Source organism: Sceloporus occidentalis, unplaced genomic scaffold, assembly GCF_023333645.1.
Source record: "Sceloporus occidentalis isolate IW3139 unplaced genomic scaffold, rSceOcc1.0.p SCAF_22, whole genome shotgun sequence".
Lineage (NCBI taxonomy): Eukaryota > Metazoa > Chordata > Lepidosauria > Squamata > Phrynosomatidae > Sceloporus > Sceloporus occidentalis.
This window is the reverse complement of record NW_028317002.1, coordinates 10,435,921-10,499,022: the sequence shown is the minus strand read 5'-3', so window position 1 is coordinate 10,499,022 and position 63,102 is coordinate 10,435,921. Positions and strand designations below refer to the sequence as shown.

Here is a 63,102-nt window from a genome sequence, read left to right as displayed (position 1 = left end):
CCCCTCAACATTACTACTTAGTTATTATATCTCTCTTGTATGCATGCTAAATGAGATTATCCTTATTTTAATAAAAGAAACTGCTGTTTTACAACTTCATTGTATCAGCACTTAAAACGTTTTGATGAAGGCCACAACATGTATTGTTTTAAGCTTTGTCTTCCACTTGCCTTTTCATATTCAGAAATTATTTACATAATCTTAAAAATAAAACATCCAAAAACAACTAGTTAGCGTATCCTAGCTATTGGTGTATTGAAATTAAAAAAAGTCAGTATTCCCATTCAGGATCAAAGGACATGAACCTTGAACATGAAATTGGCGAAGAAGATGCACGGGTAGTTTGAACATGAACAATTTTATACATCACTGTGTGTTGCAAAGGACCAACCCAATAACCTTCTCTTGCAAAATGTGCTGAACGGGCAAACAATATATAATTTCACGAGGGTTTATTCACTAAAGGGATCATTGACACATGACTTAGCAGGGAAGTTTTAGCATCAACTCTCTCACTTTACTATTCACTATAAAAGGCTGACACTGGGAATAACACTGGCAAGTTTTTTTCATTTAGGGCCAACCAAGCTTTTTATGTAACAGAAGATTATTGGGGGCAGGATCTTCTTGCTGTATAATGAGGTCAAGTAAATGAAAGCACAAATCTCCTGCAAACATCTACTTTAGAGAATAAATCCAACAGTGAAGTAGAATATGAACTCAACTGCTTATTCCGGGTTAAAAAATGTCCCAGTATCTTAGCAGCCCATGAAATAATGTACTTGGTTTGCTGGGAGATGGTAAGGTAGAAAACTGGATCTAATGCCATTACATCTCGAAAAAAATTGGGCAATTTCTGTAGAAACTGCTTAAGGTGGGGTTGCAAAAGTTAACCAAAAGTCCCATATAGATAAGGTGTATAAAAACATTAAGTCTATTAAACTGTATAAGTGGTGACTTTGTTATTCATTGTAATGGTGAGCTCTAACCTGTAAGGTAAGAGTACTCTCAATGTTGTCATGACTCGTATAAAAGCCAATACATCATCGCTTATACATTATATTTATTGGCTTGAGTACGCCAGTGGCTGTTTGTTGTTTTAAAATAGAAAAAGTCACATATATAGGTCAAAGCTATAGAAAATTCTGTTTTGACATGAGACCCTGAGCAGAGGAAATTTACTTAAGATTATATTATACTACTATATATATCCCCGCACACACATTTTTGCCATTTAATACAGGACCCTATCAGTTCAAGAACTTACCAAGGTCATAATTAAAAGTGAAAAACCTTGACATCATCCATGGCCTATATTAAAAAACAACCCCCCGTCCCCCAAAAAAAGAAAAAAAACTTATCACCTCATTCGCACTACTCAACACAAATAAAGTCATAGTTGGCCTTTATCTTGCATAGTTATGTTCAGAAAACAAAAAGGTCTATGCCACAAGTAAAATACCATATATTAAGTTTTAATATTTGTTTTTGTGATAATTGCATGCAATACAATTTTTCATTTTTAATAAATCTCTATTAAAACGAAACTTGTTTTTGCGGTGTGTTCCCTCCCCCTTTTCACATTTGAACCACAGTTTAAAATAAACGGAAGCAACTTGGCAGGGTGTTCCTGAGGCAGGTGCCAACTTCCCACAAGGCGTGAAGGGTGGCTTCTTCAGCAACAGGGGCCAAGTTAGCCCTGGCTAATGAATAGTAAGATTTTTTAAGATGTCATCTCACTATATTAACTGAATTTACAGGGTTGACTTTACCCTTCTTGAAGAAGTTAACATATTGAAGCTGGTGAGGCAAGATGATCAAATATACTTTAAATATTTGTTTCCGTTTATTCACCGAACCTTACATTCTATGTGCTTTCGTTTTGTACTGGTATATCAGCATGTTTACATATATGTTTTAGTTAACATATGGCACAAAGAAAACAAAATAAGACAACTGAAATGGTGATTTTTAATTGCAAAAGTACTTGTTTGATTATTTATTCCTGACAGTCTTCATTGGATAAATAAAGTTAAAACAATTTAGCAGATCAGCAATGAATTACTCTGGGGTTTAAATAAATCAATGAACTGCCGTTGAGTTGAAGTCATATGAAACCTTTTATATTACTGGCTTTGCACTATAAAAATCTAACCATACACTTCCTCTTCAATATGGGCTTGTCCAACATAGGGCACATTTAAATGTCTCAGGTAATCTAGCAGCATTAATTATGCATTATGCAGAATCAACTATGTATTTTCATAAGGACAGTTTGCCAGGATGCCAAAATGCATAATTAACAGTTTAATAAACCTCACTATGATATTCGTGAATAAATCTTCAGGTCACATTTTAAACGTTCACATTACCAGCAAACAACCTTACCCTTGACATCTGCACTCGACTCTGTAGAGAGGTGAATTGAAAGCGTGTATAGCTTCATAAATTCGCCACTAGTTGCCAGCCATTTAAAAAAGCATGAAAAGGACAACGGACAATATTTAAGAGAAAAGGCTGAAGTGCTGATTAGAGTATTCAGACGATTACGAGGCTCATTTGAAAGCACACAATAGGCCGCCTAGGCTCTCAATGTTAAAGGAATCTGAAACTTGTAAAAAAAAAAAAAAAAAAAAAAAAAAAAAAAAAGTGTCACTGCCCCACTAGTATCTACTCAAAAATCAAAATAGCTGATAAATACAAAGAGGGCCTTTTTTTTTTTACAAGACAGAGCACCTTTAAAGGCACAATATTACTTTGTAAATATAAAGTTTAGAAAAATAGGTTGCTGAGTTTTAACTGCCATTAAGTCGTAATGGCTGTAAGTCCATTTCTGTGTATCTTCTCCGAACATATGGCGTCGGAGGGAGGCAATGAAAGAATGTGTAAGACCACTCACGATGCCTGAGCAGACACAAGCATCAGGATGTGTTTATGAACTGAAGACCTTGATTCATTCATTCTTTTAACAATAACATAAATCAATAGCAAAGAGGAAATATAAAACAATTGTTTTAGTCAAGAAAAGAACAGAATTATAGAACCACTTTAAATACAACCGAAAATTATTTGTCAAGGCCATCGGCGTACCAGGTATAAGAGACGATAACACACAAAATGGGAAAAACCAAAATATATGCACTTTTTGCTGTAATATTCTTCCTTTTCATTAATAATAAAAAAGCTCTCAAGTTAAGTGAATGTGTTATATTATTATAAATGTTTATAGAAGAACAAGATAGAGCTCACATAAAGATTGTCCCTGTCCTGCAGGGGTGGTAGCATGAACCGTCAGGTAGTTTTTAACAAAAAGATTTCCCCAGCTTCTATGTGAAACCTATTTCAGATATGTATTGCTTTGCAAAAAGAAAAGGAAAAAAGCAATATATATATTTATATACACATACAAATTAAAATCAAATTTTAAGGCATTTTATAATAAATCGAATTCCACCAAAGACAGCAGAAGACAGCTAGTTTAGTAGTCTTTTACATTTTTAAGCAGTCTTCGGAGACCCCTTGAGCAGCGAGCTCTGCAATGACATTGTCCAAGTAATTTGGATCGGGGTAGCCATGTCCCGTTATGTTAGAGTTCATCTCGGTCTTGTGGTGGATTTCATTCCATACTACAGTATCAGATTCACCTGTTGTGCTAGATACTCCAATAGTGAAAATTAAGCGCCTGGCCCATGCCAGCTTTAGAAGTTCTAGAACCTAAAAAGAAAAAAAAGAATATCATGGAAGGCATATATTTTATCACCACAGAAACTTCCAACAAACAATACGCTTTTTTTTTTTTTTTACAAAATATTTCACAACATGTTTAAGTGATCTTTTTATCCAAGATACTTCTAGCTCATGTTAAATATGCATTGAAAGGGCTATAATTATTACCAATCTTCCTTTGTTGTTATCTGGAAGGTAACAGTGCCTGGGAAAGCCTCGAGCTGTGTATGGTTTTCCTGGATTTGGATGCCCAGGGCCCTAAAAAAAATAAATTTGTATCTTTTAGAATGAAAACACTAATATTTTTTTTCAGTATAGTACAAAAAGTATAACATGGGACCAGTTGAGTACCTAGCACACTTCACACCTGGGGCCAACATATGTTTAAATTAATCATTCTATCCCTTTTGGCCCAAAACTGTAGTAATAGACCGTCAAGGTACATTATTATTATTATTATTTATTGTTTTATACAGCGCCATCAAATTCCGAAATGCTGTACAATGGGTGGACAGGACATAACAAGTAGTATGTAACATAGCAATTTCACTTAGAGACAATGCGTGAGGAGGGCCCTGCTTTAACGAGTTTACGATGGAGATGAACACACTTGTCCTTACACACAAATATATATTAATTCTTGCCATTAAACACAAACATCATATCACACACTTGTCATATTACACATGCATATTTGCCCTTTTACAGGCATAAAACTATCCTTAAACACAAAATGTCTTTTTGTTTTCTCCCTCTCTGCTGCTTTTCTCTATATACCTCTTCCCTTCCTCTCTGTCCCCTCTCTCTTGCTACCACTGCAGGGAGAACGTGGCCTGTTCCTATATACCGGTTTCATTGCTCCCTCACATTGAAACAGAAATCTGGGGCTAGTTAGAAGGAAATCAATGTTCTCTCCAAGAGGCCCTGCTGCTCCAGTGGCAGACAATTTAGTCCACCACTGGAGGGAACCATCAGGGCGATGGACACATTGTTGATCTTTAGTCTTGGTGGCAACAGGCACCCTGACACACAAACCACCCCAGCCGCCCCAGCCTAGGTACATTACTGTATGAGACGTGTATCCAAGCTAATATTCTGACTATTTAATGCATATAGGTGGTTACCTTATTAAATAACTTTAAATAAGTCACTTATACTACAACACACTTCCTTTATTACACCTTTATTTTGTACTAAAATGCAATCAAAAAAGGTAATTTTTTTCAACAGTATTATATCAAATGAAGAAAAAAAAGAAGTCAGAGGTAAGCTGTGGGAGTCTGCCTAGTAGAGGAATGTCTCCAATTAGGACTACTTAAAGATGATGTACCTGTGTTCCCGGATTAATGGTGTACACAATGTGAATTGTTTTACAGTCTTCATGGCCTGGCAAAGACTGGGGTATTAGGAAAATCTGCATTTCTCCCTTGGGCTGTGTCCCCGTTTTCTCTCCGTATATTGTCTTGCAAGATGGACATTGCAAACTGCCATCCTTCAGAAAAGGAAAACAATTAAAATCACCTTATTGCAACTAATTCTGAAACAGTTTAATAGTTTTCTAGAAATGTAAGATTTGAAGAATGTTTTGACATTCAGCTGTAAAAGACAATATAGAAAATAAAAGACCAGAGTCAAAGGAACATAATGTGTAAACAACATTTCTATGAAGCACTTTTGCAACACTAGATCAAAGCATAAAGGTACAGTATTGTCACAAAACCAACATCCCACACACTTGTTTCAATAAATTTGCTTTGAGGTTGAGTATCCTACAGTTTTGGGGTGTTTTTTTGCTGCTTAACATACCAACATACAAAAGGAAACTGGCAGCTTTCTTAGTGGTGTATTGAGTAGAAAGATGTTTCTTCTATGTATGTTTGCACGCAATATAAAACACTTTGTAACAGGGTACTTTGTTTGAAAAAGGTGGGCTTGGGGTAGTTAGGAATTCCAGTCAGCAAGCAAGTCAGCAAGTGTATGTGAAATAATTGAAAGGCTCTACTCTGCTCTCATACAAGGTCCACACTGATAGATTTGTTAGGCTAAAACAGGTTATTTGGCACATGATTAACCCAAACATTGAGAACAATGAGACAGGTCATGTATTAATCTTCACAAAATTGTTCCCAGGAAAGAGCATGAAAACACCACAAAACCTTCACCTGTATAAAGCTCTCGTGTTTACTTGACCTGGAAAAGTCAACTGAAGTGAACATGGGCTAAAGTATTTTGAAAAGGATGCTATAAAGAGAAGTGATTTGTAGAGAAAAGTAGTGTGATATATGGCACAAAGTACCGTGATGACATATTTGTACTTGGAATTTCATTTTCAGTGAGCTGAGAAGCTTTCTGTTTACAGAGTGAAAGATAGGGGTGTTTAAGACACAGGAAACACTAAAAGATAGTGTGTGGGAGAAACACAGACTGTGAAAACCACACATTGGGTGACAGTAAAAACCCAGTGAACGAGGCACATTCTTAAGTTACTAAACAAGCAAGGCGGTGCAGGATTCTGCTTTCGGTTTAAGTCTGATGTCCTAAATTGTCTGATTGTCAGAATAGGTACCTTGTTCCCGTTATTGTACATAGCCAGCATACAGAGCTGATGGAATATGTGACCGCAGTTCTTTAGTTTCCCCACTGCAGCTGGCTTGATGTTTTTGCTTTCTGATGCATCTGTATATCCTGAAGCAGAATTCAGAGCTTCCATGCAGATGATGCAGTCCTTAAAGATAAAAAGACAATGAATCTGAATATGTCTTAAGTTTAAAAAAAAATTTATATCGGTATCCGTAACAAGCTTTGGCACGATCAGAGCATAACAATTAGGGAGCGATAAGTAAATAACCAGTGGCAGTGGAGATACTATGTGTTGCTGAAAGACAAAAACACCTAGTTGGCTTTACAGGTCGCTGGCCAAAGTGCCCTTTTAATGTGATTTCCCAACACACCTCATTAGATGGCTTCTCAACATTTTCAAGGTATTTCTTCACAACTTGTTCTGGCTCTACTGGACCTCCTAAAAGAAAAAAAAATTTGATGGCATATTTTACATAAGCCTTAATCTTTTGAGTTCTCCAAAATCCCCCTCACGCATTACATGCATTGGTTTCAGATCAATACAGATGTGTATATAGATTGCAGGGTTAATAAAGCGTGCGGCAAATCAGACAACAAAATAGTAAATAAATTAATAAAACTTAAAAATATATATGTAGTCGCAGAACAATAGTTACATTGCACTATTAAAATTCAATGGACAATATATAAATGTGCACCAAACAATGCATACATCTACAGCTGTGGATCTAGAAGCACCATGATGCTCAACCAGGGTCACAGAAGAAACCCCCCCCCAATAAAAAAAAAAAAATGACAAGTGATTTCTATATAATTTAACCCATCAGACTTTTCCTATATGACAAATCTCTAACGTTTGTGGATCATGAAATAAAAGTTTACGGCATGTAACTGAACAGTGAATCCTTGGGGGTCGGTTCAAAGCAATCTGCAGAAGCATTTTATTGAATGCTATGCTGATTGTATATTAATTGTTTTTTTAAGCATAAACCACAATGTTCTGTACCAATCAGTGGATGCACTTTTGTTTATATGTTATTGTTTCTTTTAACCGTTGGGATCGTGCGATCATTTACTATAACTCAATTGTATTACAGAACAGAGGAGTAGTCTCAAAATTTTGAGCTGTATCTTGATGGTTTCACACCTCAACAGAAACCTTACTGCTACATAATCACCACCTAGGCTGCACCGCTCCGGTACTGAACAACAGTCCTATCTGCATGGAGAGGGGTGAACAAGTAATACCGCCACTGGGATCAAGGTCGTGGACCAGGGTTGGTTGAGGCAGGGCTGCTCCTTAATCTTAATTAAGATTATTTTAATTATCAGTTTTCTGATAATTTCAAAAATCATGTCGAATAATATTGTGATGGCACAGGAGCTACCGTATATATTCCGGCGTATAAGATTACTTTTTAACCCGAGAAAATCTTCTCAAAAGTCGGGGGTCGTCTTATACGCCAGGTATACTTACCGTGCCGGACTGGAGAATCACGTATCTCTAGGGGAAGGGCGAGTGGAGAAGCCGCCTCCCCTGGGCCGGTCTTCAGGGCCGCTCCGAGGTAGGTGCAAGATCGTGATCTTCCCAACTAGCCCTGATTAGCAGGCGCCCGATGAGCAGGGCTGGTCGGGGAGATCACGACCTCCCTCTAACTAGCCCAACATCAGGGAGCTCGAGGTCTGGCACTTCAGACCTCGGCTTCCGTGCTCCCTAATCACTACGCGCCTGCTATTGATGCCGAGCGCGGGGATGACGTCATGTCCCGGAGCTCGGCATCAATTGCCGGCGCGTAGTGATGAGGGAGCAGTAAAGCAGAGGTCTGAAAGGACAGACCTCACGCTCCCACAACTGGATGGAAGAAAGAAGATGAGAAAGGTAAGAGATGGGGAGAAAGGGGTGTAAGTGTATGTGTCTATATGTTGGTGTGAGATGGTCAGTGTATGTGTATGGTCAGGTGTGTGTTTGTAAGCTGGTGTGTGTGTAGGCAGGGGTGTGTGGTGAGGGCAGTGTATAAATGTGTATGTATGGACAGGCGTATGTTAGTATGTGTAAGGGCAGTGTATGTATGCATATGTCTGTGTATGGGCAGTGTATGTGTATGGACAGGTGTGTGTAAGGGCAGTGTATGTGTATATGTGTGATTGTAAGCTGGTGTGTACTTATGTTAGGGAGAGCTGACCCACCCAATCCAAGCAGGCTTTGTATACAACAACTAGCCAATCACCGGTAAGGTACAGCGCTTGCCGTGATTGGCTGGTTGTTGTATGCTGGGTAGAGGGGTAGTCTTATACGGCGAGTATAGCCCAAACTCTATATTTTAACTGCAAAAGTTGGGGGTCGTCTTATCCGCCGGAATATACGGTATATTATAAAGGAAAGACTACATTACCTTAATTTTGATTTCTTTTTCAGCAATACATATTAAAGTACTTTGTTAATACTTCGACTATCACTTTAGGATCTTTAACATTTGCAATGTTTAACTAGAAGACCTTGATAACTGTTAGAAAATATAAAATCCTCTAACAGCAGCTTTACGTTAATACTGCAATTTTTTTTATGAGTGAAACATGAAAAAGCAGAGAATTCCTTTTACGCTGTGGCCTCTCTAATGAATCATAGTAATTATGTGTAATGTTTTTTTGTTCACTCGCCTCTTTCATGAATAGCGCAAAAGTTAAACACAGCCCTCAAGGATCTACATGAAACTCAAAGATGATGTTAACAAATGTACATAACAGAAACCTAGACACAATTACTGTTCAGTGATAAAGAAATTAATGCACTACTGTCAGCAGCAGCAGCAGCAGCGAGTACATCACAAGTAGAAACCAGAATTCACGTAATAAAGAGAGCAACCTCAGAAACTATATTCTACAGACCAAGCAGAATAATAATGCAAGTAAACGGTTTTACATGCCAATGTCTATGAGACTTCCGTCGTACGGCCCACTGGACATTGAGGTGTGGCCCACGTGAGACTATAACCATACCTGCTCCGGGAGTAGGGATAGGGAGGTTAGTCCTGACACACGGATTAACCTCTTTATCTAATTTCCAGGAGGCTACACGGTTGAGCGGGGTAACGCAACGTCACATTGCGTGACCCTGCAGGAGCAGCGCTACAGCTCGCCAGGCAAGCTGCATCAAAGGCGAGCTGAAGCTTTGCAAGGTAAGTTCCTGTTCATCCGTGGCAGCACACAATGGGTTAACGTTTCCACGTTCCCTTTGAATAGAAGATACACTCAAGCAATAGCACAGAGACAAGTAATAATTGATTAATTCATTAATTGGTGGTCCCTCCCACACATACTCTATAAAATCAGTTACCCAACAACAGACACCTGTATTTTTTCTCTTCTAGGAACAGAAGAAGAGACAGAGACAGGTAGCCTCTATACTGGTTGTTCGCTTAGTCCCTGGGGCAGGAGAGTGTTTATGCGGCCGTAAACCGGGAGTTTTCCTGGTCCCTCAGCCAGCTCACCACCCAGTTACCTATATCAGAGTGATTGACATCGGGTGTGCCAAGGATCCCTTCTCCTGTTCAGGAGGTAGGTCAGTCCCCTCATGTCTGAGCTTCCCGGCGGTTCGGCAGGGATAAGGACGTGGGCTGATGTCGGTGAGCGCGGGCTGCCGGGCGCACCCGCAGTGGCAATGGGGCTGTTATGAGCAGGCGCAAAGCTCCATCTGCGGGCGGGAGATTTACATTCCGCAGCCATTCTGAGCTCACACTCAGCCGGGGCAGCAGATCCGAGGGAACGCCGCTGCACACGGTAAATGCACATTTTTTGCACCGGCGGATCTTCACACTCCCTCCATCGCACCATCAGGGCATGGAGTGGAATTTATTTTTGAACCTGGCTGGGTCAGTCATGGCCCGCCCCTAAATTATTTATTTATTTATCACAATGTGTTTTAAGCACGTGTGCCCATTAATTTCGATTGGATTTTCACGGTCACCAAACCTTCAAGCGAGGCCACGTTCACGATTTGGTTTTTCGATTTGGCACTTTTGTTTTCGGACACTATCTTTCGGTAGTGAAGCCAAGGGGGCTACTTCCCGATGGGAGTGCCCCATGGCGATGGGGTCTCACCCTTCGGGGAGAGTCCTAAGATCCGACCCTCCCATGGGGGGGGGGAGGAATTTGTCTGGGTTCCCCTTGTGGGGACCCAGTTTCGTATATGGCTTCCGCTGCCTCTTAGGAGCACGGAAAGCAGCACCCAAAGGAGCACGCACCTCGGGCTTCAAAAAAAAAAAAAAAAAAAAAAAAAAAAAAAAAAAAAAAAAAAAAAAGCAGATCCGAGGGTGTTGGCAGGTACTGGGACTTGGAGTCCCTCTCTTTCCCTTATCACTTTGTGTTTTTTCACTCTGATTGTGATTTACTGTCTCCTCTTTCCTCTTAGGATGTCCAGTCCAGGGGGAAAAAGGAAGAGAAAGTCCAGGCATATTGCCTGTTTGAATTGCTCCCAGCCCTTGCCTGAATCCTGGGCAAAGGTAAAGAGTTTCCTGCGCACCACTTAATCTCTGGTTGGTGTGAAAAGGATTGGGAGAAACCCGAGAAAAGAACAGATCTGGGGGTGAAGTTCAAGTCCATCTATAAATTGAATCCAGAGGCATGTTCGCACTGGGAGAACCCACCGAAAGTGGATATTGCAGCAGCGAAACTGGCTAAAAAGTCTCTTTCCCTCTGACGAGTCATGCATGCTTCCAGACCCAATGGAGAGGAAGGCAGACTCGCTATGCAAGAAAACCTATATGGCAGCAGCATCCTCTGCCAAGGTGGCTGAAGCCATACTCTATACCAGTGGCCAGGGCACTCCATATATGGCTAACCCATCTTGCCCTGGATGTGGAAGAGGGGGTGCCAAGGCAAGAAATCATGAGTAATATCTCTATCATGAAGACAGCTGCTGATTTTCTTTGTGATGCCCCCTTGGATGTCCTTAAATTTTCATCTAGGTCCATGGCCCTGGCCAACGCGACGTGGAGATCCCTTTGGATAAAAAAGTGGGAAGGAGACATTCCATCAAAGAACAACTTTGTGTCTCTTCCTTTTCATCCCTCATCTTTATTTGGGCCACAGGTCAAAGACATATTAAAGTCTCTAAGTGAAGAGAAGGGTACATCTTTCCCGCAATCACAAAAGAAACCCACTTTCAAGCCTTTCAGGGGAAGATTTCGGAGATCACCCAGAAGGCAGTATCCCTTTTGTCAGTCAGACAGGAAAAGGCAGACCAAGGGAAGTGGGGGTGCTTCCAGAAAGAAACAGTTCACCCCTAAAACCTCGGATCAATGACGCCAGGCCAGGCTGCAGAGTTTTATTGCCATTTGGTCTCAAACATCCTCAGATGCCTGGGTCACGACCACCATAAGAAGAGGATATTCTCTGGAATTAAGAGACAGGTTTCTAATCAGCCGAACCGCCAATCCTGTTATTCCGCATCTCATCAATGAGTATTCGCTGTTCCAAAGTCAGGAGGGGACTGGAGGCTGGTCATCGACTTGTCATACCTCAACCAGTTTTCTGTCAAAAAGACGTTCCTGATGGAATCTATCCAATCAGCAGTTCTCAGCATCCAGCAAGGAGACTACCTAGCGTCCATAGACAGGACGCATACCTCCATGTTCCAGTACTGAGAAGCCATCGGAGATTCCTTTGCCTGGCAGTCAGAGATCCTTTGGGATTACATCGGCTCAGAGGATTTTCACGAAGATAGTGGTGATCCTGTCAGCGGCCCTCAGAGTTCAGGGGGTACACGTGACCCCATACCTCGACTGGCTGATAAAAGCCCCAACGAAGCAAATGCTAGATCTCCATTCGCAGCTTACTCAGGTTCTGCAGGATCACGGATTTCTAATAAATCACAAGAAATCGCAACTTCTTCGCACAACAAAGATAACGTACCTAGGCTTTGTCATAAATTCTCAGTCTATGAGACTTCTTCTCTCCAGCGAAAGAAGCACGAATATCAGGCAGTCTGTGAACCACCTTATATTCCTCACCGAATGTACTATCAGAGAGGCGATGAGAGTCCTCGGCCTGCTCACATCAGCACTGGAAGCAGTACCATGGGGAACAGCGCACATCAGGTCTCTACAAGATCATATCCTGAGATCATGGAACAGGGAGCAGGACACCCTGGATGGCATGATGGTAATCCCTGTCCATCTGAAAAAGGATCTCGGATGGTGGTTGACACCAGAAAGATTTCTAAACGGCAGGTCTCTCGCTTACTCCCAACCCATAGTCCTGACTACCGATGCCTCGGCGAAAGGCTGGGGAGCCCACATTATGGAAGCCTGGGTCCAATAGAAATGGAAACCGGCGGAAGCAAGACTCTCATCCAACTTGAGAGAGTTGAAAGCTATCAAGCTAGCACTGTTTCATTTCAAAGACCTTTTTTACCGGCAGCATACTACATAAACAAACAAGGCGGAACAAGGAGCAGGTTGCTGCAGAAAGAGTGTAACCAGATCATGGAGTGGGCGGAAATCAATCTTCTCTCCCTCTCAGCTGTCCACATCAAGGGGTCATTGAATGTGGCAGCAGACTGGTTAAGCAGAAATACCATGCTCCCAGGCGAGTGGGAACTGAATTTCAGAGTTTTCTCCCTTATAACATCCAGATGGGGCACGCCAGAGCTAGACGCAATGGCCACTCGAAGCTGTCCCGCTTGTGCTCACTATCGAGGAAAGACAGTCCCACCGTCATAGACGTCTTTCAATCAACTGGAATCTAATCTTCATTTATGTATTCTAGGGCTGAAAAAACTAATCGATAAAATCGATAATAATCGAATCGATTTTTATCGATTATAAAAAGAGGTTTTTTTCAGAGCAAATGCTCTGAAAAACTCCTCTCCTTATATAATCCGACCTCAAACAGAGATCGGATTACAACACTAGAATCCAGATCCCCCGCAACGCTGCAGGGGACCTGGATTCCCCTCACTGTCGGCCGGTCTCTCACTTCCGTCTCTCTCCCGCCTCCCATACACCCCTCTGACTCCTCCCCCCTCCCATACATCACTCTGCCTCTCTCCCGACTCCGTTACTGACAGGCACTTTCACTGCAGCCTCAGCGTAAGTGAAGGGCAGTAACGGAGGCTGGCTGTGCGCATCGTGCAGACCCCCACCGGCTGACAGAGAATCATCCTCTCTGTCAGCCGGTGGGGGTCTGCATTGCACAGACAGCCTCCGTTACTCACCTTCACTTACGCTGAGGCTTCTATGAAGCTGCAGTGAAAGTGCCTGTCAGTAACGGAGCCGGGTAGAGAGGCAGAGTGGTATATGGGAGGGGGAGGAGTCAGAGGGGTGTATGGGAGCCACCCTCCCCACACACCACTCTGGCTCCTTCCCCTCCCATACGCCACTGCCTCTCTACCCAGCTCCCTGGTGTCTTGTGAACCTCCGTTGCCGACAGGAGGCAGAGTGGAGTATGGGAGGGGGGAGGAGGCAGAGTGGAGTATGGGAGGGGGGAGGAGCAAAAGTGGTGTATGGGAGGGGGAGGAGCCAGAGTGGTGTATGGGAGGGGGAGGAGCCATAGTGGTGTATGGGAGGGGGGAGGAGGCAGAGTGGAGTATGGAAGGGGGAGGAGGCAAAGTGGTATATTGGAAGGGGAGGAGGCAAAGTGGTGTATGGGAGGGGGGAGGAGGCAAAGTGGTATATTGGAGGGGGAGGAGGCAAAGTGGTGTATGGGAGGGGGGGGAGGCAGAGTGGTGTATGGGAGGAGGAGGAGGCAGAGTGGTGTATGGGAGGGGGGAGGAGGCAGAGTGGTGTATGGGAGGGGGAGGAGCCAGAGTGGTGTATGGGTGAGTTATAGTGGTGTATGGGGGGTATTATGAATTTCAGGGCATATAGGGGGGATAAGGCATATAGATATTAGGCATATCAGGGGGGCATAAAACATATCTGGGGGTAAAAGGTATATCAGGGGGCTCAGTTGCATATCACTGGCATATAAGGAGTATAAGGCATATCAGGGGGCTCAGTGGCATATAGGGGATATTAGGCATATCGGGGGGGCATAAAACATATCTGGGGTAAAAGGTATATCAGGGGGCTCAGTTGCATATCACTGGCATATAAGGAGTATAAGGCATATCAGGGGGCACAGTGGAATCTGGCAAATAAGAGGTATACGGCATATATGGGGGCCGAGTGGCAAGCTGGGGGTCAGATGTGCATAACCGGGGTCAGTTTGGTAAATAAAAAAAAATTTAAACAAGGCTTTCTTCTCATAGTTTTTATTAAATATGAAAAATAGTTAACATATGAATTAATATTTACTAATAACTTTGCATTAAAACCTAGTTTGAGAAACAGTGTTTGGGTTCTTGTAGCTTTTATTATTATGTCAGTAAAATAAGAAGGTGAATAGAGAGAGAGAGAGAGAGAGAGAGAGAGAGAGAGAGGCCATTGCAATAAAGAGATGAAAGTGTAAATTGTACGTTTTTTATTACATTATTTTAAATTGAAAAAAAATTGCATTTTTTTATCCGATTAATCGAAAAAATTATCGGCCAACTAATCGATTATTAAAATAATCGTTAGTTGCAGCCCTAATGTATTCCCTCCTATCCCTCTCATTCCAAAGGTACTGAAGAAGATTCAGACCGAGAATGCCAGAGCTATCGGTATTCTTCCATACTGCCCCGTCGGGCATGGTTTCAGCTCGCATTGACGCTTTTGAGCGGGGTGTTGTGGAAGCTGCTGATCGTCAAGGATCTGCTTCTTCAATCAGGGATGTTCCACCCAGACCTGAACAGACTGCAATTGACGGCATGGTACATGAGAGGTCAGCCTTAATTGATCAAGGGCTTTCTAATGAAGTAGTTAACACTCTACTAGAGTCCAGGAAACCAGCCACAAGGAGAGTGTATTCTAGAGTTTGGAAACTATACTCAGATTGGTGTACGAGAAAAGAAATGTCTTCTACAGATATACCTACTCTGCTGCAGTTTCTTCAAGAGGGCTTTGACAAAGGGTTAAAGCCGAACACATTGAAGGTCCAGGTGACGGCAATTAATGCGCAACTGAATGGAGCATTTGTTGGCTCCCCCCTGGTTTCTAGGTTTTTTAAGCCGGTTAACAAGCCTCCTTTTAGGCTATCAGAAGGTCTCTTCCTTCAATTTCAAGGCCAAAACAAGGGCAAAAGAGCAAGCAAAGCTACTCTAGCCAGATGGTTAAGAGACACCATTCAAGATGTGCTATACCATGGAAGGTATTCATTCTCCTCTAACACTAAAAGCTCATTCCACAAGATCAACGGCAGCATTGTGGGCAGAGAGGTACCACATACCGATGGATCAAATCTGTAAAGCGGCCACATGGGCCTCTCCATCTACCTTTATGAAACACTACAGGTTGGATGTCGCATCCTCTCAAGGATCAGCCTTTGGCAAGAGTGTAATCCATGGAGCAAGTATGATGTAACTGCTTGTGATTTCCCACCCAGTATTCTTTGCCACTGCTGGGCTTGTTTTCACTGCTATATACCATACAGGTGTCCGTTGTTGGGTAACGGGTTTTATAGGGTATGTGTGGGAGGGACCACCAATTAATTAATCAATTATTACTTGTCTCTGTGCTATTGCTTGAGTGTATCTTCTATTCCAAGGGAACGAGGAAACGTTAACCCATTGTGTGCTGCCACAGATTCCAGGAAATGAAAATTTCAAAAAAGGTAAATTTTCCACTTGTGTGCCTATGTATGTGTGTTTTGGGGTGTGTTAGTGTGTGTCTGAACACTTTAGAATGGGTGTGGGTGTTTTTTGTGTAAACAGTGTCTTTGGGTACGTTCGTGTGCGTGTGAGCGCATGTGCGTATGTCTGGGTATGTTAGTGAGTGAGTGTGTCCATGTGTACATGTCTGGGTAAGTTAGTTAGTGTGTGAGCGTGTGAATGTCTGGGTACGCTAGCGAGTGGTTAATTCTGCTAGTTTGTACACACTGTGTACCGAGCAGATTAAAATCTCATTTTATTAGCACTATGGAAGATTAATTTCTGTGTGACCTGTGGTCGCTTGCTGGCATTTATCTTGTGCGTGTGGCTCATATTTGAGATTTTTTATATAAAGATTCATGCTTCTGTCAGTGTACTTAGTACTGGTAATATTTTACAAAGGGGTTTTGATTTTTATTAAATGGGATGACACTAAATTAGTGTGCGGGGATCTGGTTAGAAGGTTCCCATTTTACGGTCGTTACAGAATCTGGACAGCATATGGGTAGCATAAAGTTGTTTTATATTTATATATACTTGATTTATTTATTTCTTTGAATTGTTTTAAATCAGTTAATGGTTAAACGTTAAATAAATGAAAATAAAAACATGATTCGGGGAAAAACTAGCTCCTACATTTTTGCCTGGCTCCTAGATCAAAACCAAATTGGTTATATTATACTTCTGATTGTTTTTCATATACTACAAATGATGTAAAAACAAAACAAGACACTCCCAATCAATTGAAGTTACACACAAGTGAGCTTAGAAGACAAACGTACATTGGATGAATTGCAATTAATATGTTCAACACTAGAGGAAGGGGGGCATGAACTTGAGGAAACGTGGGGTGGCGAAACATCTGCATCTGACACATCCCGTCTTTTTGTTCTTGCTGTCTCTGCATTTGCGTCTCTCCTTGCTCCAGGACCCAGCGCCTATGATAGGAGGAGGTCTGAGTGGAAGTGCTTGCATTCAAAAGGGGCTGTATGTGGGTCATTTTGCTGTGCTCACATAGCCTCAGTTTTTCTGCCATTAAACTTTCATTTATTTATTTTTTGTATACATGATGGTTTGTTTCTTGTTCTTTAATGGTTAGATTGTTTGCTACTGGATATAACTGAAGACAAGCTACACCATTTTGCCTAAAGACTGGCAGATTGCTACAACACGGTCCTCACCTATAAAGCTGTTTTAATACCAGAGCAGAATATTGTTCTTAAATTGAGAATTGTGAGACTTATTTTTTGTGGAATCTGCCTCAAACCGAGGGCACTATATATTTTATTGGTTTTTTTGGGTATACCTATACAATGCAAAGATCATCAAGCAATCATTGCAACAGTTTATAAATATTTTAATTTTATTACACATTCTTTTTAACTGGTTTAAATAATAGATATACTTCTTGCACTGCTTTTATATGGTTTTTTTTTTTCTAAAATCGGCATTTAATTATTCACATGTTTTTTCTTCAACGTCTGATCACCGTTATCCACTTAGTGTCAATGCTTGATTGGCCTTCTCCCCATTAAGAAGTGATGAAATTAATTTAAGCTGTGTGCCTTATCTATTGACAATACTTATTTCATGCTTTACAATTATACTGTGGAATGGTAACATTGTGATGATTAGAGTTTTTATATAGCAACTATTTTTTTTTATAGTTTAGTGGGCACCAGCAGATTTATGTGCGTGTGTGTAATTATATATTATATATATATATATATATATATATATACACACACTATATGGACAACAGTATTGGGACACCTGGCCATTACACAGACAGAGACTTTTATGACATTGCATTCTTCCCTCCTTTGCAGCTATAACACCTTGCACTCTTATGTCCCCTTCAGCATACCAAGACATTTTGGACAATGCTATGCTTCCAACTTTGTGGGAACAGTTTGGGGAAGGCCATTTTCTATTCCAGCATGACTGTGCCCTAGTGCACAAAGCAAGGTCGATAAAGACATGGTTGGATGAGTTTGGTGTGGAAGAACCTGACTGGCCCACACAGAGCCCTGACCTCCAACCCATCGAACACCTTTGGGATGAACTGGAACAGAGACGGGAGCCAGGCCAACATCAGCGCTTGACCTCACAAAAGCTCTACGGGATGAACGGGTAAAAATCTCTGTAGAAACTTTCCAAAATCTTGCGGAAAGCCTTTCCAGAAGAGTGGAAGCTGTAATAGCTGCAAATGGGGACCAACTACATATTAATGTCTATGTATTTAGAATGCAATGTCATAAAAGTCTCTGTTGGTGTAATGGTCAGGTGTTCCAATACTTTTGTCCATATAGTGTATATGCACATATACATATGACGTGCTTCGGTGAACCACTATGGCTAATGAAATCACAGGAGTCATGTATTGCTGGTGCTTTTTATTTAGATGTATACAATCCTAGCTAATACACAGCAATATACAGTATTTTAAGGTAACATTGGTTTTTCATAATACTTAAGAAAAATAAAACCAGAAATGTGACTTAATGCGATTATTAACTTCTCACACATTAATATTTAGAACCATTATCGTTTCTTATTGTGATCACAACAAACTGCCACATAATATTCCATAATTATGCTATAAAGAATAGTCTATTCCACAAGCATGACATTATTTGCACCCCTGGGGGAAATATGAGCTACAAATCCCATCATGGGCATTTTCTGGTTGCAGGTGATGGGAGTTGTAGTCCACACTCGTACATTGGCCTTTTTTGTTTTTTTATTTAAAGCAATACAAAATACAGCATTCTCCATACTACAGATGGAGCCCTCAGCATGAATATGTAACAAGACACCTATCTTTAACAGAGGCTGCACATATACAGTTCCTCCAGGGTAGGTAAGGGAAGGCTACACATTGGCCAAGTAGCTCTTGGGTAGCCATTACACAAAATATAGGAACTGTTAGAGTGAGCCCTCAGGCTGTCACCACAGTTGACATAAAACTTCCAAGACCAGTTTGCCATATATGCACAGCATTTGCAGCTGGCACTTCAAGGGTTGTTTTTTGGGGTAAGTAGGCACCAGATTTTCTCAGGGTCAGACTTACCTTGGCTCATTCTTTTAGGAAGATTTGCCCTGGGTTGTTCAAAACCTTGCTTGTGGACTATAATTTTTTCATAGTGCCACAGATCTTCAATAGGAGGATTTCAGCCACTCTAGGACATCTACCATTTTGTTCTTGGGTCATTCCAATGAATCTTTGGTGCTTGAAATAATTTTCCTGAAGGTGAATTTCCTCTCAAGCTTTAATATTGTAGCAGGATTAAGCAAGTGCAGTAATTCCTTAGTATCTCTTTCCTTCCATGAGTCTTTCATTTTTAAACAATGCCCAAGGGTAGCTGATGCAAAGGATTCCCATCATATACCATAGGGATAGGCAGTGTTAGAGCTTTTTAGACAAACATCAAAGCAATTTATGTGGTCTGATCCTATCTTGGATTCCTATGACCATACAACCTTTTCGTTCATTGCTACTGAAGTAGTCTCACACTTTTTGGCAAATTGCAGATGTGTGGTCACATAGTACTTTTTGATTAATGGCTGTTTTCTTCTCATAAATGAAAGTGGTACGCAGAGCTTTTGGGATAGTCCACCATGACACCATCCCCAGCCACTGAACTCTGTCCTTCTTCAAATGTGATTGCTTGTGTTAACTTGTCTGTGGCTTCTATCACATGCATCCTTCTTGGTTAAGTGCCAAGTTTTGAGGAATAGCCATTTCCTTGACGTGTCTGAGCGGTGAGATTTAGCTTTCACTTTTTGATTAATTTATGCATTTTTCTTCAGACTCACAGTATGATGGTTGTAGCTCAAAATTAACAGCATTGGGTACCACTTGTGAGCCATTAAATATGCTGAGATAACTGTATCCTTTACCTTGTTTGTTTTCAACCCTGGACTAAGAACGATGTACCTGGTATGCCATGAGAATAAATATATCTGGAGGATCACTGACATACCTGGTACAGCATGGGCTACAATCAACACTGTGGCACCAATCGCTTTCAGAAACCCCCCTCCCTCAGCCAGAGCCAGCATTGATGGCACCAAATTGACTTGTTAAAATGCTTAAACGCCTGAAGTGTCAAAGGAAACGCCGTGGGAAGCATAGGGGAGAGAATCAGAGATTCTGACCTCCTCTGTGTATGATTACAAATGCTATAACCAGGTAAGCAGGGCTGCAAAGCCTTGGATCCTATTCAATGCGTGGCCTGAAGAGTTTAACTGAAATAAAAAATTCAGAAGTATAAAAAAGTGGGAGAGGTGTTTTGACCCCTATAAACTTAAAAGGCTGCGCATGTGGGATATTGCTATACTCGAGTGATGTCGTGAATCATAAATTGGGTTTGTTTTAAATAGAGAAATTCATCCTGTGGAAAAAAGTTTGTCAAAATAAAAAAAATATATATATATATTCAACCTACGTGGTTTAAAACTAAAAGACGTTCCTTGCTTGCTCTTAAGGGGTTAGTTTTTGGAAACTGTAGGTCTTTAGAGCACAGTGGTTGAATCACAAGCCAACTTCAGTGTTTAATATTCACAATAACATTTTACCAAAATAGAGCCAATGTCAGCATTCAATAATTGATAGTGAATTTAGTGTTAGAGAATATCATGCATGATAAAACATTAATGTACCATTTGTAGCTGGCTCTTAAAATGTTCTGTCTGCATAAATGTAGCTCACAAAGAGTTCAAAAGCAAACATATTGTTAATGGTTGCTAAAGGTAGTGTTATCTACTTTTCAATGATTGTTGGCTTCAGCAATTCTTGTCGTTCAACAAAAATAGCCCATTCATTTACAAGGTGGTGCCACGCCATTGTTTGTTTTAACATAACAGTTTATTGGAAGACAATTTGCAGAGTGATTTGTATACATTTGAACCTCCCAGGGTGGGAAAGGTGAAGGGCATTAGTATGAAAAGCTGGTCAAACCAAAGGTGTATTTTTTTTATTATAGGAAACAATGCAGCACCGCCTCACGTTAAATTTCAGTAACCAAAAAGTATGTGCTTCGTTCCCACTAGTTTTCTTGTTATATTGATATGCAAGGATATGGATATGAAATAACAGATTGGCAAAAGTAAAATAGGAAAAAGAGGTAGAGGATAGATATTAAATGAAAAACTACCTTTCTTTGGCATTTTCCTCAGTTTCTTAACTGAGGTTTTATCGGGTTTACTGGTCACCAGTGGGTTTGAAGGTGGAGGTGCAGAGATAAGACGCACGGGTAGCCCAGCCGCTGACATCAGAATAGCCGCCATGCCTAAAAAGGTGTACATGAAATCCGCATGCAAAAGAAAAAAAAAACAGGACGGGGGAGGGAAGGGACACAAAAATAATAATAAAATAAATAAAACAAATCGCGAATAAAATGGATAAAGGATAATGGCATTTGACATAAAATATGCAAAAATAACTTATATTTAGAGTAAAAAAAAATATGTGTAGGAATAATAGACGGTAATGCAATATTTTGCATCCTGACTCCAAACACTGGGAGCTTAAACATTTTCTTGCTTGAAGGAGACACCTAAACGGTTAACGGATATTTACCCGTATATACTTATAAAGATATGACTGACTTATGAATTGTGAATGTCACGGCACATTAGCTTTTGTGGCTGTCAAAGCATGTGTTAGTAGTAGAAGAGCACCTGGGTTAGGTTTACATTATTGGTGGGAACTGCACAATGCACTTTATTTCCCCCTTGAGATCTGTATTTGTCAATATGCATGCAACCTCAATGCTAGATAAACGTAAATAGCATTTAAGAGCCAGACAATTTCAAGAGCCAGCCTGATTTGACCAAGAGCACAGGAAGAAACAAATCAATTTAACATATCATGGGAAGGTGTGATCCAAAAGGTAAAAAACCTAGAAGCCATGGCTTCAGCATGTGCCGGTCCCTAGGAACTGCAGTTACTCTCAAAGATTTTTGTAAAGGTCATTGTGAAAATACTTCTAGACTTAACTGGCAATAGAAGACGACTTTGATGATACGATAGTCTTTTAAAATCAGCCAAAACCATAAAGTCCATAGAAGAGGAATGGGTAAGCTTTAGGTAATACAATCATCTGTTCATTGCAAAGCTAAGTGAATGGACCTTGGTAAAGCTGAGTCAGCACTGAAGGGATCAGTGAAGCACACAATACTTGCTTCACTGTGCTCGTTTCTTGCATCTTAAGCAGTATCATTGAGAAACTTCGCTAATTCACTTACCTGGTGGCTTACATCTGCATTCTTTAAAACATGTCTTAAGGATATACCATATTTGCTCGATTATAAGACGAGGTTTTTTTCAGAGCAAATGAAAAATACCCCTCGTCTTCTAATCGGGGTCGTCTTCTAATCAGACCTCAAAACAACAGTATTCAGCAGCTTCTCACTTGAAAAGTCCTACCCCACCACACTCTCCATCTGAACCCCATCTCAAGGTGAGACTTCTATTCCCCAACAGCAATCAAAGCAAGCACTGGTTACTTGCGAACGGTTAAAGGTTCTCTCATAGTGTGAGTTGTGCTGCGGAGAATACCTAGCAGACATTTAGAAGGCAGCACCCTCTTCTGTGACATTATGGAGCTTTTAGTCAGGAAAACACATTTCTCACTCCTTTGCCTTATTCGCTCCTCCCCTAATCGCTCATCTCTTACCCGCCTCCCATACACATTACACTGTCCTGGTCCCAATCGATCGGTTAATCTGTTCCCACAATCATGTCCTCCACAAATTTAAAACAGGCGGGGCAGAGTTTAATGCGAATGTCCCTCACACTCCACCATCTCCATTCTGACTGGACATTGGATTTAAGCCTCCAGCGTGACCCACAATTGCCACTTTGACAAGGTTATTATATATATAATTTGATATTTCCCAAGGTCAAAGCGTAAATTGTCTGTATGGCCAACAACTAAACTTCAATATTGCAATATGAAACACCCTATCAGCTCCATCATAACTGTCATCCAATGACACAATTTCCGTGCTCCAATGAGGAATTTTTCTGATCCTAATTTATTTTTGAATCATCTTTTGGCTATGCATATAAATATATAGATTCTGATTCACAGAAAAAAATACATCAAAACAATGATCAGAGTAGCAAATCCTGAAAAACAATCCCATCATGCTCATTGCATATTTGCTCTTAAAAAATAGCATTTGCTGGGCATCTGTGTTGTTTCACAATGTTTGTATTTTTTTTTTCTTTTTAAAGCTATAGCGAATTTAATGATTATGAGTTTAATATATACACACACATATATATATATATATACACACACACACACACCGTAATATATATATATATACACACATATATATATATATATATACACACGGTATATAGATCAGGGCTCGACAAATCCCAGGCGCCAGAGAATTTTGTCCTAGCGCTTAGGTGTTTGTCAGCCTCTAACATCCACAAAAAATTGTGGATGTAAGAAGCTGAGTCACCACGCGGGGGCGCTGCTGCTGCTGTCTGCCCAGGAGTCTGGGCAGACAGCACAGCAACTCCGAGCCCGCCCCCGAGCCTGAGATCACTCCCACGGAGTGATCCTGTAGGCTGAAAACGCGGTTGCAGGAAAACCAGCAATCGTGTTTTCAGCTGCCACAGGCATCAGGGAAGGGCGTTTTGTGTTGATTGGGTCCCCACACAAGTGTGGGGACCTGACACAACACCCCCCTGCTGCCTGATCGCTCCATGAGAGCGACAGTGCAGCGTTAACCCCTTCAATGCCGCGATCGTGGCATTTTAGGGGTTAATTCCCGTTTTGTACAGGGCTCTGCTGCTGGTGGTCTTCCTGGAAGCCCAGGCAGACCAGCAACAGCAAAAACGAGCCCCCACAAGCCCTTTGATGACTCCTGTAGGCATGGAAGCCTACAGCAGTCATCAGAGACTCCGCCCCTGCAATGGTTGGCCTATAGACCAGCAATTGCGTCCCAGTTGCCAGAGACAGCTTCAGGGACAGGGGAGAGGGTTCTTCGGTCTCCACATGAGTGTAGAGACCAGCCCCAACATCCCCCTGCTGCCCGATCGCTCCATGAGAGCGACAGTGCAACATTAACCCCTTCAATGCCACAATTGTGTATGACACATTCGTGGCATTGCTGGGGTTAACATTTGTCCCCGCACGCTTGCGGGGACTAAATATCAGTCAATGCTGTGCTCCAATGGAACATCAGCATTGAAAGGGTTAAAAATAAAATAAAAATAATAATAATAATAAAAAAAAAAAAAAAAACAGCACTAACCTGAAAGTCCAGGGTGCTTCCAAGTCAAATGCTGTGAGTTTAGTAAGTGGGCTGATGATGATCAGATCACTCCTAACCAACTGTTATTTAAAAAAAAATCCTGGCTCCTAACTTTTTTAGCTGGCGCCTAGCTTCACAACACATTTGTCAAGCCCTGATATAGATTATAGATAGATAGATAGATAGATAGATAGATAGGAATCAGGAGACTTTGGTGCTATATTCACACACAGAGCAATCGGAGACAATAATGACAATAATGCATGCAGATTACACAGGTGCAATTGTCCAGGGTGGACATATGTTAAAGTCTTCACACTACTGAAGAAGTAGGAGGAAGAGTTGTAACAAGAGGAAAAACTGCAGGTGTCAAAAAAGCTAATAGTTTGTTACAGTCAGCCAGGCACCCGGAGAAGGAACGTGTAACGTGTTCATTGGTACGTGATAGACAGCCAGTGTAAAGCATTAGTCATAAAGGAGTATCAATTGAATATTTATTACCGTTAGCAACCTAATAGCATTTTCAATAAGACCATCACATTTATTTCCAAGTAACTATAACCGTGTCTGTTTATTTAAAGAATAAGGTTATTTTAATTCAACCTCCATCCCAAGATCACCGTTCTTTAATGGCATAGTGGCACTTAAATCATCCTTATTGTTATTGATCAATTTTAGTTCAACAGATTTCTAATTTTAGATTTAGGTTTTCTTTTTTGGAGGTAGGGAATTTGAAAGCGGGATTAGAAAACCTCCAGCCATTATCCCTCTCTCTCCCCTCAGAGTCTTGGTTTGCAGGAGATGTTTACAGCCAAAAACATCTCCTGCTTGCCAATTTTCAACAGTTACCCCATCCCCACACACACATGCGCAGAAAAGGTCTTACTAAATGGGAGTTTGCAAGCGACTTAAGCATTTCAGCTCATACAGTTAACTCTGCACTGTTGGCCAAGTTCCTTGACTCTGTGGCCACTTCCGCAAGGATGACTGAGCAGGGCCTGTATGGCAATAGTCAATGTGTAGAGGATTCTTTTCATTCATTTCATTGTTTTAAATATTTGTCTCTTTTCGTGCAGAAGGAGCTCACCAGGGTTAAATTGAGGTTGGGTGAAGCAACAGAATACACCTCATAAAATTCGACATCACCACCTAAACGCCACAGTATCCTGGCACATTTTTTTTTTTTTAGTAAAAGCAAAAGGTATAATATTTCTCTTCTATTCTTCGCGATATCGAAGTATAAAATATCCCAACAGGTGAGGATTAGGCAAAAAAAAAAAAAAAGGTTACGCTGGGAAAAAGAAATCTTAATGTAGTCCAGATCTGAGAAACGCCTCAATTTGCAATTGTATAGAAAATTAAGTCGAACAGAGCTTCACAAAAGTACTTGTTAATTGGAACATATAGAGGTTTAAAGTTTCAATTCATTGTGCTACCAATACACTGCCAAGAAACGGTTAATCTGTTATATTGCTTTATTCGAGGCAAAAGCATTTCATTTGCAGTGTAGAAGAATAGCCTCCAGGTTGTAGCTAATGAACTCGTGAAAATATGTAATATAGCACTACAGGTGAGAGGAGCTGTCAATAACGTTATTTAGCCTTTGGCGAACCAACATACCGACATGGCACCGTCCTCTGTCATGCAATAAGTTTGTTTTGTTGATTACTGCAAACTATCTACAGGGAGAGCACCATGTCAATAGAAACGACTAACGCCTTAGAAACCTTGCTCTTATGGACGAAACATTAAATGCATTAACACGTTAAGCAGATCTGTCATTTCATTCTCTTCAAAACACTTAACGCATCAAAACCCAACAAAAACATAAACATAATTTATCTATTGCAATAACTTATCAATGCCACGCCATTGTGAAGTTCTTCCTTGAATATATTTCTTTTTTCTTTTATTATCATATATAGAAAAAATGCTATGTTTAGCAGAGGTTACGGGATGGCCGTCAAAAATACAGGAAGATGTAAGGTTCCTAATATATGTGACAATTTTCCTTTAAAAAGAAACCCAAAAGCCGTTTCCGTATGTAAAAGATTCTAACACATTTAACATCTATTTTAAACCTAGTAATATGAAATGGACCATATATAATTATTGGTATAGGCAATAGTCAAAGATATGTAATCATTGTTCATAAATAAATGATTATTAAGATATATTAATAGGTTTCAATAATAAGCTTCAGGGTTTCCTTGACCTTAAATATAGAATGAAGGATTTGCTGAACAGGCATTCTATAGATAGGATAGAAGCTTGCTAATGCATGGTATAGTTGTAACTCTAAAAGGGCATTACAGTATACGTAGAGTGACCACCTAAAATAAGGTTTCGACGTACAAAGATCTTAGTGAGCATGTTTACCCAATTAGGTGAAGACCAATACCCTGACATCACTATCCAATCCACATATAAGCTAGGCTTTTGTAAGACATGGAGAGGCATGGGAAGAGAGGTCGAGAGAAGATGTACTTGCCATCCACGGACTCTTCACGTCCCAACACTCCCTCCCTCCATCCTCAGGAATGCATAGGACAGATGTCATGAACTAAATTCCTCTCCAAGTTTTTGTAAGACTTGTTTCGTATTTTTGTTATCTACTTTTTATATTCTTCGTCTATTTTTGTTCGTATTAAATGTTTCACCTTTGTTTGCATCTAAGTGACTCTGCCTATTTTTGACGCACATACATTTATATGTGTTCCAATTATTTGAAGTTTGTATTTGGCCCTATATACATTTTATTACACCGTAGCAGTAAGAAAATCAATTTAATAAGTACGTATAAGCAGAATACAGTTTTATGTTACCTGCAAGAGCTGGCTGAATGATGCTTTGTCTCTGAGTCTGAACTGGTATAGATGGTATCCTTCAAAGAGAAAAAGAAGCAAATTTGAGTTAATTTAATTATGGAACAATAGCACGACTAACAATCAACAGACCACACTGCTCTATGTTATCCGCCAAGATGCTATGGATTTGCAGTAAATTAAATGTCCGTTAACGGTAAGTCGCGAGGTCACAATGAGAGATCAGCCTACACCCTGAACAACGAAACCTGTTTAGAACAAGTAGTGTCGTCATTTGCTTACAGAAGACAGAGAAGGCAATGTTGTTTTAATATGAGTAAACAAAACAGTTTTTTTTCACTTGACTGACAACTGACCATGTTGGCAATCAAAACCAAAATTTTATTGAGTTTTCAATGTGGCATTACCAAAAAATAAATAAAAAATTAAAATTACATATATATAACAATGCCATACAATATTAGTACCACTAGGTCCAAATTACATTGGGAATTTTTAGGTGGATTCTACCTTTTATTTTCTTTTAATAATTAATCTAGTAATATGGTTGTTACATGGCTAGAACCATAATCAGGTTTTGTCATATATTATGCTTTTGTGATACCTTGTTCCTTCTGATTTTATGCAATAGTTCTAGCAAGCCCATAAAGTAGTAATAAGTAACAACTTAATCTGAGATTGACGCCCTCTTCACTCCCTTTATTTCAAAACGGATTTCTCTGCAATTATCCAGGGTGTAAAACAAACGGATGATTGCGCAATTTCACCTTGCATTTCAGCATGGCAAAGGCACAGAGAAGGACAGGTACTACGTGTTAATAGTCTGACTGAAAAAGCCCCAGTCGCACGTCATTGGAAAGAACAAATACTGTAATTATTTGGGACGTGGGATTTACTTTGCCTGGTTACTGGCAATAAAGATTTGGAAACAAAACACAAACAAGTTGTTTCCCAGAGATATGTTGTGAAAAGTGAAGTTTTACAAGTGATCAGAGAACTGAAAGGTTTGTAGGTTTAAGGACTCACTAAAACTAAACAGTACAAAGTTTTAGTGTTTTCTTTTGCTTGTTAAACAACTCTGCTAAAACTTCATGTTATGGCTTGATTTTTGCTTAGCTTTAACATTGATGTAAATGAAGTACGGGGGCACTAATATATTTGTCTCTGAGAATATTATGCAGATTAGGGGAAGGAATTATAATCATACAGAAGGTATCCAACTGCAATCAGTGTGCATCAAACAGGATTGCAAGACAACAAATGGTGTTGATTGTTTGCGCCCAGAGTAACCCTCAAGGAGAGATGGGGTTAATCTGATTTCAAAAATAAGGAAGAAAAAAAAAAAGTTAAGAAACTGGAATATTTCACACAAAAGTAATTTCTTTAAAGGGACACTTCAGTCTTCCTACGCATATCAATCATATGAGAGCTGACAGGACCATGCAAATACATGGGGGATTCAGCAACAATACTCTTTGCTCACCCCCCCACCCCCCCCCCCCCCCGCTATTCCCTGTGCAGAAGACGTGTTCAGCTCACATGACAGGGGAGTCTAACAGGATCCCTGTACGGATGGGTGTAAAGTGCTTCCATTGATTTCAATAACAGCGAGAACTGCAGCTTCTCCCTAAGGTAAGCATTTATTTATTTATGGAGGCTAAGAAAGTATGGCTAAAGTGGCAGCCTCCATGTCTGCAAATCAAGGAAGCCTAGCGGAACTAAACAGGATAAAATCAAGTTGTTTTTTCCCCCCCAATCCTAAAATCTGTAACTGTACACAGTGCTGTACTCATTGGCCAACACTAGCAAGATTAGTCAGTAAAGAGGGCTGAGCTAGCCGTCTGTTATGCAAAATTCAATGTGTAGAGGCTCTGAAAAGTTATTGCTGATCTAAAGATAAATTTTACATGGGTTAGCAAAGTTCTTCCTGTAGCAGAAGCTCACTGTGGTTTACACCTCAATGCATTGTGCAGTCAAGGAGATGAAACACAACTACCGCAAACTGTACTGTCAACATTCTCCTTAGTGACGTAACCGCAAAGAAAAAGACCAACCTATTGTCCGTAACACGATTACTGTATTATATTATATGTGAACCTATTTTTTTTTTTGTTGTTAAAGTAAATTAAAATGTGGTGACGGTCATTTACTGAGTGTATTCCAGAGAAACACATTAACGGGTCAATACCATGGAAATATGCAAAACACTGTAATGATCACAGAAATTGAGTCATTAGTCTGGCTGTTTTTTTATTCGGGGGACACACACTGGGCAGATATTTGCTTGAATATTGTATTAAAAAAAAACAAAAAAAAAATTTGCTTTGTTGAGTCAGACCGCAAACTTAATGCTTCCTGAACGGCGTACGCTATCATCCCCCGTATTGGTTGTACAGAGAGAAAATGTTGTTTCTGAAAAGTACAATGCGTTTTAACTCTAATTTGTAATTGCTAAAAAAAGTCTAATATCACCTCATTCCAACACAATACACTGTAAAAGCAGTATGATCAAAGTACCTGATTCCATTAGCGGAAGATGGACCTGGAAAGGACATGGAGGTCGATGGTGGCTGATGATATGTGCTGTTCAGTTTTGGTGTGGACTTTGCACTAGTCATTGACGGTTTGGGGTATGGTAGATAACCAACATTATTGGTAGAAATAAGCGACGTCCGACTAGAGTTCTGGTAGTTTGATGATGTTGGCAAATTAACCATGGAATGTCGATTACGAGTTGAAATAGGCCCAGCTCCGCTGCTCGCTAGACACTGGTGGCACGCACATGCAGCAGATCTGTGTACTGGCCCTGTCTTGGGGCACAATGCGTACGGTGTATCAAGGCGTCTCTGAACCTGTCGCCGGAATCCGGTCATCTTGTTTGTCTGAACACAAGACACAAAGTCAACGTGATAGTGCAGTCCGAGTATCGTCAGATCAGCCGACTGATGTCTGTTGCAGAAAGCCTCTTCCAAAAATATGGTGACTTGCATTTCATAAGGGGCCCAGTTACCATCATCATTCATCCATTCCCAACAAATTCCCTTGCCGGGTGCAGAATCGGACGGATAAAGAAATTTCCTTACAAACCGCATTGTTCCTGCAATAAACAATTAAAGAATAAAGTGATTACCATAAGCAAGGTATACAATGCTACAAAGTATTGAAAATCCCCGCAATTTTCACACACATACACACAGTGGGAAGGAAAAGCCTTTGAAATTACCTGGTTTTCTGATCTACATCTATGTCAGAAGTATAGACGAACACAATGTGCTTAAGCCAGGGCTCGACAATATATATTTTGTTCTGCGACTTTTGATTGCTCTGTAAACACAACGTGTTGATCCATTGTACATTGTGTAAATAATAAAAGGTGTGTCAGGGAAAGGGTACATTAATTTGACGATGTTCCCTAGTTTCTTGCTCCATCACATATGTACGAATGAGTATTGTGAAAACGGGTCAAAAAAAGAAAAAACAAAGGCTGTTTAAAATAAAATCATTCCCTTGTGTAATTTTGATTCCAACTCACAATTTCTTCATTTTGTATATCACAACCGACAAAAATACAACTTTTTATAGACATGTTATGTGGGGTTTTATGGATTCAAGTTATGAGATGCCAATTAGCTGGGCTCAAACAGATTCATTTGCGACCATGAGCTAATGCCCTATAAACTCAAGTGTTATTTTTCACCGGTGGTGATAAAGCATATGTTTCCATAATAGCTCTGCAGTAGTCACTGAGACTTCCACAGACCTTTCCAGTCTACAGTCAGCATTTGGAGTGTGAAGTACCGACTACTGTAGCCCCTCACATATCTGAGCATAGACAGATTTAAGACACATGAAAACATGAATATGCAGGGGGAGGAAATAGAAGAGGAAGCAGAGGAATTGGATGTGGAAGGAGAAAAAGGGAAAATAATTTGAGATAGATGACCCAGAACTGTGGAAACAAACTTGGAAGGAGGGCGACACAATGTTTATTTAAGCAAAATAGACTGAATTCCACTTTCAAACGGGTCCTGACATTTGCCCTCCCTATGTTCAGCCTTAGATTCCTTTTCGGTGACCAAAATGAATTTCTCATGACAAAGTCCTTCCGTGGTGCATAATTGGCAGTGGGATCTATTACTTGTTGATACATTCAATAAATCTGTATCAAGAACCAAAGGCAAACCTTCTGTATGGGATAACTGGGACCTTTGCCATAGACTGGGATACACCTCACTTTCCCTGTGCCACACTCATAATGGAACCAAATATTTTAGGCAAAGAAGGCCATGTGTACCTGGAGATTTTTGAACTGCAGTCTATTTTTGATGGACCTGTCAGCAACCTGCAGCATAACGTGGAGGATGTTGCAAAATTAACTGGAAGGTGTAGCTTCAGATAAACCGCAAAGATGGCCTGAATCCTTTACCACCTGTTCCAGATCATATGTGGTCCTGCCTTCCTGTGCTTTGTCTAGGTTTATATTGGCTGCATCCGCAGGGCGATTGCTGCCTTCTTCTTTCAGAGGAGAAAGAAAAGTGGAGCGTTGTGTTCCTTTATAAGGAATACCTAAAGAAGCGAGCCTCATAAAGAGGAAGTACCGTATTTGCTCGATTATAAGACAAGGTTTTTTTCAGAGCAAATGCTCGGGGTCGTCTTATAATCAGACCTCAAATAGGTCTGGCTATAAGGCGACTAAGATCCAGATCCACCGCAGCTGCAGGGGACCTGGATCCTCCTGTCTCCCCCCCCCCCGCCCCACTTACCGGTACTTCTGAGTCCCCGGTGTGTAGCTGGGACAGCGTGTAGACCCCCCGCTGCTAGCCACGCCTCCTTCCGGCTGCAGCGTAAGTGCGTGGGATCTACACGCTGCCCCGGCTACATGACAGGGAAGTCAGAAGCACCGATAAGTTGGGGGGGGGGCGGGGGAGGGTTAAATGGGGGGCATAAGGCATTTCTGGAGGCAGAGTACTCTGTGAAATGCCTTTTAACCCCCTTAATGCCACTCTGCCCCCAGAAATGCCTTTTTAACCCTCCATACGCCACTCTGCCTCCTGAATGCCTTAAACCTCCCTATATGCCACTATTCCCCATAATATGCCTTTTAACCCTCTAAATGCCAGAGTGGCATATAGGGGCATGTAAAAGTCACAATATGTTTCTTGTGGAGAATTTGGAAGATGGGACAGAGGATCTGGCAGAGAGACTTCTCTGAACTCTACACATCCATTGTTGCCAACCAGTGGTCAGAAAACATTCAACCAATCATGGAGGCTGTAAAAGGTAGAGCACTGCTGTCCAGCACATAGTGAATTCATTATGAAGCAATATCAAAAGTATTAGTTCCTCCTGGTGTAAAGAATGTGTTTTGAAGCTATTGGAAGCTTCTATTTTATTGAAAAAGGTTTAGGGCATCTAAGGACAAATTACACCTTTGACTGTGCAAGTACCGTATTTGCTCGATTATAAGACAAGGTTTTTTCCAGAGCAAATGCTCTGAAAAATACCCCTCGTCTTATAATCAGGGTCGTCTTATAATCAGACCTCAAATAGGTCTGATTATGAGACTAAGATCCAGATCCCCCGCAGCGATGCAGGGGACCTGGATCCTCCTGTGTTATGCCCCCCCAACTTACCGGTGCTTCTGAGTCCCCGGTGCTTAGTCCGGGCTGCGTGTAGAGTTCTACACGATACAATCGCGTAGAGCTCTACATGCTGCCCGGACTAAGCACCCGGATCCTCCTGTGTTATGCGCCCCCCCCAACTCAGAAGCACCGGTAAGTTTGGAGGAGGGAGGGGGAGTGTTAAATGGGGGGTGTAAGGCATTTCTGGAGGCAGAGTGCTCTGTATTTCTGGAGGCAGAGTGCTCTGTGAAATGCCTTTTAACCCCTTTAATGCCACTCTGCCTCCTGAAATGCCTTTTACCTCCCTATATGCCACTCTGCCCCATAATATGCCTTTTAACCCCCTAAATGCCAGAGTGGCCTATAGGGGTATAAGGCATTTCTGGAGGCAGAGTGGCTCATAGGGGGTCAAAAGGCATATCATGGGGCACAGTGGCATATAGAGGGTTAAAAGGCATATCATGGGGCACAGCGGCATATATGGGGTATAAGGCATTCTGGGGCAGAGTGGCAAGCCTGGGGGCAGATGTGCATAACTGGGGGGGGGGGGCAAGTTGAAAAAAAAAAAAGGAAATAAAAACAAAATATTTTTTTCATAGCTTTTATTAACAAACAATTGTTCACATAGTTTACATGAATTAACATTTACTGGTAAAACTTTTTTCCTATAGGGTCGTCTTATATTCAGGCTTTTTTTCATAGGTTAATATTCAGATTTTGGGGGGTCGTCTTATAATCGAGCAAATACGGTAGGTCTAAAAACATTTAGTAGCTACAGGTGTGGTCTTTCTATGTTCTGTATTGTTCCTTCACATCCTATAGTGCGTTTTCTTTATAGACCTCTCTTGGAGGGCGTTGCAAAACAAGTTACTAGATAGAGCTAACAGCTATTATAAAAGAATGGTAGACTCATGAACAAAGATGTTAACCATTTACAATGACTCCTTTGAGCCTTTAGCTGTTACTCTAGGGTTTTGTTTTTTTTTACAACATAGAGCATTTCTTTTTGTGAGGCATGGTTGACAACAGTACTGCTAAAAAGTACACCTCCAATCTGGTTTCATTAATTGAACCCCAGGTTCGCCAACTCTTGACTGTAATTAGCATTTGTTAATGGAATTAGCCTAGGGGTTCACATACATTTTCCAACCCACACTGTGAATGCTTGAATGATGCATTTAATATGGACTAGAACAATATATTTTTGTGTTATTAGTTAAAAGATTGTGATTATTGTAACTTGAACAAAGATCATATATTTTAAGACAAACTATTACTCCTCTAAAAAAGCTAATGAAAACCTGCTAAATATATTCTATTTGTCCGAGTCTAGAAATCCCAGTGGTTTAATGTTTTGTTTTTTTATCATACTACACCCATGTCAGTTTGATATTGAGCACTTCAAGCAACGCCAGCTGAACTTATGAGGCAATCAACGATAATTTTTGGGGGGCTCTACAATTTATTTATTTTTTTGTTTTTGGTGTTGCAGAATGCCTTAATGTCCAAGCAATGCAGCAATATCAGATGAGCAAAGAAAGTGATTGTTGATCGCTTTCTATGCTTGTTTAACCCTATGATGTGCCAGGCACTTCAATTGTCATTAAGGGTATGTACTTCCGTGACGTGCCAGACAGGTCAATTGTCATCAAGGGATTAAGTCTGGAAAAGTTATGTAAGTTTACATCCTTTTGTATGTTGACCAAAAAGAATATATTAACTGTGACTAAAACGTTATTAAACAATTCGTCTAACTCAGGGCTCGACAAATCCCAGGCGCCAGGTCGATTGAGAATTTTGTCCTGGCGCCTAGGTATTTGTCAGCCTGTTAAATCCCCAAAAAATGTCCCCACATCGCCACAGACCAGCACAGCCACCTCGAGCCCGCCCCCGAGCCTGCGATTACTCCCACAGAGTGATTCTGTAGGCTGAAACCGCGATTTTCAGCTGCCACAGGCAGATTAGCAACAGCAAAAAACGAGCCCCCACAATCCCTTTGATGACTCCTGTAGGCATGGAAGCAATTGCGTCCCAGCTGACCAGCCCCAACCCTCCCCTGCTGCCTGATCGCTCCATGAGAGCGACAGTGCAGCGTTAACCCCTTTAATGCCACAATTGTGTATGACAAATTCGTGGCATTGCAGGGGTTAACATTTGTCACCACAAGCTTGTGGGGACTAAATATCAGTCAATGCTGTGCTCCAATGGAACATCAGGATTGAAAGAGTTAAAAAAAAAAAAAAGAAAAAAAAAAAGGGGGTACTTCCAGGTCAAATGCTGTGAGTTTAGTAAGTGAGCTGATAATGATCAGATCACTCCTGACCAACTGGTAGTTTAAAAAAAATCCTGGCTCCTAACTTTTTTAGCTGGCGCCTAGATTCACAACAAATTTGTCAAGCCCTGGTCTAACTTTAGTAGCAATACATGTTCCCATCCAATCCAAAAGCTCAATACAGAATGTGGTTGATATACGTAGTTTTGGAAGGCATGTGGCAATGAGTCACTAGAAAAACTGGGGTCTTAGTAGTGTAGAACTATTTTGCATATCTTGCTACCCCTCCACCTGGTTCAAAGTGCTGGGAATGACTATAATAATAATAATAATGAAATAATATATTTGGAGATAACAGACAATGGTGGAGTGCTTGTGGCAAGTAATACATCAGAGACATAAAACAGTCAGGTAAACATACTATTCCTTAATTACTCTGCTTGTATCTGGGAAAACGTTGCAAAAAAACCTATGCCGTCATGCCAAGTTACCAAAAAAAGGCACGTCTGCAAGTCTGAAAAAGAACAGTGGTTTATGTACGGCCTTGATTGAACAGAGAAAAACAACCCCAGCAAAATAAGCTATTCTGGAACTATTTGAGAATTAATCACAAAACACGAATGAAGCTGAAATTTTCTGGCACAGGGCCCTCCTCACCTGTTGTCTCTGTTAGTCAATTTGTTATGTTACATACTACTTGTTATGTCCTGTCTACCCATTGTACAGCGCTATGGAATTTGATGGCGCTATATAAAACAATAAATAATAATAATACTCTCCTGGCTGCTCACATGTGCAGATGTATAATTTCTCATTGTTACAGCACATAATCTTGCTGGTTAACACACACCAATCTAAATTCTTAAAAACACTACCTCTCACCTTTTTCTGTTCCTCATGTTTGTCCTGTCCAGGGGTAATGTATGAAAGTAAAAACATGGATTGGGGGAAGGAAAAAAAGCTGGCTCCCAATTGTTTGGGCTGGCTACTAGATCCAAACCAAATTTGTATAACATTGTATACATTTAGCAAGCAGCTGGCAGGTAACATTAACTGTAGCTGAATTGGAAGCTCACATAGATACAAGTTTCCATTGGATCATCCTGTTGGTTGCTGCTATATAGTAGCATAACAATAACATTAGGTTGATGTTCCAACTTCTTTAACAAAACTGGGCATCCTGAAACTTTAAATTAAATTAGCTGTCTACTTGTTTTTCCCCCACAAAGGCTTCTAAAAAACAACATTTACTTTTATACAACATATTTTATTTACACACATAAAAAGGGCTGCTGTTTCAATGGGTCTTGAGAAAAAAAAATAAAAAAATGTATGCATCAAAAGAAAAGGTAGCACTGGTTGCCTTAAACTGATAAATGCACATAGACAGGTAAAATAAGAGCACTAGAAAATTCCTTACACATTCACTGTGTATAGGTTTATCATGCCTTTTAGCAGATTCAAGACATTTTTTGTAAACATTTTTTTCTTTATTTTAGCAGCCTAGCAATCCCAAAATGTTGAATAATACGCAGTCTGGATGAATTAAACAAGCCCACACCCAGCAAGTAGGAAGTTAGACATTTGCTACAAATACAAACCGGTAGCAAGGTAATCTACAGCTTCCCTTGACCTGGGACAACAAAAGAATATGTTTGGGCGTTCATGTCAGCCTCTTCCCTTAGGTCAAGAGTGCAAACAACAGAGCCTGGACATATCCATCCGGTCACCTAAAACCAGCCAGAACCTATTCTAACAGACTTCGTTATAAACTGGAAGTTGTGTAAGGAAATCACAGCTCATGGTATCTTTCTACCCTCTTTCTATGCATATACAATTCTGAACTATCCGCTCAGCTCTCCCAATCCCTTTAATTTCCCCCCACACAGGAAGCTGGGATAGGCAAAACCAGCTCTCTGTTGTCTGGAAATGTCTTTATACTCATTAACACATACACCACTTGCTGTATGTATGCTCATGAAATGGTATGCGCAGCTGGTAACTAATTGGGGCTTAATCATGTAAACACACTCTAAGATCACCCACAGCTTGCGGCCATGTGTATCCAGCAGACAAGTGCACATGAAAACCGGGTCCGCTGAAGGAATGGGGATAATGGAAAGTGGGAGGCACTATGAGCACTGGCCCAGAAGTCATTTGCTTGGTGTACCATAGGGCTAATCTTGGCCTGTGTGCAGAATGTTGCTTCTTGCCTGTTTTAGCCAGTTTTTAAGCCACCTAGGGAAACTAAATGATAATCACTGCAACAGTGATCGTGCTATGGTTGGGGATATGGGATCTCCCCTCAGTGGCCCACTGACCTGTAGAATTGTGAGGTGGCTGGAAACATCTGTCTTTCTTTTGCCTCTAACCACTCCCATGTACCCTTCTGGTTCCTAGCAGTATGCTATGTCAACATAGGCTACCAAACAGTGTCAGGCCACAAATGTGGTCTAAAAATATACTTCTAAATTACATAATATTTTAAGGAGCATAGTTGCCACAGACATCATAATCATCTTTATCTATGGGCCAGTTAGTCTGTACCGCTTTGCCTGTGTGTAGAGGCCCTCTCATGCCGTATACACATACCTGGAAACCCTCAGGGTGAAATGGCAAATTCTCAGGATCACACTGTCTGGAGCGGACTCCTTCCTATTCTGCACGGATTTGATTATACATAAGATACTACCAGCTATCTTGTGGTTAATGTAACTGCTTGAGTGCAGATGACTCAATGAAGTCGATCTTTAAATAAGGACAGTTACAGCCGTTTGGTTAACACATTTGAAGCATCGCTACATATAATCTTCACTTTGGGCTACTTAAGGGTTAGCATTTCAAGAGCCTCATGGTGGGCTCAGTTAGAAAGTTCCCAGATATGCGTATACAGGTGTGTTTCATTGATATATATTTCTCCCTACATGTCTCATCCTCTTACCATAAATCAAACAGCTATCAACTGTCTACCAGTTTACGTAGATAACGTTTGTTTCATTTCCTATAATTGAAACAACCATTTTAATAAATATGGAAGAGTCAGGAATGCCTACAAAATTACAATTTAGCATTTAGCCTATTAAACTCCTCTAGAAGAACTGCCTGGATTGCAAATGTGCTTCTATGTGTGGAAGTTTCCCATGGCCTTGTCACCAAATTGTAGACTCCGCTAGCCAATGCTTCTGCATATAGCACACAGCAGTTCTGCATGAAGACAGATCATTCAATTAACCTATAATTTACAATACACACTGGAATGTGTAAGCGCCTTAAGCATCCGCTTTTTTGTTTGTAAATCAGCTCCATGATGTTCTCTGGAGACTTTTAGGTAAATGCATTTTAATGACATCACAACAGCTGTGGACGGCTGGCACTTGGTCTGCAGAGCTCTAAGCTCTAGATTTACTACAAGCAAGAGATCATATTAAGAGACTTTTGACACCGGCGAAACACACAGAGAGAAAAGCTTCCCAATTATTAACTCTGGTCTAAATAACTATTTTTTTGTATATACGGCATGTCATATTTTCATTATAACCTCTATAAAAGGACTAAACATACTTTATTCCCTGGCCCGGATGCCATCTGCTTACCGAAAACCAACCATGAAACCATACACTCACTGAATGGACAGGTGTTCTCTCTCAAGGGGGCAATCATATGCATAACCTCATAACCTAGAACCCAAAGGAGGCCCACTCGCTCTGTGCATACAAAACTTTAAGGCAAGAGGACTTGGCAGCTTTAAATTTCACAAAGACAAAGACTAAATAAAAACTTTTAGTTTTTCGGCGAGGGTGATGAAAGTATACATTTTAAACAATTAACGCCTGCAGATTTTTTTCAAAGATAGAATGATCTGAATTGTATGCTTCCCCCCCCCCCCCTTTCCAGCTGCCCCCATCCTTTTGCAGAGATGCTTAAAAATATTCCATCCTGTTATTCCGATCCATTTCCTGGGAAGCGCCCAGTGTCTGTCCGTCTGGAAGATGCTTCTTCTCTGTTGTATTTCGGTAAAAAGGGATACTTCCAGACAAGACAAACCCAGGTTTTCCCACATAAATATTTAGATTTAATGAGGGATGCTGCATTAAACGTAGGCAATTTGGCAGTAAAGGACAGAAATTCCACAAATGGTTGAAACATGGCCATCTGAAAGACAGCAGTATTCCAGGGGACACTAATACTAAGGATAGTAGTGTCAGTCCAATGGTATATAACATGTATACGCAAATATTATTTCTACATTATTGTATATGTTTGTCATGGGTATCCGAGTCCTGGTATTTATTCGGCACTGCAACAAGAACTCAGTCGTATGAGCAACCAAACAAATAAGCGTGGACATGATTTAGGTCCTGGTGACGTTTACCGTATATTGCCCCTATATGAACAGACGCCCTGGTGTGACTTGAGAAGAATGATGCTTTAAGGTTGAAAGTTATCCAAAAGCAAATTGGAATTAGAGATCTGTTCAAAGTATTCTGTCACCGCATCGAGGGGGAAATATAGGCGACTTCAAATCGGTCAAAAATTGCATAGAGATGAATAAAAATAGCGAGATGAGGTTGGTTGGGGCTGTCGTGTTATTTCTCTGAAGCTGTAATAGTTAGTGTACAAATCATCAGCAGCAGGAACACGGGAAGGGCATGTTTCAGATAACCAACGTTTAAGACCATCTTATTTTATTGGACATATGATCCAAATAAAATTTTAGTGAAACCGCAAATGAACCATATTTTTTTTTTTTTTTTTTTATAAGACATCCAACTTTTAGTAATACATTTGTGATCTTGTGCCTGTTCATAAAAATAGTTTCTGTTCAAAACAGCCAGTCAAAAGCAAGAAGCAGATTAAAGTATAATTCCCAGATTTAGCCGTCTCTACCCCATGCCAGGCCAGGCCAAACGCTTTTCCAAGATTAAGTTCCCACGCTGCTCAGATCTTCCAATGAGATTTTGTGGCCAGGGATTAGTTATCAAATCAGTTTTACAAGTGCAGATGTTCTGATAGATCAACAAGAGATTTAATTAATACAAAAGAAGGCTGACTTTCCAACTGCCAGCATATAAACCATTCTCCAAACTGAATCCTTATGTTCAAAATATTTTTTTTTTTCGTATGCTGAATACATATGCAGCTTAAATCACACCTGTACATCCAGAAGGGTATTACAAAAGATATGAATGCCTAATGCTTGAGAGTACCCCCAAAAACCCATGCCCATTTTTTCACAGCAGGTTAACCGATTCCCCTTTTAACTAACGAGGACATTTATACAACAGCAAGCCTTCCAACTTCCACCGAGCTTTGCCTCTGTCCCACTTTATGGGATTAGGCACCTGCAGTCCTGCAGCCCAGATTTCATTCTCAGGCGTTGGCAGTCTGAGTGACCCTCTACCTCCCCAGCTCTTCCCCCCTTTGGCGTCCCGATTCACTGGGGGCGTAGAAGTTGGGAGGCATGCGAAGCGCCTTTGTGAAAATCCCTGCAGCCAGTATCGCTGGTTAAAGGAGGGATCGGGCCGTCCTAGCTGAGGGTTTCCTTGTACTGCTGGCCAATTTGCTACACGCTGAGCTGTTCACTATCCAGTTGGTTTCCTTACCGTTATACCAGGCCAATTACCACACCTCTGCGTAAAGCTTATTAAAACAGGTATTTAAACCCAGATCTGTCTCGACCTCACGGAAGAATCACTGTTCCGGGTTTAGACGCATGTGCTTAAGAATCATTTACCAGATATTTGTCTTTTAGTAATCAAGGCTCAATAGCTGCCTTTCCTTTTCAAAGTTGTATTCTTGTCCTCATTTAACCTAACTATGCCACATGCTTATAATTTGTTATTTCAAGCTTCTCAATTAAAACCCAGCGTAGCGTTGCTCCATTCTAGCTGGAGAATAAACGGATCCCATTCAAATATCCACAGCTGCCAAAATCCAGGGGGTCAAACCCTGGGGCAGGAGGTGGCTGCTATAAGACATATAACAATCTCAGGGCCTGATCCATAGTCCCATCAGCTTTGTTTCCGTATTTTTTTTTATATACTAACCACATTTTTACATTCATCCTTTTATGTCGGTTTTGTCCATGCAAGGGAAAGTCTGAACATGGCTAAATATTAGTGAAAACTTAACAATAAGTTGAAATGCAGACAGTTGCACTAGTCCGTTTTGCATTTTACTGCATGCATTCTTTAGTTACCGGAGCAAGGACATTAGATTTCCACCCCATGGCAGCTCTATTGAAACAAGTAAGTACGCACATGCTCTGCAGCACTCCCATTGAAATCAATGGGAACAGTGAAAGATAATAGTTTTCGTGTAAGCTTGCGAGCAGGGCTCTCTCCACCTAGACATCTGTTTGTCTTAGTCCAGGGCTTGACAAATTTGTTGTGAATCTAGGCGCCAGCTAAAAAAGTTAGGAGCCAGGATTTTTTTTTTTTTTTAAACTAACAGTTGGTCAGGAGTGATCTGATCATCATCAGCCCACTTACTAAACTCACAGCATTTGACCTGGAAGCACCCTTTATTTATTTATTTTTTAACGCTTTCAATGCTGATGTTCCATTGGAGCACAGCATTGACTGATATTAAGTCCCCACAAGCTTGTGGGGACAAATGTTAACCCCTGCAATGCCAGAAATGTGTCACACAATTGTGGCATTGAAGGGGTTAATGCTGCACTGTCGCTCTCAGGGAGCGATCAGGCAGCAGGGGAGGGTTGGGGCTGGTCTCCACACTCATGTGGAGACCGAAGAACCCTCTCCCCTGTCCCTGAAGCCGCCTTTGGCAGCTGGGACGCAATTGCTGGTCTATAGACCAGCCATTGCAGGGGGAGTCTCTTTGATGACTGCTGTAGGCTTCCGTGCCTACAGGAGTCATCACAGGGCTTGTGGGGGCATGTTTTAGCTGTTGCTGGCTTGCCTGGGCTTCCAGGCAGACCACCAGCAGCAGAGCCCCGTACAAAAGGGGAATTAACCCCTAAAATGCCACAATCGCGGCATTGAAGGGGTTAACGCTGCACTTCCGCTCTCCTGGAGCGATCAGGCAGCAGTGGGATGTTGTGTCAGGTCCCCACACTTGTGTGGGGACCCAATCAACACTGAATCCCCTTTCCTGAAGCTGCCTGTGGCAGCTGAAAATGCAATTGCTGGTTTTCCTGCAACCGCGTTTTCAGCCTACAGAATCACTCCGTGGGAGTGATCTCAGGCTCGGGGGCGGGCTCGGAGTGGCTGTGCTGTCTGCCCAGACTCCTGGGCAGACAGCAGCACCCCCGCGATCACAGGCTGAGAAACACCTAGGCGCCAGGACAAAATTCTGAGTGGCCATGGCGACCTGGCGCCTGGGACTTGTCGAGCCCTGTCTTAGTCTGTCAATTCTAGTATTGTCATACCCCTTAAATATATGGATTGTACAAAGAGCTGAGTAAATTGTTGGTGCTATATAAATAAAAGATAATAAAGCTTCCATTAAAGTGCTACTAGCTGCCTCCGCGCCCATTTATTTCAATGGTAGACCTACAGAGCGTGCACAGCCGTCTTGGTTTTAGTAGGGACAGCTAGAGAGTGAGAAAAATGAGACAGAAGTCTCATTCTCTAACTCCGGTAGCCAACAGTCCATGTACCAATTTTCATGCTGTAAATTCATTAGAATCCATGCAAAATGATCTCCAAGTTGCATTAAAAAAACACAAGTTTTAGGACTAATCTGTCTCTAAGAATATTCCTCTTTAAATGTGGTCATTCAATTGGATACATTTTTCAACCCAGGTAAATCTGATCTTTATAATGCATAGCTAGAGCAGCAAGATTAAAATGTTGATCCTACTAAATTTTGCAGGTTAATAAACTCACAACATAATAGACAATAACCTGCGTATCTACCTCCCCACATTATATTTATACTGGCCGAAAGTTCTCTGAATTGTGTAGCTAATAGCTTAGGTATTGGAGGGAGTTTCTGTTGTATCTCTGGCCTGTTGTTCCAGCAACTGAAGTTAGACAAAGGAAAATATTAGGAAAGCCAGTTACCCAGAATGAGGCAGGTGAAGAGATTTATAAACAGTTTTACATTCATTTGAAACGTCCTTTAGCCCTTGGTCCAGTTTCGTACCACATAGGTAGCTGGCAGGGCTCGACAAACAGTAACAGTAAACTGTTTGCACATCGGTGCACAAAACACAGTTACAGAAATGAGTTACAGGCATTCGTGAAAAACAAATGTAAACCTGATCCTGAAATTAAACATTTCACAGGTGAAAGAAAAATAAAAACCCAACAGAGAGTTTGTGAACAACGCCTTTGTAAGTACAAGATTGAGTTCCAAGAAATGATAGGTTATGTCGGTAAAAACTTCTCACACCCAATCTCCTCCTGTTTTTTTCATTCTGATGCTTTACCTCAGAGTGGTGTTGGCCATCTTGTTTTCTTTGGAAAGTGTAAAAAGTAAGTACTGCTGATTAAAGGTTAACAATAGGGTCAGGACGGGACTGGCAATCTTGCAAGGCCTGGTGGGCCACTGGCCAAAAGCAATCCATACAAAGTTGCAGATTGGGCCCTGCAGCCTGGTGGGCCACTGGCCAAACGCAATCCATGCTAACTTGCAGATTGGGTCCTGCAGCACGCGGCCACTGGCCAAAAGCAATCCATGCTAAGTTGCAGATTGGGTCCTGCAGCACACGGCCACTGGCCAAAAGCAATCCATGCTAAATTGCAGATTGGGTCCTGCAGCACACGGCCACTGGCCAAAAGCAATCCATGCTAAGTTGCAGATTGGGTCCTGCAGCACTTGGCCACTGGCCAAAAGCAATCCATGCTAAGTTGCAGATTGGGTCCTGCAGCACACGGCCACTGGCCAAAAGTAATCCATGCTAAGTTGCAGATTGGGTCCTGCAGCACACGGCCACTGGCCAAAAGCAATCCATGCTAAATTGCAGATTGGGTCCTGCAGCACACGGCCACTGGCCAAAAGCAATCCATACTAAGTTGCAGATTGGATCCTGCAGCATGCGGCCACTGGCTGCATATTTCCAGACCCAGGCCGTGTGAGCGTAAAAACAGAATGTGCGGCCACAATGGAAACATGCAATTATGTTCCTTTAAGCAAATAGAAATATGTAGCAGTTAAAAGCAAAAATCCTTGATTTCACTCAGCTGTTTCTCTGCACTCCAGCTGTGGCTCCACCGACGGGGCCAAGAAACTAAGCTGTCTGCTGCTGCCATCACGTAATACTGGCCCCTGTAGCTGAGCCGGGGGGGCAGATTCCCTGCTTTCCGGGTGCCAGAAAGTGATTTATAGTCGCCATGACGACCTGGTGTAAATCTATGCAAGATTCTTACCAGCAACATCTATCTCCTGAATATCTCCAATTTTAATACTGTTCCTGTCATTATGAACATTGACCAAATCATTTGAACAAAACTAGAATTGAATTTCATTTAGAAAAGCATTTTCATTTAAGACTTTTGAATGTTTACAAAGCATGTAACACAAGTCAAAGGCCCATCCCAGAACTATTTTCGTGTTCATTTCGCAAGGATTCCGTAGCATCTTACTACATGCAAATTAGCGCAGGTATTTTTTAGTTATTTGAGTTATAAAATGAGACTTCTGTCTAATTTAACTCCTCCCTCAGCTGCCTCGAGAATGTTCATCAGTACTACTCCCACTCTGGTCAATCGGCAGCAGCCGATCACATGTATGCTATGTCCACACTTATGTTTGGCTACCATACTTGTGATTGGCTGGTGCTACTTCCACTTTAAGGGGAATGCTACCGAGAATGTGCAGAAAAGTATGCTTCCAGCTTGTACTCCCTGCTTTTAGCAGCAACAGTCAGGGAAGGAAGTCTCATTTTCTAGTGGACTGCAATACAGCAAAGTGTATTACGGGAAAATGCAATTCATCCCCTGCAACAATAGGCCATTTGGTTGCAACTCTTGCAATGAATAAGGACAAGTTTATTATTTTGCTTAAAAAGAAATGTTTACGTTCACTTGGGATATTTTTGTTATATTTTGATGACTCCTTTCAATGTGCCAAAGAGGAATCAAGGGCGTCTCTTAACAATTTAGGACGAAAGGTTTGAATTAATATTTGCGTCGCAATATACATTCACGCCAACCTAATCCACCTGTCATACCAGTTAGCCCCAGTTAGTTACTCAAACTGCTATCATTTCCATAACCAGCCATGTATTTAAAGTTAGAAGGTGTACAAAAACACCCTTTTAACACAAGTACAACAAATTATGAGCATTTCCAAGATATTTACTTAACTTAAACTGTTACATAACGCAACTCCTATAAACGGCAAGCGAAGAATTGTTCAGTTAATGCGATCACTTACCTGTATCCTGACGAAACTGTGTAAGTGTTACAATATCAATGATATAAGGTGACAATTGAGGATCAGCTTGTCCAAGTGAGATACTGCTGCTGTTTCCAGGACCTCGAGGACCTTTCTGCTGCTGAGACAACTGCATACACTGCTCTATATAGCTGCTCACCACACTGCTATAAGGCCTCCATTTCTTGTGTTCATCTTGCCATTCCCAAACAGCAACAGCGAGAGAGCCAGAATTCCAGGGGTTATTCGGGACAGGAGGCGTAGAGAACCCAGCAGCCGCACCACCTGCATGCGGGGGAGCAGCTGCCATATTCAAGAGTTACAAGTCCTTCTGAAAGTCAGCCTCTTAGAAAGCCAATAGTTGAAGGGTAATGTTTTCAAAAATCATCTTTAGAGCCTAAAAATATAAAAACATACCAAGTTCAGAAAAAGGAATTAAAAGAAAATTGCCAGAATTTATAAAATCTATCTCTTGATGTGAAGCCAACAGCCAATTTATGATTATTTGTAATAACAACTACATATATTTGCAGTAGGCTGATCAATTAGTAATAAATTATATATATATATATATTTAAATATAGCATCCTCCACATATGTTCAGTCCCATTTACCAAAATGTATTACAAGTTCATTGTTACAAAAAAAAAAAAAAAAAGGCTCACCTCTTACACAAAAAAATAAAAGAGCTTTAGGTTATTGTAAAGAGATATTGTAGAAAAGAGGTATGCATGACTGCCACCGTGAAAATCGTAAAGAGATATGGCACAGCTGCTGGCGACAAGTAAAACAGCGCAGCGCAGGAAATAAGTGTCTACATCAAAAAGTAGTACCGGCCTTTCGCGGAAATCATAAAAAAAAAATAAAAAAAAATCACCCTTACTGCTTCTGCCAACCTTCCCCAGGCTACGCTTTTACCTTTCATTCTTGATATCTACTAACTGCATAATATGAACTGAAACCACACAAGCTGCCAAACTGTTTGGAAAGCATGTGATAGATGCATTAAATAAGTGACAGATTGGGTGGTGTTTGTGTCTATTAAGCCGGTTGCAAAAACCTTTATCTCTCATTAATCTGCTTTGACTGTTCCTTCTACCTTTCTTTGACTTTATGCATTTTAACAACTGCTTTTTACACTTCTTTAATTAAAAGGCCAATTATCACCTTCTTTGCCTCATATTACTGACAGAGGTGCACTAGTACGGTGATAAACCCTAGAGGAACAGGATATACATCCAGGTTTAGTAGTGTCTAAAATACAATAATTTTACAATACTTACAATAATTTATTTTGATATAAAACTTTAATTATATTTCTTTGAGTACACTAGAAAGTGTGACTGTACAGGGCTTTTGTGCCAATGTATTTTAACAGCATATAGTCAATTACAGTGGCACAATGGCCACTTACTCCTCCTGTAAAATGTTCAACGGTGTATGTCCTCCTGTAGAATCCTGGAGCTTGAAACATTCCGGAAGAAAAAAGAAAAAAAAATAATCAAGATCTATGATGATCTCATAGCACATATGACACATTAAGATGGGTAACACCTTCTCCAGCAACAACACTGTCAGGATATGTAAAACTCCATTAACAGCACCCAGGGTTAGGTTATAATTGCCTAAAAATATATAGGTCATCATGACACGTGATCTTTTAACAGCCACTGATACCATCTTCTGATATATGAGATTATATTTGTGTTCCAATATATTCATCAACGCAAACATGATGTGTGTCAGGTTCTCAGAAGGTGCAAGGCTGACATCACAATTTTCTTCTGTCTCAAGAGTGACATTAGTGATGTAAATTCCTGCATCATAGTGTAATAATGGAGGGAAAGCCTACACCAGCCCCTCATATGCTGGCTACCAGCCACCTTCTCCTAAGATTACTGTACCACGTCATCGTGCCTGCGTCATCTCTCCCTCATCAAATATAGCAAATTACGTAACAGTTTGGCTACCACCTTCTATTAACGGGCCATCGGATAAACAGGCACCCTCTTGCACGTTGAATACTTCTTAAGTTAGTATTCAGGGGTCACGTTTCTTCGATACTCACATCTTGAAATCTTACAACCTTCTTAGTCAGAATAAATTATACTAAAATAGAACTAATCCTTAAAGCAACGAGGATATGGAACCTCTGGCAATCCAGACACAAACAAACCGCACGGGGGTCTGAAGCGACCCGACACGTATTTTGCGTGTATTAGTGACTTACTAGGAAGTGATATGCGGGGTTCTTTTTCCCGGCCTTGATAAAACTTTTTCCCCTCACAAGCACTTAACTTCACACACAGCAGATATGTTCTTGGCCTCACAAACCCACTGACACCCCATGGTTTATTTGTCAAATGCCAGCTTACCCCCTCTCTCTGTGCGGTGTTTCACAACAGCTTCTCTCCTCAAGGTTGTGAAAACACAACACAACTTCTACGACTGTAACACCCCGTCCACGTCCACCATACAGTGCACACCCATCTGTACCACGTAAAAACCGCCAACACTTCCCATCTACCCATAAACAGGAATTAAAAATAACTTGGCTTTCATAGAAGCGCGGCTAAAATCCACATAGTATACTGTTACGCCGCCACAAACACACCTTTATGAGACTGTCACCCGAAAGCCGGACCCCATTGCCATACCTACACTGCTTTACTTTTCTTTACGGCCCCCGTCCCGTAGTGCAGTAAAGTAGGTGAGCGGTGACAATCCAAATAGCAGCGGAACGAATACGCGCTCGTACGGGAGATACACTCTCCAGTTACTGCTGGCTCCCAGTGCAGAGGATAGAGAACGCTCCAGCGCGTCACTCTGTGATGTTATCCGGCTACGGGAAGACGGCAGGGACAAAAGTGTTCGCGCTGCCTAACTCGCTATAGTATTCCTAGTGATGCATCTTTCTAGCTTTTATCGTGGGCTTATATGTTTATAAGTTTACATTTAATACATTTGCCGTTTTCAATATACACGTTACTTATGTATGTCTCCATCATCTTTGCCATCTAACTGTCCTGTATTAGATGGCACAGTTGTGGTGTGTGAAAAAACTCTTCCCATTCCCTGTATATAACTGAAAATACTACGTATGCCACTCTGCCCCATAAAATGCCTTTTAACCCCCTAAATGCCAGAGTGGCATATAGGGGTATAAGGCTATTCTGGAGGCAGAGTGGCACATATGGGGTCAAAAGGCATATCATGGGGCACAGTGGCATTTAGAGGGTTAAAAGGCATATCATGGGGCACAGTGGTATGAGGGGGTATAAGGCATCTTTGGGGCAGAGTGGCAAGCCAGTGGGCAGATGTGCATAAGGTTGAAAAAAAAGGAAATAAAAACAAAATATTTTTCTCAATCATAGCTTTTATAAAAAAAAAATTGTTCACACAGTTTACATGAATTAACATTTACTGGTAAAACTTTTTTCCTATAGGGTCGTCTTACACTCAGGCTTTTTCTTTTTTTCATAAATTAATATTAAGATTTTGGGGGGTTGTTTTATAATTAGGGTCTTATAATCGAGCAAATACAATATATATATATATATCTAGATATATATTTTTTTTTAACATTTTTTTCTATATATAAAAAGGGGGCAACCTTAACCCAATAAAAGCCACAACAAAAAGATTATATATAAATATTATATTATATGGGTGGGAGGGTAATCGCCTGAGAAGCAGCTCCTCCATGTTCATCCCTTGGCTCTCCCGCTATGCTGTTGCTCACCAGATGCTCAAAGGTGGTCAGAGCAGACAGCTAGCAGTTGGCCGCAGGTGAGTAAGACGCACCTCAACAGGGGGCGAATTCCCGCCCTTTGCGGAGCGTGAGGCACCCTCGAGGCCAAGGCGGGCAAAAAAGGGGGAAGCTTCTTACTGCTAACCTCTACCACTATCCTGACCTCTATCTGACCCCTTTATCCCTACAACCACATGCCGCCCTGACTGCTAAATTGAGTCAGGGCTATCCAGTCTTGCACAAGCACTTTCCTCAAACCAATTCTGTTTGTCTTCCTCTTAAATGTAACAAACTAAAGAGCTATTTAAAATTGGGCTTTTTTCTGTTTGTCATTCGGTGCAATTGTTAGGGACTGAGCCGGACAGGGTAAAACGAGGCCGCTGTAGCCTTAAAGTGCATCCTATGCTGCGGCTGGATATCAGAGGCCACATGCTATGTTTTTATGCTCACGCAGAGTGCGACTTGGCATGTCCAGCCAGTGGCCCCAATCTCCAGCATCTGATCTGCCACAGGAGCAGCAGGTCGGGTGTATGTGGAGTGATGGCGGCCAGCGGCCAGCCAGGAGATATTTCATTTAAAACTTCACTTCATGTAAACAGATCAGCAGGAGCATTGGCAGAGCTAATATTATCAAACCAATTTCCTGTCCTAAAGTTCTCTCCCTTTTCCAGACTCCACCAATCGAAAAAAATCAGAAATAATCAGAAAATTGATGCAGAAGTGACCTTTATTTTACTCTCTAAACACTATTACACGTATTAGGTGTACAGAACTGTAAAATGTTGGGTTTGGGAAATATTCTATTTTGAACAAGTTCAGAAGATCTTAAAAAGGAAGATACCACAGTGTTTGGTGCCCTCTAGTGATCAATGTACAGTATATATCTCTAGTTAAGTTATGGTAAAGAACATTTGATAGCAGACTAGAATCCTTAACCAGGAGAATCCCTAGACTCAAGATTTGGAGCTTAAGACCACACCAAGCTTTATCTAGACTTCTGCCCCACACATATATCATAAAACTAATTTTTATCCACCATAAACTCGCTAACCAACCTTTGCACATAAACATCTAATAAACAATGTCCAAATCTGTTAAAGTGCATTTGTAATACCTGAGTATTTTTGCTAACTTTGGGCTATAGAAAAAATATGTGATAATGCTGAGTAGGTGTGTAGACATGTGTAGTAGATGTAGTGTGGTTTCTAGTATCTATAGAAAATATACACTCATTGCCTGTGAACTGATTGTTACAGAAAAAAAGTGAGTTAGGCCTGGTGTGATGGGATAGAAGAGGTTTAGTAAAATATGTCTATGAGCTGCAATTCTCAGGAGGGTTGGAAGTGTGGTAAAATGTATGTCTTGTACAAGTACCGGTTATAAATTTAAAATAATATGTCTTTGTTATTAACAGATAACTAAACATATTTGTGTGGTTTCTATTATCTATAAATCATGTACAGTTTTTACCCGTGAACTGATGGTTTTAGGAGAAAGAATAAGACCTAATTAATGATTCCAGTGCAACGTAATCTTGTGCATTAGCTGTAGATTGTACCAGGTAATCCCAGCATTGTGAGCTCATAATGGCACCGCAATACACTGGGAGCTAGAGAGCTTTGGTACTGCTTGACTAATTAAAATAGCTCTCCTGTTTAGAGTATTCTACAGAGAATCAATGTATGCATTTTTCAAAAACATAACAAATAAATAAAAACACTTACTTGAGAAGGGCCCACCTCCTCTGTGGTCTGTCGATTTTTGCCACTTATTGGCTGCTTTGAAGCAGCCAATCAGTAGCGGGAAGGAGCTCTCATTGAAATCAAAGCTAGAGCTTTCATGCATGTGCATGAAGTCTTAACAGACACTCTTCCGTTGCTTTTACCAAGCCAGTGCTAGAGCTGATTTACAAGGAGATGCATCCCCTGCTGGGGATTGGGCAAAGGGGCAAATGCATATGGGAGGCTTCTGCAAAAGAGACACAACAGAAATGTAAAGTTACCTCTCAGTTATCATATGCCGTAGAGTGCATATGAAGGCTAGAACGTCCCTTGAAGTGTTGAGGTGGAGGTGAGAGGACTAGTAAAATATGTCGTGGAAGGAGTGGTGAAAAGGAGAAGAGAAAAATAACAAATGCACATCTATGTAACATACATTTACACAGTGGCAAGAAAAAGTAAATGAACCCTTAGAAATTAGCTGCTTTTCTGCAGTTATTGTTCATGACATGTGATCTGATCTACATCTAAGTCACAATGTGCTTTAGCTAATAGTACAATGATAATCTTTCCTGTCTTTATTGAAAGTACCCATTAAACATTCACAGTTTTGGTGGGAAAAGTAAGGGAACCCTTGGATTTAATAACTGGTTTCCTTTGGAAACAATAAGTTCCAGTAGCTGCAGATCAGACCTGCACAAAGTTTAGGAGGAATTTGGACCCTTTTCCTTACAGAACTGCTTAAGCTCATCTATATTCCTAGGATGTCTGGTGTCAACGGCTCTTTTAATGTCATTCTACAGCATCTCTAATGGGTTAAGGAATGGGCCACTCCAAAAGGCAATTATTTTTTTTAAATCATTCTGCAATAGATGTAATTTGATATTTAGGGTCATTGTTCTACTTTTACTGAGCTTGGACAGCCACCCTGACATTTTCCCGTATGATACCTTGATGAAAATGGGAATCCATTGTCCCCTCAATCATGCCAAGCTGTCCAGGCCCCAAGGCAGCAAAGCAGTGAATGTTAAATTGAAGAGCAGTTGCTTCTTCTGTGGTGTTCTCCCATGGACTTTATGCCTGTTCAATGTATTGCGTACGGCAGACTCATCAACCGAGATGTTAACCAGCTCCAATGATTCCTTGAAGACTTTAGCTGCTACTCTAGGTTTCTTTTACCTCACTAAGCATTCTACCCTGTGCCCTTGGAGTCATCTTGGCTAGGCGAACATTTCTAGGGAGAGAAGCCACAGTACTAAATCTTCTCCATTTATAATCAATTTGTCTAACTCTGGACTGATGAGTATGTAAACTATTTAAGATTACTTTGTAATCCTTTCCAACTTTTGAAAATCAACAATTCTTAAATTGCAGGTTTACATGGTTCACATCAGCAGATGGTTCTTAAGAATAGCAAACTCAAATCTAAAACACACCTTTAATCCCGTTTAATTAATTGTACCACAGGATTGTTAACTCCTGACTCCAGTCAGCTTTTGTTATAGTGATTAGCCTAGGGGTTCACTGTTTTATTTTTTAACAGTGTAATAACATTGTATATTCTACAATTAGCATATCTGTGAGGTGTAATTGGGCAGATTCAGACCTCAGGTGGGCCCTATACTAGCCTTAAAGGGACACTTCCAAATACTGGACAGACACAAGTTAGACTGTGTGGTTAAAGGCATGGCAACAGATAATGTTTCCATTGTATTTATGAAGCTGTTGCAAAATGGCATCAATAAAAGTCATTACAAAATAATGCCAAAGATGACTGAGGCATTATATAAAAAAAATACAATAACACTATTATTATATATTATATATAAGACAATAACAAATATAGATAATAGTTTTACTGTTTCAAATATTTCTACATAACACAGATAAATCATGTACACTAAGAGGTCAGTTTACAGAAGCATAACAATATTAGCTACATACAGTATGTCTTTTGTTACTGTTCCTCTATGAACTAAAATACACCCGTTAGTCTGTTGGAATGAGTATGCAGGATGCATTGAACTCCCACTTTGTTGAATTCAGTTTATTAGCATTACATGGTAAAGAGTTTAATATGTCTCAGACGTACATACAAATGTTTCCTTCTCTAAGTAAAAAAGTATATTTTTGGTTCATGCTATGTTTGCAAATGCAACAGCAGAATTTTGAATTCCATACAGAACTCAAGAGTCCCATCAGGCCATCCTTTTCATCAAGGTGTCCTTGAACTGCTCTTTCTCACCTTGTTCTCGTTACTCGACCAGGGCAGTATCCAGAGCACATTCCTCTCATGACCAGATAAGAAGACACAGACAATAGCAGCCTTGTTCAAAAAAAGGAAAACTGCACTTAAAACACTTCAGAATGTAGTTCTGTTTTAACAAGCTATTGCAGTAGATATTTAAAAGCTTTTAAAAGCTACAGTTTTATTTGTTCATGTGTTCAACCACATATCGTCCACTGAAATTATGGATTTAATTTTCCCAGCATCAACAGTGCATTTCCTAGATTCATAAATGTACTTTCATTCCTGTGCTTTTAGGCAACATCAGGCAATTGTGAATTGCAGGAATTGTAGACCTGGAAGGATCCATGACATCAATCATTCTACAGAAACGACTATTCGTTCAAATACTGATACGCACCTGTTTATTTAGATTCAGCTGGTAGGCAAAATGGTATACTGCATGAACAAAGTATTATTATGGAAACCTATTCTATGATAAAAAATAAATGTCTTAAATTTACATTGTAACAATAATAGATTCTGAATATAGAAACAGTCATCGCTGCATAGCCAGGTCCTTGTGGTTGGTGGTCTCCTCTGACATCCCAGGCTGTGACTGTGCCAGCACACAGTATTGACTGTCTAACTTTTGAGCTAGGTTTATAAAGGAAAACTGTCCTACTTTGCCAAGAACCCCCCCACCACATTTGCAAACAATGTCTGGAGCCAGCTGTTTTGGAATAATATTGAAATGTGAGCTATGAGAGGGCAGATTCAGACATCAGGTGGGCTGGAAATGCATTGGAGCTCGGTTGAGAGTCTGCAAAACTGCACCATAAAAAAGAAGTAGCAGGCAGGTCAATTACAAGATAATACATCAGTGGATTGCAGAGCACAGACAGTAATGGTAAATCTACTGTTAAATAATGCAAAGCCCCCATTTTGCCTTCAATAGTATTACTAAAAAGGACAATTCTAGGCAGAATCCAGTTTGTGAATCTGACCCTATATAGAGATTCATCTCTTCTACAAAACAACTTCATAAATAGGATTATGCCTTTTGGCTGGTAAGAGGGCCATCAATACACCAGAATCTTTGAAGATGGTCCCTGAGATGATAAGGAACGTGAGATAGAAATTATTTCTGTACACACAACATAAGCTGAAATGAATGGTCTCTAGTATTTTAGGCTTTAAATAGAAATAAATAAATACAAATTAAATAAAAGCTATTATTGTGATTTTTTATTGTATTGTTTTTTTTCATTTCAGTTTACCATAAATGTTCCTTTGGGTCCCTCTCATTTCCCGATTTATCCCCACTGTTTATCAATGACAATGTGTGATTAGTCAAATTCCCCCCCCAAAAAATAAACACAACACTTAGGAGGTTGAACAAAAAAGTATTAAATGTATTCTCTTATCCGTTAGATATTCCCATGAGTGTTGCTAGATTGCAAACCAAGCCCTAGTAAGTTCCAAAAGAACATTAGCCATTCTAAGCACACACCCTAAATGGACACCATAAACCCCTTTATGCATTCTATGTAGACTTTATACAGTTCATAAAACTCATCTCATGTATTGTTTCATCTAATGTTTTATATCAATACAGAAATGCAAAACCCTAACTAACCTACCACTGAAAAACTCAAAGAACACAACAAACCAAAGTGCAAACAATCAAATTACAATATTGATGATAATAATAACAATAATAATAATAACGTATCTACCTACCAACATTTATTTTTGGTTTAGTTCCTGTTTCCCAGACTTTTGCCTAAAAGCCCCTGTCAGTCTCCACTTTCTATCAACAACAAGATATTCAGTAATTTTAGGCACTATCTGCTGCTGCCTTCCTGAAACCCGAGCCACACTTTCCCTCAGCCCACCATAGTCCAGTTTTATTGTTTGCTCCTGTGTTCCTTTTTTCGTAATCTACCCAAGAGAACCTAAATTGCATTGCCACAACCTTTATTCCCTGTCCTGGTATCTTCAACTCTCGAAAAAAAGTCAAGCATGGCTGAAATGACAGAGATATATTGTCCATATGACGAATGACAGTTATTTTGGTGTTCTGGGTATTTTTTTACATTTCCAATAATTTTACCCTAGGGAAAGGAACGGTTTTGAAAGTTAATACCATCTGTGACCTTGAGAAGAAAATTCAAAGGAATGAGGTATGCCATATCATATTTTTAGAATACAAAAAATAATCCATTTCTATGTTCTAATATGGATTTTCTGCCAAACATTGTAATGTTTGCTTAAAGCATGTATTAAAGTATGTTTCTTCGACAGCATTTTGATATTTAAAATTATAGTTTAATAAATTTAAACTAGATTTAGATATTTCCCTTATGTATGTTAGTAAATTAGGTTGTTATGTTCATATATTGAAGGTGATTTTCTTTAATTGTAAACTAAAACTAAGAGGACCTTAGAACTTGTATCTTTCTGGATTTGCTCCTTGTTAAACCTTTATAAAACAAATAATTGTGTGTAAAATATTACAATTGCATGTCAATATCCTCATTTTAGAACACCAGAGAGTGTTGTTTTACATATTGATGCATGTGCTTTTGCATGTATTTATTAAACATGTATACTTAACAGAAGGATAGAAAGATCATATATAGAATCTGCCACTTTGACTAAAACACAAGAATACAATAGGAGCATTGCATGATGCTGCAACATTTTACTATTGGTACAATAGCGATTTTTGTAGTGTACCTGTTTGTATCAGTGATGTTTTTTTATCTATCTGTCTATCTATCTGTCTATCTATATGTCTACCTATCTATATGTCTATCTATCCACAAAAGAACACACCTGATTAATTCTAGTTATTTTTTCTAATTTAGTTTCAATTCAGATTGATGTCTCTGCAATGCTAGAATTGTAGTAGGTTTGCTTGTATGTATATTTTTTTAGACATTGTTACATTTTTCCTTGTTAAAAAAAAAAACAAGAATCATTAAGTAGAACTATATGATAATAGATTTTTAGTCTGCTCAGCAGTGATTTTTGTTGTAGTTGATGATGCAATATTACCATTATGTTATGTTAACTCCTTGAAGACAATTGACGTGCCAGGCACATCAGCTTAGAAAGTGATCAACAATCGCTTTCTTTGATCAGTCTGCGTTGCTGCAATGCCTTGGCATCAAGACATTCAGCAACATACAAAAAATGTTGGGGCCCTGTGTGATTGCTCTCCGGGGAAATCACATTTCCCATATCGAATAAGGCGGCGTCTGTCTGCAGCAACGAGTTTAGGAAGCGATCAACAATCGCCTCCTAAGATCAGCCGGTGTTGCTGAAATGCTTCTCACAAGATTGCGACAGCTAGTAAAACACAAAAAAAATGGTCTGTCTGCAATCAACCATGCAGGTCAATGGAGCCCAGCTTTCTAATAACTAGAAAAATAAAAAATATAAAGAAAATAAAATTTAAAATAATTAAAACATTTTTGAGTAACATTTAAAAATAATGCTCCATTGATGTCACCATGACATCATAAGGGGAACCATCCATTTACAAGAAAAATGATAAAAAAAAATGTCCAATAAATGTTTAAAAATAAATAAAAATAAAATGTTTCATTTTATGAGCGAGCCACAAAATTGGCAATGTATCTTCCCAAAAATCCTGACATAGAAAATGTTAAAATACCAGTGTTTTAAATATCCTAGGGTGTCTATTTTTAAAAAAGAAATCGTTTGATGGGGTAAAATGAATTGGCCAGGTTCAGCATTTTGAAAAAGGACATTTTGGCGCAGGATGACCAAATGTCAAAATTTGTTAAGAAACTGAAATGCCCATGTGCTTTTCAGCCCTCAAACAATGTATCAATCCCACACAAGGGTGGTATCATTGTACTCAGGAAATGTTGATGAACACATATCTAGGTGTTGTTTAGCAGTGACATATAGCAGCAGCTGGAAATTGAAAGTTGTCCCAAATAGAACATAGGCGCAATATGACCAGATTAAAAAAATAGTTTTGAAATAGCAATATACTATTTGTAATTATTGCCCACAAAAAACACTGGATATTTCTAAGCTCAGGAGAAATATTATAATCTACTTATCTGGTATTTCCATTAGCAAATAAAAGTCAGAAAAGTGGGGGGGGGTCATTTTTTTCAACATACTTAATTTTTTCAATAGTAAAATAAAGAAGAAAACCATTCTTCTTTATAAATGAGAAAAAAAAGAAACTTACAGTTAAACACAAACAGAGTAGAAATGTCAAAACAGCCATTGTCATGAAGGGTACAAAAAACACAGAGGGGTTATTCAGTAACTGTTGTGGAAAGTGCTTTTTAGCATAACTAAATTAATTATCCATACCTATAGCTTGTGCATTTGTTTGGCCATCAGTGTAAATACATACATATGTATAGTAAAAAATGTACCCTCGATGAAGCTGAGATATGTGGCTTAGAGGCACAGCTAGCAATATTCAATCAATTGTGTTGTTTTTCTCTCCACACCCCTGACAGAGACTTAGGTCTTTTTTCAACCTTATGTACTATGTAACTATGTAAGATAAGCTTATGGGGTGAAATAATAATACAGATCACAAAAAGGTATGGTATACAAGGGTTTAGTGTATAGAACCATCACTTCAGTCTAAAAAGTGTGTGTTGAGCTATTGCCTAAAATCCAATCTCAGAATGTATCATGAAGGATGGGCTATGTAGCATTAAAGGAAATGTAAAATATGACACTGGATAAATTGGGGTTCCAGTTGCCTTTAAAACCCACAACAACATGGTATATTCACTAGCAGGATTTACTGATGTCAGTTACTTTTTCTGTCCCTCCCTACTCTGGTTGAAGAGACAGGTTGCAAAGGGTGTCCTGCACTACTATTTCACTCTGAAACATGACATTGACCCTAAACAGGGATACCTTGGGACACAGGACAGCTCCTTTAATTTAGTGACTGTCCTGGTCGTTCCACTTTAACAGATATGAAGGATTAGACAAATCTCCTAAAACAGTCATACCTTCTGTCAGTTTGTGTCTAACGCAGCTTGCAGCTACAGAATACATAAACCAAGCAATAGCATCTAACTTTTTAACAATGTTGTACAACAAAAAAGACAGCACACTTCTGTTTCTTTTCATACATAAACACTTCAAGGAATCCTATCTCATTCTACTAAGAAATTTTTTAAATGCCCTTTTTATTTCTGTTCTTGGTGCATGTAATGTATGTGAACCTCAAGTCATATATTATTTTAGCTAAAACAAACTAGATTATATTTTCCGGCAGTTCGTTAAATAACTATATCTCTTCTGACTATCACCCATGACTGGCTGCTACCATCTTTCAGCCATTTTTCTGTATTTTGCTAATAAGGAGGGAGTTGAGTTCTACTGTGAACAAAAGACAACATTATTCTTCAAGAATCACAGTACATGTTGGATGAATGAAGTGTTGAGAAATGCAAAATTAGTGCGTAGATTCATTTTCATCCCATTAACCTGGCATATTTTACCTAATGCAATACAACTTTGGCACAATCGGAAATACTATTCTGAGCATTTGCAGTAATTACATTTGGCACCAAGTATCCAAATACAACCAGTTTCCTCATTCCATTAAAATTTACAGTTATTTAAAAAAAATCTTCATTTCCAGTAAATAAATAATTTTTAATAATTGGTTGAAATGTATTAATATGAAGAAGATTGCCACCAAGTTCAATTTTTATTTGGTGTAGCAAGGCTACGGAGAGTAAACTTTGTTTTTATATATAACCCCCAATGTGTGAATACAGTCCTCACTCCTCACTTGTTTGAATGGATTTCACTTTAGACAACAGACAAAAATAAGAAGCTGGGAATGGAATCTAAAGAATTTGAGGACTTAGGATATGTGATTCAAAGTTCCACAAAGCAATGATGACTCTGATATTATGATTGAAATTGGGAAATATACATGTTCTTCTCTTGACTTTGAATTGTAATTGCCTTTCTTGGCCTTTTCAGAATATTTTGCTTAACAAGATGTTGAGAGCATGTTTGGAGTAGGGCATAGTTGCACTGCAATGAGACTGAATAGGATTTCTGGGTTAATATGGATGCAAACTTGCTTTTATAGGTAGTTGAGCAAAATTTTGTGCAATCAGCAGGAATGTTTCATTGTATTCCATGGAGACTTTCTCACATTTGCTCAGGGAGTGATCTTTATGACTTTCCCCACATTATTTTGTAGATTTTTTAAAATGTATAATCTTAACGACTATATCTTAAAAAACACTATAAAGTATAACATACCACCAGGGTTTTGATTCAGTCTATATTTGTGTGAGGGGCAAACGAATAGGATTAGTGGAACGGAGAACCAAAGACCCAGAGAGGGTCCATTCGGTCTGAGGTGTGCCATGACCGACGTACCAGGTAGGCCTATAGAGGGCCACCCCGTAAATAGAAATGAAAGAAAGGATAGAGGAGAAAAGAGGAAATAAAAGGAAGGAAATTAAGAGGGGGGGCAAGGGAGGGCAACGTTAGGAGCTGTAACGTAGCTGTGGAAGGGAGAGGCGTTGGTTAAATAACCATAGCCCCTCCCACAACTACAGGCTAATATACATCAGCCTTCACATATATATGCACTATCCTGGAAACAAGCCCATATGGCTGAACATGGTGAAACAAGGAAGACATTTGATTAATATAAGGGGAACTGTGAGCAGTCACCACTCCTTTTCTTCTAGGTTAAAATGTGGTCTTTGTTTATGTCGTTTATTGCTCTTTAATTTCAATTTTTTTTTGTTAGGTTACTAAATTTATATTATAGACAGACACATGAGTTCATTCAACTTAAATGCCCTTTCGTGCAACATGCCACCTAACATACTCCCTAAACAAAAGTGTTCTCTGTGGCCCTTCAAAACTGAGAAGGATGAATACACGGTCTATTGAAATAGGGTTTGCATAATATTGTTCCTGTATTGCTAAAGTGTAGATTGTATTTGCAGGTGTTGTTAAGAATTAGACCACCGTAGTGTTGTAGATGTGCCTCTTGTGGGAGCAACGCCAGATAAATGCATTCAGGATTGTGGAACACTCTGTAAAGTAAGTAATTTGCTTCATCCTTTAATTTAAAAAAATGGTTGACAATTATAACTACCCAATCTTCTTTTTAACAGACAATACACTCTTATAATTCCATTAGGATTATAAAAGTAATAACCATACTTACCACTGTCAACAGTAGCCGACTATGAATGACTTGTATGAATAATTTGTATATATTAAGAGACAATACATGAGATGGTGGTGGATGGTATATGTATATATACGCATACAGTATATACTCAGATGTTCTGCATTGCCCTCCTTTGTGGTCAGAAGTAGATGCTTTGATGTCACTTGTGTTTGATAAATTGTGTATTTCGGTCCTCTGGGAGCAGGATGGGCCAGTGCTCCACTCGACTCCACAGTTTTGTGTAGGCTGACCTACAGCCGGGGAGGAATCCAGTCCAGAAGTTCCAACACACTCTAATTTGACTCACTTGCATCTACTAATTAATAAGGGAGAGAGGTAAATACAACAGAGAGGGATCTGCTTGAATTGTGTTGAACAAATAAAACTATTTCTGCAACTATGCATTCTCTGCATCCTGAAGGGCTATGTGCTAATAGAGGTTCCTGGACTAAGGAGTATTTTTGTCATATATGACCTATAAACTCATTTAACACTTGTAAAAGATTTATCTTTTTGAAGTTTATCAGTGCCATCTTTAATATGGCATGAAAGGGTCAGCTTACCTCAGAGGCAGATGTTTGCTGTCTCTTGCATTCCTCGACACACGACTTTGCCCCAAGCTCCTCTATGACTAGAGCCTTGCAGGTAAATAAAGAAAAAAGACCGTTTTTTTAAATAAAATATAAATACTTACTGTCTCCCCACCAATTATGTCTAGGGGTGCCCTGCCTAAGAAAATGCTTCATTTAATCATTGTACCATTTATTTATAAAGAATCCTTAGTACTATTACAATAGTGGGACAATTAACAATATCATTAAAATTGATAACAAAACACATGTTCTTACAATCTATTAGGAGTTTGAAAGGAAAGAGACAGAAAGTGAAGGGCTGTTTGCATAAGGATAATTTGATTGCAGAGAGGATTGTGTGGAATGGTCAGTGGCATGAAGAACTTGAAGGCGAGGGCAGATGGTTGGTTCAGGATGCAGATTTAGGGTTCTAGCGGGGGAGATTGCCCCTGGACTGTCGGGCAAAGGAATTTACACCTTTAGACCAAAATGGAGTTTACCCTCCACACGACTCCCTCATAAGCTGAGCCCTTTGATCTTAGCAGCCACGGGCCTGATAATGATCCACTTGGCCCCTCAGTCCAGACAGAGTATAAAGAAGTCATACAAGCCAGGTTCAGGAATGGAATACAGATCATCAGGCCAAAAGTTGGTACAGGCAGCGATAAAACAGAAACAGAAACTAGCTTAGATCAGGATTGGAAAAGTCAGGAATGTGAATACAGCACATCAGGTCGCAACAGATCAAAACAATGATAGACACTGCTACTATCAGCTAGACCTCATAGGTACAATGAGGATAAGGGGGACCAGCCTTATATAGGACTGAGAATGAGAGTCAGGTTAGATAATGGCAAATTACTTCCAGATGAGCGCTCCCTGTGGCTTTAGTCCAGCAGGAAACAACCACAGGAATACTGGATAACAGAAATCCTCCTGTGGTGATTCTGCAAGACCAGCACACAAGAGTTTGCTAGTCAGTCCAGTCACACTTCCTCCAAGGGTGCCCACAACCAGTCATCTACCTATACTTTAGTTGCCATTAAGGTAAAAGCATAGTCTGGAACAAGATTCTCTTAAAGAGCAAAGGGATAAAAATAGTCTAGTAGTGGTGTTCAGGAAGCACTAGGGTGGTGAAAGGAATCAAATTTCGATTTGATCTAGCCTTTGGTATCAAATATCCATTTTTCAACAATGTTGTCATGCATCCAAATTTAATATATTCTGGCTCAACCAAGAAAATGCAATGCTATGTTTTCAGAACCTTTCTAACATTGAGAACCCCTTTTCCTAATGTGTTACCTATGGCCTCTGCCTTACGTTGACTTGACATAAATTTAGCAACTATATCTTTAGTTTCCATACTAGTAATAATGTAATGATAATAATCACTTAAATATTCTCCGCTTATCCAAGTGACAGATTAAGATATTGCCAAGTCACTCTAAGAAAAATAGTTTTTCCTGCTACCAACTTCTCTTAGATCCTAACAAGGACATTAAAATACAAATTTAGGCAAGGAATTTACATGGCAAGAATGGGATCATTCTTCCAATGGTATGAATATCCTTTTCACACACTATTTACTTACCATATATGTTTTCAAAACTGCTATGACAGTATATATATATATATATATATATATTAATGCTTCTGTTAGGGCCTTTGAATAAGGACATGAGTTGAAGTACCTTTTGCTGAAACACTTTCCGAGCCCCAAATAGCAGCTAAGTTGAATATTTATAAGGGGTGTATAATACACTAAAGAGATTTTCTGAAGCCAAATAATTTTCTTCCAAATCAAGACCAAGCAGACCTTAAGTGACCATACATCAGAAGACCAGCATATCAACCTGACATCATTGAGGAATAGAATAGCATCTACTGCCACAATTTAAGCCGAGTTGAACAAGATACTTCCCACCACAGTAAGCAAAAACACAGTCAAGGGATGACTCGCAAAGTGTAGCCTTCATGGGAGGGTAGTGGTCTCTAAATCACTGGACCAAAATCCCATTGAACATCTTTGGGAGCATTGGAAAAGGGAAAAGGCAAGACACACCATGACATCTATAGACATTCTCTTTAGATGCCCTAAAAGAGTGCTGGAATAATGTGGATTGTAATATTCACAAACTTGAATTTTTGATTTTCAGTATATACTAACAAACATATTTCACTTCTATTATTGAACTTTATGGATTATTGAGAAATACTGTATA

At 40.1% G+C, this 63,102-nt stretch overlaps 1 protein-coding gene across 1 annotated transcript; it reads right to left on the bottom strand.

Moving 5' to 3' along the window:
• Positions 1–3,489: 3,489 nt before the first annotated feature.
• Positions 3,490–45,688, bottom strand: LOC149301006 (putative E3 ubiquitin-protein ligase DTX2). The gene is made up of 8 exons (XM_089484622.1): positions 45,379–45,688; positions 29,659–30,238; positions 27,142–27,200; positions 6,678–6,745; positions 6,293–6,451; positions 5,057–5,218; positions 3,895–3,984; positions 3,490–3,714 (listed from the first exon to the last, which is right to left on the bottom strand). Exons 1-8 carry the CDS (start codon positions 45,686–45,688, stop codon positions 3,490–3,492), a joined length of 1,653 nt encoding a protein of 550 aa, XP_089340748.1.
• Between the last annotated feature and the right edge of the window lie 17,414 nt (positions 45,689–63,102).

What these genes read in the sequence shown, in the direction of transcription:
- LOC149301006 (XM_089484622.1), bottom strand. Translation starts at nt 45,688, where the DNA reads ATGGCAGCTGCTCCCCCGCATGCAGGTGGTGCGGCTGCTGGGTTCTCT. An exon ending in ACAGTTTCGTCAGGATACAG is followed by an intron (nt 30,239 to 45,378) that starts GTAAGTGATCGC and finishes TGTTTATTGCAG; the next exon opens with GAACAATGCGGTTTGTAAGG. An exon ending in TGTACAATAACGGGAACAAG is followed by an intron (nt 5,219 to 6,292) that starts GTACCTATTCTG and finishes CCTTTTCTGAAG; the next exon opens with GATGGCAGTTTGCAATGTCC.